The following is a 72,089-nucleotide window of genomic DNA, read 5'->3' on the forward strand; positions in this document are numbered from 1 at the left end:
TGAACTCTTATAGGGATGATCCATAGACTAAGGTAATCATATCTCTGTGTGTATGTATGTGTGTGTGTGTTTATATATCTATCAGAACCAGTCAGATGATAGTGGTTAACTGGGAGGTAATGGAAAATGTGGGACCTGGGCATGACATAAATGGCGTGGAATAATAGCTGAGTACTGTCCTGGTTTTGGCTGGAATAAAATTAGGTTTCTTCTTAGTAGCTGGTACAGTGCTGTGTTTTGGATTTAGTATGAGAATAATATTGATAACTGATGTTTTAGTTGTTGCTACGTAGTGCTTACTCTAAGGATTTTTCAGCTTCCCATACTCTGCCAGTGAGCAGGTGCACAAGAAGCTGGGAGAGAGCAGAGCCCATCTGACTTGAACTGGGTAAAAGGATATTCCTATCATAGAACATCATGCTCAGTATATAAACTGGGGGGAGTTGGCTGGGAGGGGTCAATAGCCCACTCAGGGACTGGCTGGGCATTGGGCAGTGGGTGGTGAGCAATCGCATTGTGCATCACTTGGGGGTTCTTTTCCCCTTGGGTTTTACTCCTCTCTCCCTCTCCCTCTCCTCTTCATTACAATTATTGTTGTTGTTACTATTTTTTATTTTTCTTTGCTTTATTTCAATCATTAAACCTTATCTCAACCCACAGAATTTACCTTTTCCCGATTCTCCTCCTTATCCTACCAGGGGTTGAGTGAGGAGTGAGTGAATGCGTGTGCGGTACTTTAGTTGCCAGCTGAGGTTTAACCATGATACTACTCCAGTATCAGCTAAGGGGTGACTGTATTTGCAGGATTTTGAGTCTTTACAGTGAAGAACAGTGCCTAGTGAAAGATCCTACCTTTCCCAGTGACTGGTATCATTCTGCTCAGCGAGACTAGAAAAACAGCTCATGCTTCACATAGCAAACAGAAGGGTTTGCTGCTTGGACGGTGCTGGATGTGTCTGCATGAGGGATTCAGGGAAAGTTACAAAGGACTGCAATCACTCCACTGATGTACGGCACAGTGTGAGCCTACCGTGAGCAGAGCTGATAGGTAGCTACAACCCCAGAAGCCTTCTAGTAAATCTGCTAAAGTATGCTCTACTCACGTATATATTTGGGGGGCCTTTGAGTTTATGAAATATATAATTGTGTGCTGATTTTATTCTTGACATCATACTTTGCCTTGAAGAACTATTTTTACAAAGTGATGCGTTAGGACTGAAAACAGTGAGTGATTGTTTTCTGGTTTGATTTAAACCAGCAATTAAATCCATTCAACACCTTTCTAATTGACAAGCAGCAATTCCATGTGCTGTAATAAAGGAACAATAATAGAAAGGACACGGCGACAAGCTAGCAGTCACCACAGTAGCAACAGAAACATCATGGTATTTGTAGGGAAAGCAAAGTGGAGGCTCTTGCTTGCAAAGTTAAAGGTATTCTCCTCACAGTGTTCCATTTTAACAGGATTGTCAGAGCAATAATAAGTTAACTATATGGCAATCCACTAGCTCATCCACAAAATCGCACTGTCAATGAATAAATATGAAAATGATATGCTGTGTTGTTGGTTGGATTTATCAAGTAGGAGAAAGTAAGGGCATGCTTTTTCTAATCACAATTCATACCCATAAATATTTGCTACTGTTTTTCAGCAGATCTAAATATATCTTCCTGAATGAATGTGTTCTATTAGCTGGAATATTTCTCCATTTCTTTTCCTAAACATCATTTTCATTCACTTCTCTGACTTGGAAAATAAATCTTAAGCTTTGCATCTTTTATAAATACCTTTGCTTTTCCTTGGCCTTTCCTGCCACAGTGATAGAGTCTGCTCTATGACAGCACTCTGCACTGCTGATACTATCCCTTGAGCACTCAGGGGCAAAAACTGGTGGCGTGGCTACATGTCCAGTTAAGCCAGCTTTCTTGTTCTTAACTTTTCTTCAACCAAGCATCAAAAACTTAATATGCAGAGAAGAAAACAAAAAAGAATACAGCAACTCATTCCCACCAAGGCCTATTCTCACTGCCAGCGCCTGCCATAAAGGCTTCTCAGGTGATGTCGGCTCTGTTACATGAAGCAACACTGTGCTGGCTCATGAGTTCAAGGATGCAGCCAGTGTATCAAGCCACCCTAGCTCAAGGGTGCAGAAGGTGAGTATGCTCAAAAACAGGGCTTTTCTGAGTGCAAGATATAGCCAGATGGTGAACCCTTGATGGATAAGGTCTGGCATATTCAGTCACAAGGGAGGGCAGAAACTGAGGCAGTGCTGCAAATTCTTGAGAGGGAGCTTCAGTTCTGTGCCAGCAGAAGTCAGGGGTTAGTTACTGTGAGATCACTTGCTAGACTTAGTATAGTAGGGAACATAAAGACATACTCATATATAGTGACATAGCAGACTAGAAAGATTGTTACGTTACCCTCTCTTCCCCAGCCATTACCTTCTCTTCATCCTCTTCTTTCACAATGCCTACTCAGCACCTTTATAATTAATGTTTATTAATCAGTCTGCCAGAATTGAAGTAGATTAAAGAAGATTTAAACTACACACTGTAATAGCATTGAAGGAAACCAGAGGGCAAACAAATGCCTTAAAAAACTAAATCTGGGTGTTGATTAGTTATCTGTGTGATCAAGAGGCCATGGAAAAATTAACCTTGTAAAAGTAGAGAAGATTAAATTATTTTCTAAAAGTTCACATCTAAATTACTAGAGAACACTTTGATTCATTTTAAAGCTATAGTGTACTCCTTGTTGTCTTGAGCACCTAGACTGTTGTTTGTCTCTACCTCTGTGGAGCATCTTTGATCTGGATCTGTGCCTTGTTTCCGTTTTGCGTTCCTGCAATCACAAGAAGTGATTCAGACCCCACAGCCTGTTCTGAGTACTTGTTGCATGCCACATTTCTGTGTTTTCTCAGTACAAAAGTTGAAATGGATTCTCACCCTTCTCTGGGAATCTTGACATTACACAGTGCCGGTCTGTGCAGAGAGACCAGAGCTACCACGTAGGCAGCAGTATAGACACAGTAGCTTCCTACACTCCCCAAGATAAGGAGGAATTTCAACTAACACAAAGTGACACTCTGAAATGCAACGCAGCTTTATACATCTGAGCTTTGTGTGTGTAGGTCTTGGTACCAGCAGATGGCCTTGGGCTGCTGTCCGCAGGGGCTTGCATGTCCAGGAGCCAGAAAGTGGGGAAAATGGGGGTCCAGGGGCCTGGGATTGCAGAGATCCAGGTCATGTATATGTATACATTTCCCACTAACAGACCTTCATCCTGAGCTGCCAGAGAGGGGGACAGGATCAGGCAGTTTCTGCCTGTGTTAATTTGCGTGGCTGTCCATGTAGATATGTGTATATCGTGTGTGTGCACGTGTGCCCATGAGGAATACACGCTACTGGCTCCACCAAGGGACATGGAGCTGCTGCAGCTTTGCCTCGCAGGCTACCGGATTCAGTGGCTCCTAACAAAAGTAACCAATACCACATGTGTACAGGAAACAGGCAATTTACCGTATATTAAGGTATCTATACATTACCTATACATTTGAAACGTCTTCATGGTTAGAAATAGCACTTATACTCAACAAGACTTTTCCAAGATTAAGTCAATTTGAAAAATGTCTGTGCCAGAGAAGCTTGTGTAGCCAACACAAATTCCCATTTTAAGACCATAACTGTTCAAACACATCCTTGTGACCACTAAAATTATTTTGCTTCACCTAACCCAGCCAGTCACTTCTAATACGAGAAATTACACAGATGTCCCTCTCTTGCTAATGGGAAGAGAACCCAGCAATGTGGGAATGTTTGGGAGCCATCCTGTTCTGCAGAAAGCAAGCCAGAGTCCTTGGAAAAAGTTACCTTTCATGCCCAGTAAGATGCTTTTATGTAGCTGTTACATATGCCAATAGCCATGGCATCAGTAGATTGAAATGTGGACCTCGGCTTCTGGGTTTTTGTTTCATTTTGTTTATAAACAAATATAAATATAAACAAAATATACCCAGGTGTGTCTATCTGGGCATTTATTTTTAATATCCTGAGACAGTTCTCTCCAAAAATTTTCAACAACTAGGCACCATGAGAGGAGAGGTAAAGGCTTTCAATGTGAAAAATAAGACGTACCCCAGGATGATGATCTTCAAAATGCAGGTTTAACCAACTGGCTTTTTAAAATCTTCCTATAGGGACTCAGCCTACAGAGCAATAGGATACAAGTGTTAGTACTGTCCCTAGGGCAGTCGACATCGGCACATATGTTTTATTAATCAGCATTTCAGCATTTCCGTCCTCAATAGCCATATACATTTGAAATCAGATTTCAAAGTACTAGTTGAAAGCCGTCTACTCTAATGTTGTTTAACAGATGCAGAAACTGAGACAACGGAGGGAAAAAAGTTTTTGCTATAGTCACTATGCACATTTGCAGCAGAACTGGAAAAAGACTCCAGTTCTCCCAAGTCCCAGTCCAGAGCGCTGACTTGTAGGTCACACTGCTAAATTTATAGCAAATTATTTCATATAAAAGTCATATTTAGTGATGTAATTGGAGTCACCAATAGTGCCATTTTCCATGCAGTCCCATTAGCAGCCTAGGTGAACATCTCTGCCAGTAACTTCTGAACCCAACACCTAATTCTCACATTTGGCAGAAGTGTTGAGATAATTAAGTTCCAATTATCATTATGCTAATGAGATAATTGTAATTGCTCTGAATGAAGGAAAAGTTCAAGCCTGGTTTTACATTTTGAGACCACAGACCCCTTCAATGTGCTCCTACTGGCAGAGACAAGTTTTTTGGAGCTTGTCCTTCTGTGAAAGAAGTGGGCATGCTGAACATAAGGAAACGAGGCAGGGAACGTTATCTCTCCTTTGCACCACTCAGTACCTTTCTGTACCACAGAGATGAGAAATTGGAGAAGAGCCAGCGTACAGCCAGGGGATTGCAAGGATCTACTGGAGCAACCAGCTGTGGGAGTGTAATTGTAAAGTGACTCCTTCAGCCAGACAAAAATTGTCATCTGGCCCCAACTGTTCAGATTAAGCTTCTTCTAACAGCTGGGCGACAATCTAAATATGTGAGAAACCCTATATATGCTTTACTTCTCCAGTCTCTTCTGGACAACAGTTTTCTTTTGACACCTTCACAAGTCACAGTGGAGGTGGCCAATGAGGAGACAAAGGCAGACTGGGAAAATGTACAAATTATTTCTTAAACTTTTAGAGGTTTAGAGGAAAGTTTAATAGACTAAAGCATGCTTTCAGTAATCGAATACTTGTTCAGGTTTTCATTAAGCAAAGATCCAAACCAGTTATTACAGTTTCAGTGAAGTGTTTTCAGTTTGACAGATATTTTTGAAACGTTCTTCCAGGCTGACCTGAAAGTTTGAAAAGGGTTATTCAGGGACTTGTAATGAATTGTGGTGGTTTTGTGTTGATTTTTGGGGTGATTTTGGTGAGACTGGTGTTTTTTTGGAACTTCCAGCAAAGCAGATACTGTCACAATAATTCTGACAAGCTGGACTCACCGATATCCTTATCTCGTTACACATACAGCATTAAGACTCCTTAAGGGGGCTGCTGATGAACTGGTTTTCTGTAGCAAGGTTTTGTTAGTGGGGGGTAAGGAGGCCTGCAGGGCTGCCCTCTGTGAGAAGGGACCCAGGAGCTGCCCCATGTCAGGCAGAACTGGCTCCAGCTGACTCCGAAACAGACTCACGGCTCCCCAAAGCTCAGCCATCAGTCAGGCTGGTTGCATCTGTGTGAAAGCATTTAAGAAAGGTTTAAAAAATGCTGCACAGCAGCTGTGAGAAAGGAGTGATAAAAATGTGAAACACCCCTCTAGACATGAAGGCCATTCCTGCTTCCATGTTGGAGCGGTTGGTGAAAGACTGCATCCCCCATGCTGGAGCCAGGGAAGATTGTGAGGAGGAAGGAGCGTCAGAGGCAAAGCGCTATGAGCTGACAGCAGTCCCCATTCCCCAAAACCCTGCGCCACTTTTACTGGGGAGGAGGAGGAAGAAAAGTCAGGAACGAAGGTGAACTTGAGCCTGGGAAAAAGGGGAGGTGGGGAAGGGTAGTTTTAGTTTCGTCTTCCCCAAGCTGAGTCTGTTTTGCCTGTGATTTTAATTGTTGAGTGATATCCCTGTCTTTATCTTAAGTCACAAGCTTTTGCATCCTATTTTCTCCCCTGTCCTGCTGTGGAGGGGGAGTGACAGAGCAGCTGGCTGGGGTTTGGGCAGCCAGCCACTGTCAGCCCACCACAGCTTGTATGGTGGGACATCTCTAGAGCATCAAGCACATAGGACATAAAACTACAGTAACAAAAAGTCTTCCCTTGTCATTGGTTGTATCTTCTCTCATACAGATATTTCAGTTTCTTGCAGTAATAAAAATAACATTTGGAAATAAATGCTAGAAGAAATAGGGGGGTCCAGGAGCTGACATCCAAAACTATGTGCTTTTGGCTGAGGCCACCTCCATCCTAGCCCATCGCTTTCTGCCTGCAGTCTTACATGAAACATAAGCATCTCAGCCACAAAGTCTGGCAGTAAACTGCCTCTTCAAAAGAGCACAAATATTCTTAGCTCCTGCGCAATATCTGCAGCCCCCTGTGGATGTCTCAGATACCCCTGGGATGTCTTGAATGGCACTTATGTTTAGGCAACAGTAGACCACACACAGCCCAAGGAAGGAAGACACTGGGAGGAGCCCCACACCCACTCTTCTCTGTGATTAAGACCTAGTTCAAGACATTTGAATTGGAAAGGGGAAGCCATCAGGAAAAATATTTAACATTATGATGATACATGTTTCATCAAGACTCACATCTCATTACTGTCAAGCTATTACAGAGTGTCACAGGCTTCCTATCCACCAGGATATTATGACTGAATTAATTTCATAATTTTTCACCAGTTTAGTAAAATGATATCCACTTTTTTCTCCCTTAACCATAAATAAACACCATTCCCATATTTTCCTCCTGTTCATCACTGCGCTCTTGGCAAGCATTTTTTTTTTCCTTTTTCTCTTTGTTGGCAAGTTTTCAAGGGCAGTCGAAAACAATGTTGAGAAAAATCATGACTGATCTACTCATGACTGCTATGGCAAGAACTGCTGCATTATAATTGCATGGGGAGACAAAGGCTGACAGACTTTTTATGTTTCAGCAGCCATTTAAAGCTACTAACCTTGAAGGCAGTGGCAGCTGCTGACCCTAGAAGGCTGAATCTGGTTAGTACTGAGCAAGAGAGCGAAGGGCTGAGCAGCTCTAAGAGCCAGCCAGGTCAGCAGCAGCAGAAGAGCTCAACGCCCCAAGGATTTAGCCCCTGACTGCTGATTTTTTAAAACTGCCAGGGCTGAAATGCTGATTCTAGCAAGGTTACTTGTTCTTGTGGCTTGTTTCAGGTAGTGAAGTAGGGTACCCCATGACTGTACAGCTAATAACTCAGTTTAGGATTTGGTCCTGAAGGGCACAAAGTCCTCAACTCCACGGGACTTCCCTCAGAGTTAATGACATTTGGCACTCTGTAGGGGTAAGCTCTTAGAGCAAACATATATAATACATATATAATACATATATATATAATGTGTGAATGTGTGTGTGTGTATATATATATATATATATAAGCATGAATATATACGAATTAATGTCTCCTCAGCTGGTTTCTCACAAAGCTATGCAGTAAATATTGGCTAACAGTATAATAGATTGAGTTTGGTTCAACAGATTAAAGTGATAAAGCCAGTTAAAAGTTATGATGTAATACAGAGTATTTATTGACCTGCAGTGTGTTGTAGCTGCAATTACAAGGCATCTGGGAAAATTTTGTGGTGGGTAGGGACTAATCTATAAGGGTGATTAATTTCACTGGTAATTTGGCTGAAGTAAGTCCAGTAAAGCCAAATTAATTCTGTTGCAAAGCTGTGAAGATATTCTCTTTTTAAGACAAAAAGGTTTAAGCTACAGTCTTCTGTCTTTAACTGCTGATCAGTCCCTTAAACTAAACCTACTGGAAAAAACTTCAGTGTTACAATTATTGAAGCTCTTAGAATTTGTTCTGAGTCTTTGCTATAGGCAGCCCTTGGAGCTTTCTCTACCTGATTTTAATTAAGAATATATCTGAGCCTGGTAAAGTAATACCTGAAACTGAAAAGAGATTTGTAGTGACAACCATAGAGGAAATATTCATTTCTATTCATAACATGGATGTGATGTGAGTTATTGTTGTCTGGTACCCTTGATACCATAGCCATTTGTTCAGCTCTGTACAATCCTAGAAGCTGAGCTCAAGTACTGTTATTATTACTATTGTTATTTGTATTTCTAGACAAATGCATTTCTGGATTTTAAATCAAGTATGCGTTTGAAGGCTTTATTGTTTTGCTCTTTGCCTTCTCCCCTTTTCCTTTGCTACTAGTGTGATTCTAACCATTTCAGGGGGGGAAAAGTTTACTAGGAGTTTAGACACTGGCTCCAGGCCTCTCTGAGTTGGAATCGTCGTCCTGCCAGTCCTGTGCAAAGAGGATTTTCATCGCCTGCTAACCAGCACAGGACAATTCAGAAGCCTGTTTTCAGTTCCTAATCCTGCAAAAGTCCCCTTTACACAACACAGTGACCCAAAACTCTTTTGCACATCACTGGGCTGGGATCTGGGTGGTCTGCCCAAGATTTCAAAGATGTTTTGTGGGAAGGCGGGAAAAAGGGAGGATGACATTGTTCCTCATCTTGTTTTCAAGATAGCTTGTTCCTAGAACTAGCGGAGAAGAGGATGTGCTGAGCTTTGCATGGTGTCAAGTTCGGAGCACTGCACTTCTCCCTTGTTAATTTTACCTAAGACTTATAGGTAGTCTAATCACGGAGTAGGCGGGCAGCCGTTAAAAACATCTAGTTCTCCTTAAATTAAATATGTGTTATAAATGATGATTGCTTTTCTAAATGTTCCTGCAGTTATTAGTATAGCAAAGGAATTTGAAATAGTTACTGCAAAACAATATTAGTAGATTGCATTTATTGAGTAAAAAGGAGATGATTTTCTTAATTGTTTGTGCTATAACATGAATGTTTAACATAATGTAAACTCTGACTTTTTTTAGCACAAACAAGAATGACAGTGTTCTCATACCCTTTTGCTCAGAAAATCTGTCAAATGAACAAGTGTTAAAAAGCAGTTTGAAAACAGTCAATGCCTGCACTCACATGTTTTATTAATCACCGTAAACAGAACTGAGATCAGATACTCTGCACGCAGTATATCAACACTATTTGAAGATACAAACTTGAAAATTTCCATGTCCGGTTCTCACCTCACTCCACTTTTTAATACAAAATATGGTCATAAAGAGCTTAGGTGCAGTGTGTTAAAATACCGCAGCAGTTACTTTGCTTATATCACTTGAAGTATTTGGTCTGGGAGACACACTTCAAAAACATATGCTGATTCTGCTCCTACCACAAATGGTGCCACAGGAGCCCCTCTGTGCCCAAATCGCTGTGCCAGCCAGGGAATAGGAAACGGGGGCTCAGTTCCCTCTCATCATAGTGTCTCTCCTGGCAGAGAAGCACAGCCTAACCATCTGGCTACCAATTAAGCAAAACGTAAGAAAGTGCTTTTGCTGCTTTCAGTTGAAGCTGATTTATCCTCCCTGCAGTACTCAAAGAACTAAAGAGGAAGACGATGTCCAAGAGCTGAGCACAAGACACCAGGGTGGTGTTTATTGGTTAAACAATTGGTTTAACTGGTTAAAACACCCGTTCAGGTGTTTATTAGGAAAGGAACAGCATTAGGAACTGACTTCTAAACCTGTTTGAGCATTACATTCAACAGCCATCTGGTAAAATATTGAAATAGTAATTTCAAAGCAAGGACCTGGAAAGAAATCACCTCTCTCCCAGAGCCTGATTTCAGGAAAAGGTTAAGGGCAGTGACCTCCACCAGGGAAATCAAAACTTTCTGCCAGGGCTATGTGAGCTACTTAATGCTGCAGCTCCAGAAAGCGTTTGGATTTAAGACAGCAGCAAGTCCAGGACTGCTTAGTGAGTAACATGGAGCTACGTACAGGCAATCTCAGCATTTCTTGGAGTCATGATTTATTGAGAATTGAGAGCATTTCTCACCTGGTGAGATCAGGGCCCCAGACAGCAACATATTTTCTTGTTCGCCAAGAAGCTCATCCACAGCTAAGAAATTAAAGAAGCAGGGAGAATTATTCAGCAGCACCAGAAACAACAAAAGAAAAGCTGTGTGTGAGCCTTGGCAAGGCATCTCTAAGCAGCACGCTGAGCTTGTAGCACAGCCTAGCTATATTTCAGCAGCAAAGAGGTTTGTGCTCAGCTAAAGGGGAACAATGTTGCAGCAGGCAGCTGGGACCCAGAAACTGCTGCAAATGCTCAATCCTATAGCTGCATAAACCCACTGGGATCCTGCTGTATCTGGGGGGAAAGGGAGGCTGAAATGTAAGCAATGGATGACATACAGCTTTTGAAAGAGAAAAGATTAATGAAGCCTACAATGAGCACGTCCTTCCCCCTCTTTCCCCAACCTTATCACAAGGCATTAGGGAAGGAAAAGCAGTAGCAGAAACAGCAGTAAAATTAGAGGCTGTGAGGTCTAGCATGTCCCCTTGCCTTGCCTTGCTCACTCAGGACTCCAAACGGAGCTAGCTAAAGACGAGCAGTGGGCTCACGCCTGCCAGGGCAGGCTGTGCTGGTGTCGGGAGGTGCAGGAGGAAGGGAAAGCTGCCTGCAAAGCTGCGCAGGGGCAGTACAGCCCGCTGGAGAGGGAGCTGTGCCAGGGAGCAGAGCCCACCGTCTACCTGGCCACACCGCACCACCTCCAGAGCAGCTCTTGTTCCAGTCTGTCTGGATTATTACAAAGCCATTTTGATAAGGTAGCAATGGTAACATCATAATTAGATATTAATAACATATACTTCATAAAGCATTGCACACGCTCCTGAGCACCACTGTTGTATAGAGTGAACTGTCAATGACTCAGACTAAAAATGTATGTAAAGTGAACTGCAGCAGTTTTCCTGAGACTATAAGCTGGATGTACAGGCATGGGGTGATTCTGTGGGTTATACACTCAAATGGACAATTTCTTATACAGAATAATGTAACACTAACTAGAAGCTGCTGCGTTTCCCTGGTGTGACCAGGCCACCATAACACTTTCTGTGAGTTTAAGTTGCCCAAACTGATTTTTAAGCTCCCCTTAGAGCGTCACGTCTGAAACTTCAGCTGAGTTTTCTTTAAACCTCTCAAACTGTACTTTTCATGTCTGATACCTCAAAGTGACTGAACTGATACTTCTGAAATGTTGCATTCATAATTGTTTCTAAGCTTGTCAAGCACGAAAATAAAGATTTATCTCTGGAGTGGAGTCCTATCCCCCACCTGTATCACTAGAGCATAGATGGAGTTTAACAAAATTCCTTAATGCTACAGGCAATGACACAATTAAATCTTAGTTTTGCTTTTCCTTTTCCTTTTTACTGTACAAGTAAGAAACTTAGAAATGGCTATAACTGTTACATTATCCCTAATCCCCAGTGGATAGAACCTTAGTGAGGTATGTCTATATGTAAAATTTTATGTGTTGAATTATTCTGGTGCAGTCTAAAGGTCTAAGAAGACAAGTAAACTCTTGAAGACATTAACTTTCCTTACATTCATAGAATCATAGAATGGTTTGGATTGGAAGGGACCTTGAAAGATAGTCTAGTTCATCTTCGCATCATCTAGTCCAATTAGGCTGTGCAGAAATCTCTTCAGTAGATTCACTAGTCTTTAATTCAAGGGTCTTCTTTTGTCCCTTTGAAGTATTTGCTGTTGGAAGTAGGATATTGAACTAGATGATCCATTTGGCTGAGCCACTGAGGGGGAAAAAAAAAAAACAAACAAAAAAGGGATTTAGGGTTTTGGGTGTGACTTGTGTTCAAATAAGTGTGACTTATCTGTCCCTCTAATAAACAACTTTCATTACATACAGCATAATAAAAGCAACGAACAAAAAATGGCTTTGGCACTTCTGAATATGTAGATCTGTGTAGTTAAATGGAATGCTTGTCTCCAAAGAAAATAAACACTTCCAAGTGATTTGATTTTGAAGAATATGAGAACAGTGATGAGTTCCTAACCATAAAGTTTATTTTCGCTATCTGCCTATTAAAAAAATATATGACAAAATTCTCCAATTGCATATAATTTCTAATATTAAAACACCAGCTAAAATCAACTTAAAATATTATTAACTTGACACAGAGCAAAATAAAATGGCTCAGTATCAAATAATAAACTTAATTATTATGTTAGCTAAAATAAATATAAATTGTGGAATAAACAATTCCTGCAAAATTCAAAGGCAGAATTCATTTATTTATCAGCTACAAAAAACGAGGTGATAGCAAATCTAGTACTAAACATTGTGTTTTCACATTCAGTGTACTAATGTAAGAAGGATTGCTGCACCTGTAGAGAGCAAACCAAGTTTAAATGAAGTTTAATAACAACCATTATGCATTGCTGTAATTAAATAAACATTAATAACTAGCAGTTGAGAATGTCACAGAGAATTACAACAGTGGGTTATTTGGCTCTGTTACATTCAGTTTGATAAGGATTCCTGTTAATTAGGGACAATATTTACATGAACAGTTTCAGTGAACGTGACAATATTTCAGGGCTTAACACCCGTTCCTTAGCCAGCCATATTTATGTGTTTGCAGCTCTGTCAGACAGAAAACCTGCCTTAACTGTTGGAGACACCATCACCTATACATTATTTTCTCTGCTGGTGTTTCAGCCACTGGTGTAACTCCCTGTGCAACTCACCCTCTAATATCAGTATAAAGACTTTGGCCATGAAGGATTAAAAGTGGGTTAAAATTCACTGGAGAGGGTGTACTGTTTCTGATGTGAAACAGTTTTCACTTTTTTTTCCAAGACTGTTGTCTTCTGTTTGGATTTTACATATTTCATGGGAAAGCCTCCAGGAGTACATTAAGCAATATGACAGTCATCCTACCTTGAGGAAGAATTTGTATGTTTGGTGTAGTATTTTGTTCATCTAAAAAAATTATTATGCTTACGGCTTGTACTCATTGATTTCATTGTTACACAGTACTATATTGTTACATCTGACCTGAAGGTTATGAAAGTGACTGCTAAACTTTCAAGGTTTAACCCTGAAGGTAAACCTCAATACGTAACTAGAAATTAGAAGGGTTTCCCTTCTTTTTCAGCTTCTAAGGGTTTGTAACATGGTTGTCTTCTTGCCCTTGAGAACCCCTTGTAAGGAGCTGTAGGACTCAGAACTGGAGGTATTTCCCTTCCACGGTCACCTGGCAAATACATTAAATCAGAGCACAGCCATTTCATGTAGCTCAAGTGTTCCCTGTTTATTTTAAACATTTTCTCAGGAAAGTCACCCCATGTAAGAATGTTTAAAAGTATCTGACTAAGCTTACCACAGCAATGAGGCATCTGAACTATGACTATTTTATAACAGCCAGCCACTCGGGCTCCTTTTGGTCTTCAGTTATCTCAAGACTCCATGAAGCTGGTTTTAGATTTTTCTCTCTCCTCTCCATCCAATTAAGCTTTTAAACTTCTAGATAGTACAAAACTGTGAACAGTAGTCAAAGCCTTCCAGATACTCAATGATGAAAATTTTGAAGATGAGTAACTGTCTGATTTAAAGAAAACCACCAACTTTTCATAATTTAAAGACAATATTAACCAATTCAGGACATCCAGGTTTATCCTGTTTCTAACAATGTTGAAGAAAAACCTTTCTCTCACCATCCTTCACGTCTGTTACTTTCCACAGCTTAAGTCTTCTTCCAAAGTAAAGTGACTCAATAAAAGTTTGCTTTAAAAGACAGAAAAATAAACCTAGAAATACATTCTAGATTCTTGAATGTTCATAAATATGGTTTACCTTTTTATAGAAAGAGTTTCCTGCTAATATGGAAAAATCTGAACTAATTACACATTGACATAATTTTAAATTGTCTGCTTTACATGCAACAAGAGATGTTGACCAGATACTGAATTTATAATATATTTATACTGTCAACTGGAATCTGTGAATTTTTGTCAGGATGCAAGGGAAGAGACAATTTCTAAAGAACTGCTTTAACATATTGGGTGCTTTAATCTTCTCTGTCTTATTTCACTCCCACCACATTGCTGTTCCATCACCTGCTCTGATGTTAATCAGAATGACAGGGTCATCCTCTTTTATAAGCTTGCTGGATTAATTCTTTTTCAAGGTCATCCGTGAATTGACTTTAGTAACCAATTATAAATTGGATGGTATTTTAATATTCTACCCTCTCCCCGAGCTTTAATCTAGAAGTGATGAGAGAGAAAAAGAAACCCAAAGGAGTTTGCATTTTAGGAAGCAAGATGATGAATGCTGTTATGCAATACCTTTTTAATTTCTCCTGCCCTGGACATCCTTATCTTTCCCACTGAGTTCAAAGGGAGCTGAAGGAAATTCAACATCTTCCAGAAACAGTGCTTTCGTCTTTTAGCTAATATAACTGCATGATCTCTGGAGAAATCTGTCGATATTGGTATTTGAGACATTTAAGCTTGACATTCAGAGTTCTGTAGTATCACGAATGCATCTCTATTAAGGCAGCAGAAGTAGTGTGCACTCTCTCTCTGATGCTGCCTTTTGAAATGTAACATTAAAAAGCAATATTTTCCGTCATTGTATTTTTAAAAGACTTTGAAACAGTTTAGGAAACTGCTTTTTGGCCATCACGCAGCAATAAACTATTTTGTGTCATCAAAGATTATTTCATTGATTTTTTAAAACCCTGTTAGATACCTGCAGAACCTTGGATTCAAAGGGCACAGATTGCAAAGACCAGTTGAACAAGGATTGCAGACCTACTGGTTAAAGGTCTCACAAGCATTTTCCAGAGAGACACTTACCAGATGGCTGTGTTTAGGCCCAACCACAATATGTGCTCTTAGGTATTTTTCAATGTGACCGTGCTAAAGCAATGATATTCCCCTGTCTGCCTTTTTTGTGTGTTTTCTAAAAATAGGAAGCAAGCTATGGCTTTCTTTCTGACCCCTCCCAGACCAGCAGTACAGCTGCCTCAGTTCTCCCAGACCAGTGTCTCCAAAGACCTCCAAGATATCTCCTCTACCTTCTTTTTCCTACCCCATAATAATCAGGTCAGCTCAAGAATTTCTACAAAGGTTTAATCACATGCATAGCTTCACTTTATTCAACTTTTCAGCTGAAGAAATAGTTGAAGCAAACAGACACAGGGACATTGAAAGGCATCCGCAATCACGCTTTCTTCAGGCAGTACAAGAAATAGATATCAATTAAAATTAATTGTGTTCTTGGTTTTGTTTCTGTACTGCCCTGCAGTATTCTTTAGGATAAGTTCAGAAGCAAAATAAGGATCACAGGATCTTTCCTTACCTATTTAGAGATTTTACTCTAAAATATCAACAAGTTTCTGAGTCAGTCTTTTTCAAGACCATGAGGAAAGGTAGACAGAAATTCTGTTGGTTTAAATCAAAAATGAAATGACAAATAGAATGAGAAATGGAGAACATGGTTGTGATAGAATTTGTTCCTCAAGGAGAATACTAATGTTTGACCACGAGGATTCTGCTAAGTATTTCAGACTGTGCTGCAGAAAGAGGAGATAACCCAAAACATTCAAAGTGCTATCAGCACAGTCAACCTGCAAAGCCAACAGAAAACCTGGAAGTAAAATATGCCCCATCTGCCTCAGTATTTTGGGGAAAGGAGTGAGTTTTGTTCAGGTCAAGACAGGCTTGAGTTATGGTTTTTGATGTGGAACTACGTAAAATTCTGGGTTTTGCTGGGTTTTTGTTCTAAACCACAAACAGGAGGTGACAGCTGCTTGGTGGTTTAATTTTGTATTCACAAGAATTGGAAACAAAGAACAAAACAGTTTATACGATGAACCTTTGTTCATGCTCTGTTTATGAGTGTTGATTTCACTGCCGTTCCATCCTGCCAAGGGCTGATCCATATAAGATCAAGATAATAAATTCAACTCTTGTCTGTCTCCTTTCTTTGTATTTTCTTCTTTAAGGTACGCACCAAGCAGATAGTGCTGGAAAAATAACTGCTGGCTTTTTCTGCAGAATTTATATCTCATAGGTAATTACAGTACATACTGCCCCACACTCATCAAGGCTTTAGCCATTATCAGGCAGATGATTGCAGGAATGAGAATTAGGCTTGACTCCTTGCCTAGACATGGGTGGGACATCCTGAGGCTATTCAGGTTAAGGATTACAGCATTAGGGCAGTGAAGCAGAGGAGAGTCTTAGGCTGTCATCAATAGCCTGTATGAGTCTCTCACCAGACTGGGTACAGGGTTTTTTTAAAGGCTTATCATCTGCATATGCTCATAATCTGAAGACAATAAGAAAGGTCCTTGTTACTCTACAGAACCATATCAAATCTTTTGATCTTAAGAACAGAATTCAGGCTTAGTGTCAGGCATGCTGGAACGCTAAAGCCCCAGTAATTTCAGTAACCTACTTCCCTGTCACTGGATAATAACCACTTTTCACTTCTGCTGTGGGTAGTAACAAGACAATGTCAAATAAGAGAGATCTTTTTAAAAATGCATTCTCTTAAAATAGAAATGCTGTTTTCTCTTTCTGACAAAAAATAATTTTGACATTTCCATTTCAATGTCTTTTCCAGAAACCATTAATTTATACTTTCCAACATGCTTTGGGTGGCATTCTAGCCTTTCAGATTCTAGTGGCAAAAATCCTACTGCTTTAAATGGGAGTAAGGAGTTTCTTCTTCACATATGCATATTTATACAGTCCTTAGGTGCGCGCACTTGGGTAGACAACTTTAATTCAGCATTCACATATTGTTTTGCTGTGAGCCCTGCCCATTCAGCCACTTACCCCTCTTTTCAGGCACAGAGAGTTGATGTTTTAAGTGGTACAATCTACGTGCAGGGAGACCGTGTACACTCAGGCAGAGGATCTGTTGTTCATGTGCACTAGCGATAGCCTATAAACCACACCATGGAGTACAGATTAGGGTCAAACAGGTCACCTTAGAAAATATGGCACTAGAGAGAGAGTTAGAATGGTACGTGGCTCCAAAATACTTGCCTGTGTTCATTCAGGCTTCAAAATGAAGCCATTCTACCCATGCCTGCTCACTGTTTGAATTTGCTTTCTGTCAGCACTGGAACAATTGAGTTTTACTCCTGCAAAGGGTAACTTTGTGGCTGTGTGCCTGACTATTTGAGGATGTATTGCACATTGTATGTAGCGGCTTGGCACTTCACGGGACCGTGCTTCCAGCCCCTCAGCAGGCAGCTGTGCCTAACAGAGGAGCCGCAGAAGCAAGCAGCCTGGGCCAGCTGCAGCTGTAGCCACAACCAGGTTTACTAGTGACCGCTGCAAGGGCCAGGAAAGGCAGGTGCTAGAAAATCTGGATGTGACAGAAGTATGACTAGCATCCCTTCATTGGTCCTAGCCTCCTGAGGTTATTGCCCCTGGGCAGTGGGTAAAGGGGAGGATGTGCATGGAGGGTGATAACTTCTCAGGCCAACACAAGCTCAGGCTTCCTGTAAGTCCATCTGCAAATGCCTGAACTTGCATACATATGGACCAGGACAGGGGGAGCCGAGATGTGTCACCTGGCCCCAGATGCCCTGGTGCTCTCCCAGCCCTGCAACCCACTTCCATCAGCCTCCTTCATATCTTCTGGCCAGGACTCGAGCACAGGGATAGACCCACACTGGCAAGCTGCTTCTCCTGGGGCGTTTGCTCCTGAGCAGGAGGTACACCATTGCCCCCAGCCACATAAAGTATGATTTCCAGTACCCTCCATGCCTCTCATCTTTTCCCCTCTCTACTGTTACTGCAATGAAAGAATTCAAAATGAAGACCCGACTGGGAAGGTGCATTTTCAGTCTGCTTGAGGTTTTTGTACAAGTGGCTTCTGTCAGTGATGCAGCTATGCTTCTCTGGACACGGTGTAATTTGGTGGCCTGTCAGGAACCCATTTTGCTCTGCAAAGTAACTTTTTCTTACTTTCTAACATGGTGAAGAAGCCACAAAGCTGTACAAACTTACCCCCTGAACTGGGTGAGCCCTGGAATATCAAAAGCAGAGGAAATATCAAAAGCACAGACTTACAAACTCATTTATTTTCCTGTCCCGTTACCAGCCTTGTGTGAATTAGGGCTACAAGTATCACATTGGTATTCAGGAGGCCATTTGTCACACACAGAGAAATAAATTAGGGGGAATATTAATGGTAACAAGCATACAAGACTACTGAACAGTAGAAGCATTTCAGTCCCTTCGGGAATGAGGAGAGCAATGTTTTCACAGCCCTCTGGTCCAGTTGCCAGAAATCCAGCACATCAGCAATGAATGTAGTCAAGCACACCTCTGAAATGGCACTGCATATATACACGCGATTAATATGTGTGACTACACAAGTTTAAACTTAAAGTCTAAAGTTAAAGGTCTACATAAAGCCGACTTTTCAAGGAAGGATTTTCATATAACATTTGCTTGACCTAGAAAGAAAGTAATTTAAATTATTATAGGATTCCTTAATCCTGTTTAACTTCTTTTCCTGAGAGAAACTGAAAATCCAGTGGCTCTTACAGACTTTTCTTGTGCTTATGGGATACTCCCCCCACATTAAAAAAAAAAAAAAAAAAAGAAAAGAAAAAAAAGAAAAAACCCATGTGTACATTGCATGACCAACTATAATTAAACTGATAAGCTAATCTTGACAGTGCCAGAAGGACAGGATAAATTCTCTTTGTAGTGACTAACATGGCCAGTCTGGCAGGGGGATTCAGAGTCGGAAGCTTTATCTCCTCTGTCTCCCTTGCCCGTCTCCTACCAAAGGAGTTTGCTAAATCAAAAATACAGACCAAGCCCCCTTCCTGTTTCCCCTGGAAATGTTTTCCATTGTGATCAGTGGCTTGAAGTCACAATTACTTCAGTGTCTTTATTAAAACATAATGTTGAGATTTGAGCTAAGATTAAGTATATTCATTCCCCTAAGTTGTATTACACTGAAACAGAAAGTCTTTGGGAATTACTGAAGCAAGTAATTTACCCCCCCCCCCCTTTTTTTTTTTTAATATTTAAACATTAAAGAATAAAAATCCCTTTTTCATACAGTGGTGCAAAGCACGGGTAAGACTAAAACCAATACATTTAAAAGCAGATGATTCTCACTGGCTTTATGGCAGCAAACATTGCCACCCTGATTCTGATGTGGCAAGAGACTAATAGAGAACATTTCAGCGAAAGCACTGTTTCTCTAGATATTTCTGCAAGAGTTCCTTCCTTGTAATGCAATCCCAATATTGTACACAGGCCTCAATTTATTATTGATTTCAAGGGGACAATGCACGGTGTTCCTGGCTTATTTGAAGATGGAGACACACTGAAGCCCTTTCTGTTAGGGAAGAAGGAAGGAAAAGAGGTTTGTTTAGTCCAAATCCCCACTGGTTGACTTCCAATTCATCAGAAAACTGATATGCAGTCAGCCTAGCCTCTCTAAATAAGAAAAAAAAAAAAAAGGGGGGGGGGGGGGAGGGGGGAAGGCAGCTCAGTGATTAATATGCTTACTTGAATGTCAAACACACATGGTCAAATCCTTCCTCTGTCAGACTGTGGAGCAGGGATGTGAAGCAAAACCCCATGCTTCAGGAGATCAGGCAATCTTAGATGGGTTTCCATGTCAATTTTTTTCAGTGGATATAAAACACAGAAATAATCACTACAGCAGAAGTAACTCTGCTTCATCATGAAAAATCCCTTAACCTTCAGGCTACAGGATTTCCCTCGTCTGTCCTTTTGCTATCTGACTGCATTTTGTGCAAGACTTTATGCAGTAGGTGTGTTTAGCTGATTTGATTCATCTCAGATCAAAGAATAAGAATAACACAGGAGGGACAACTCTTGTCAAGTGTGAAGTCAAGCTGTACACACATGTCTAACAGGAAAAATGTAAAGTACTTTACAGGAAGGAAGATGGGTGTGTAGGGACACTGCCTCTGGAGGGTTAAATCATGGCATAGCCGAGGCTTTGAAGATCCATTCTTTAACTGGAAATGGCAGCATGATGCCTGAAGTCCTTTGCAGATCCAGTTGCGTGCTCTCAGGGTAAAATATGAACAACAGTCAGAATATACAGAGGGTGGAAAGTCTGTGTAGAGCAAATCCATTGCCTTCCAAGCTTCCTTCCACTCCTCCATGGGGAGGCACGGCTGCAGTCCCATGAACCTGTCACCTTACCCTTATGCAATCTCCTTGTACGTGACCTCTGCTCCCCAGAGCAGCCCCTTTGGCATGCCCCAACTGCCCTGAAGGAACAGGCATAAGCAGGATGTGCTCTGCCAAATAAGCATATCTTATTTGTAGCTGACACACAGTAACCATTGTTCTTGGGTTGTTTATGCTTTATTCCCTGTGGCATCTGCTAATATATTCTTGGTCTGATTCTTATCTTTTACTGACACGCATCACAAGTGTTTCTAGACCACTGGGTGGAAAAGGGTTTGACATTTCTCTTCTAGTTCAGATCAATATCACATCAGCAGGGATAGGTCAAACACTTGCAGCTCTCATTCCTTTATTATTTATTAGCATTCATTTGTCTTTCACCTCTTATTGACCTTTTCTATTCAACTAATATGAAACCGAGGTCCTTTGGAGGCAGGTGCCAAGTGGTGCAGCTGGACTGCAGGCTATCGTCCCGAGTAACGGGCAGCTAAAGCAACAGCACGCAACGCACGCTGCCGGTGCATGCCTCACCTGGGAATAAGCTACTGAATATGAACCACCCGCCCAGGGAACCTGGCCTGGCTGTGGAGCTCACCAGAACCTAAAACAAATTCCTGCAGATCCTAGCCTCTCCCTCACCTTATACTGCATGTGATGGGCACCGGGGAACGAATTACTGGGACTGTGGGTTTTTACCACATAAGAGTAGACAAAGTGTGTAGTCGTTGAAATCTGAAATCAGCGGAGCAAGAGATGACAGCCTCTCCCTTCATGGAGAAATTCATGGACAATTTCTGCACGGCGGCAACCTTCAAGGGCAGCCTCTGGCTGGCATTGCTCTGAATGATGCCAGGAAGTGAGTCCCCTTTTTGTTTTCACATCGTATTGTTCACGGCTTGTTTTAAATATGATTATATGGATATTAATTGGTTTTGTCTTCAGCTGAACAATAGTTAGGGCTTTATTTTATCCCATGAATAGATTGCATATCCTTCTCAAGGATCATCCAGAATATTAGGAGGATGAATAATCACAAATGTTCAGATACGGGCAGAACAGGCGTATGCATACCCATTGCACACAGGTGTGCAACTTGCATGTGTGCGCTTTTGCTTTGCCATACCCCCACCTGCACCAGAACAGATCAGCTCTAGGCTCAGGTGGGAGTCAGTCTGCACAGCTCTGCAGAAGACACATGATGTTTACATGTTGTCTGCAGCCCCTGAGATGTCAATATTGGCAGTACAAGGACTGTATCTTTGCTGATATTCTATGAATGGAAATAATAAGACAAGGAAACCAGTGCCTGACACACATCCATAATACAAACTTTAAAAAACAATAATCATAACCAAAAAAACCTGCTTCTGGATGCAAATATAGATCAATTCTACCTTGTGGATGCATAATTGCTAGTGCATGGAATATGTGACTGAATGTTCTGAAACGAGTTAGCTAAGCAGAAGCTTGCTTTATTCTTCATGGGAACAGCTGGTCTTTGATGCCTTTAACATTGATAGACCCTAATTTTTAAGACTTTGAAAAACAACATTCTCATATGTCATAACAGAGATGTTTATTTCATTTGAATTGTGAGAAACTGTCAGAGCTGTAGGATTTTAACCTTAGCATGAAAAAAATGCAGGTACAACACATCCACTAACTGAGACCATGAGACATTTCTGGAAAACAGAGTTAAAGTATGATTTTATTTTTCCTGTTTTAATTACACACAGACTAACACTCCAGGTCTGAATAACGCACATCATGGAGTGTCAGAAGTCCATAGGCAGACACTAATTTTGTTTCTTGAGCCGAACTGCATACAAAATGGACTTCTTACAGAGCATAAGGATAACTTCCTTGGGGGTTTATGTAAATTTTAGGACCCTAGGTACAATTTTATGAGTAAGTACCGCTGGACACACATTTAACATACAAGTGCAAAGAACAGCACTGTTGGCCTTTTTACCATGATAAACAGGAGAGGGAAAAAGCCATGTGTCATACAGCAAGATCCTCTAAAATCTTCTCCCTCTTCTATAGTATACAAATAAAGTGTCTGCTTCTATCTCTTGCAAGCAAACAATGAGGAACATTTAAAACATTAGACTTTCTTTAGAAGGAAATGCTTCAAGAAAGGGCATTATTTTAAAATGGGAAAATGCATCAGTAAAGTGAACTAAAATCTTTTTAGTCTGGCCACTCTTACAGAAAGAATGCCAATAAATATTTCTATAAAAGGTATGTTTACCTCCCATAACCTCTGTGATAACAATTATTTCACTAGGCTCAGAATATTCTTCCTTCCTTTTATTTTTTTCATTTTGAACTAACTGCTTGTGTAGACAAGCATCTGCTGCCTCTCCATCTCACAGCTGCTCTCTCTTGAATTTATTCTTACTAGTCTGTATCCTTTGCCCATTTTCAAGCAAATACTTCAAGACTCTCTCTTAAATGGTCAGTCTGGGCAAAAGGCCAGAAAGTGAAATCACCTCTTTACCACTAGATTTCCTTCTATTTTACTTTATTTCCTTAGGAAACTTTGCCTCATCCCAAAAAGCCTGCCAGTCCCAGAAGTTTGTTGTATAATTACAATTCTATAGGAAGTTACTAAAAACGTGGCGTTTTCTCACTTTGAAAATTCAGTGATTTTTCACTTGTAAAATGTTAAGTGAAAATTTCAGTGTAAAATGTTTTTATTTAAGTCAAAACCTGATAAAAGATTAGAAATATAATAGGATATAGGTGAATCTGAATTAATCTCTCATTCTTCTCCTTTCTTGTTTTTTTCTGGGATGGAAGGGCATCAGAACTGCATTCAGTATTTTCCCAGACCTCTGAAACCTATGGTCTTCACAGGCTGCTGATAGTATCCCTGTGGACCAGAAAGGAAATGGCATAAAGAAGGTGTCAAGCTTATTCTGACAATAATGCTTTTTAAGGACGGCCTTTGAGCCACGAAGTAGCTTTAAGGCTGTGAATGTCCCTCAGTACATAGCGGGTCTCCCACAGCTGCCTAAAACACCGTATTTGAAGAACCACATGCCATCTTTATGTGGTAACTGCCTTCTATTTTAGCTGTCATTATCCTCTGCTCCATGCTGACAGCCCTGCACCGCCCAGCATCAGGCTGCTGTGGGGGCTGCCCAGCTGTGTGAACATGCCTGCGGTCACCAGCACCACCTCACAACCAGCGCATGTGCCGCACAGGGCAGTGGCAGCAGGGGCACAGCCCCTCGGCTCCCTCCCACACCGGTACTTCAGTGCTGGTGAATGACCTGACTCCTGTCTTTTCTTTTGATTTCTTCCCTATTCCCTTGGTTCTGTGTCTACTCCTTTTCCTGCCTACTCATTTTATTCTGTGCTGCAGCTCTCCATTCCCTCAACTTAACCCTGTGCTGCACTCTCAGCCTATTCTATTTGATTTGATTCAATTTGATTCGATTTGATTCTATAGACATACAAACACCTAAATACAGGCACGCACACAAAACCTGGAAGCTCAGATTCTGCAGCACGTAGACACTTTGTATGGACAAATAAAATATATCAAACAGTCAAAGCTCTGACCACTGCTGGGTTTGTCATTCATGGTACAGAGAAAAGAGAAGATGATGCAGGGAACGTTGATTGTACCATGATGCATTTCAGTGCTTTTGCTATTTTTGACGTTGCTAACTGCAAACTAGACCATATAACCATACCCTACCTCCTGTTCTTGTGGACGCCCTCACACCGACACGTACTCAACATGAAGCTCAAATGACACAACCAGACAGTGCTATGTAATACAGGAGATGGGAAGAATTTGGAGGGTGGGGCAGAATCAGTACGAACTACCCCACCAACAAAAGGAAGGAGAGTGGGTTAGAGTGAGAATAAAAAATATTTATAGACCACGGTATTTTTGGAAAAGATTTAAAGTGTTTAATTTGAGAGTCCTGGAGTTCATTTCCCCCAGATAATTACAGGATTGGAATCTTTCTTAATAACTCATTAAAGATGAATGGAAGTGTTAACTGAATACGTTATTTTCTTGCCTAATTAGTAATGGAAACATGAACATCTAAACTGAACAGGCTTTAAGGGGAACATATGCATACTGGGTAATGCTACAGCGACATGCTTTTATTTGCTTGGTTTTGCCAATGCAGACCATTTATTAAATGTCCCTTCAGCAGGTCAGGATTAGTTATATTTTATGTCCATGTCATAAACGTAACAGATATGCTACTGTGTTCACAACAGCAGCTAAGTACTATTCTTTTTTCAAAGAGTCCCGTAGCTATGTAATAATGTCATTGGAAATTGTTATTACAGTAGACAGGAACTTGCATGACCCCTGCTGGGTTATCTTTTCCAAACTGTGTAAGTGAACCTTGTTATCTATGTAGTCCTTTGGAGAGATGAATAATTAAATTCTTACGATCGTGCAAGTTGTTACAATAAGATATAAATTCTTACTTTTATCTCCTATCCCATTCCCTGGAAAAGTAACAAAAGCATGCCAGATTCCACCTGGCGTTTTTACTCCCTGTTGGCAAGTTGCTTGATTGAATGCAGGGAAATTAATGAGAAATCTTGGCATACTTTTGAGACAGCTCTCATTGACTTCAAGAAGGTCTGATTTTTAACTTTGGTATTTTCTTGAAGAATATAACCTTTAGTGAGAAAAATACTTTGCTTTAACACAACTTACATGCGAAATGTAGGGTTGCCTTATTATGTTAAACCACTTCTTAAATACAGATATCAATTTCATGAAGCACTGAGTGAGGAAAGGAGGATTTAACCTGTAATTTTTGAGGCATCCTGTCAAACAACAGTGATTCTCACTTGTTTGAAACACCCGTTTCCATTGGGTTATTTAAATTTTTACCTATATCTTAGCAGAGCACTGAAAGATGGGGAATATGTTTTGACTTCACTCATGATAAATTCAGCAGAAGGATGTCTGGATCCAGTAGAGAGATTGGTTGGGACAAGGGTGCAGGAGCGAGCTCACAGGGACAATAGAGCCTCTCCACTGCCAACTGGCACAGACTCAGCAAGGTTGCAGCAAGCTGAAAGGCTGGAGCCATGCAAACAGGCAGTGCTGCTGAACTATCGATCTTCTTCCTTTCTCACTCCCTCTCCAACGTTTCCAACCCCAAAGAAATCCATATCATGCAACAGGCTGCAATAAGTTTCTTCATCTATACAGGCCAGGTGATAAAGGGGAGTGCGCTTCAGCAGCCTTCCTTTATGTTAGCAGAAAAGAGACCGTGTAGGTGCTTCTGCCGTTAGACGCTCTTTGCAGGTTTTGTGGTAGAATGGGTACACAGATCCATTTCCAGGCATTTTCCTGCACCCCCTGGGGGGATGAGAAGTATCATCAGGCAGTTTAGTGCCCTTACTTGTGCCCTACGCATCACAGTGTTATGTGATCATTTCACCTGTCCCCTTCGCAGCCAGGCAGATCTTTTTTATCATGCCACCCATCTATCTCTGCAAAGCAAAATACAGCTCTTAGTAAGAACAGGATACTGTATCTCTCTACAACACTACTCCTAATGAAAATACAACCCCTTAAGCCCTAGCAGCTGCAAAATATGTGCTTGCATATGACTGACATACTTCCTGGTTAGTCGCATAAAGAATAGTTTTAATTTACCTTATAAAAATGCAAAAATATAACCCATCCTAAATGAAAAAGTAGTTTTATTAATGCAGCCCTTCTCTCATTATCCTTAGTCAAAATGTACGTATTATTATAAGACAGACACAGTTACATAATGAAACAAAATTATTAATAGAGCCCAGTGAAACTACAGTTAAAGCAAGCCACTGTTTTTGCAAAGGCTCAGACCTTACAGGCAGAGGACTAAGGAATGACTACAGATAAATAAGGCTTTTACTACCGAGTAAACTGGCTACATCAGGACTCATATATCAATCGGCCATGTAACATTCACATTCATGTAATGAAGTCTTCTTTAAATGTAGAAGTTCTGCTGCCTCACATGCTGACTTGTATCAGCATTTGTGTGCGAGTAGCTAATCCTCTCTTTCAAGAGAGGATTTCTTCAGGAAAAGCCCCATGAAGACACTTAATGAAAGAATGTTTTCTTATTTACTTGAAAGCAAGAACTAGAAGAACATTCAGAACCAGACAAAGAGCTGTTTTCTGAAGATCTCGTTGACCTGGTATTTTTTAAATACTTTGCAGGCCTCTCAGGGGCAGCCGTAGGAGAGAAGAGCAAGCGTGCAGGCAGATCAAGCAGACATACAGCAACGGTCTCTATTTCCTAGTGGCAAAAGCCTTCGGCTTTGGCACGCAGTGTTTTCATCTTTCTGTGTGGTGTGAGTTCCTCTGACGAGAGACGGGACTGCCTGGGGCACTGGCGGCTAACCTGTTGTTTCCAAATTGCTGGTTCAAATATAGCCTAGGAAATTAAAGTCATGGCCTGTGTGAAATGAGCCAGTAGTGCCCGTCAATTACCTGGCAGAGAGGCCACCTCAGACAGCTCAAATCATGCCCTTGCTGACAGCTGAGAAGAGAAGCAAGGGAGCAAATGCTTTCACAGACTGAGCTGCATTCCCCTCCCCAGGGATAGACCCCTATGTTTGAAATATAAAATGGAAATTTGGGGGCTTCTGTATTATTCCTTCTACTTAAAAAGTTCAATTTCTATTCAGCTGTAATAAATTAACTCAGTTTTGAAAGAGAAAACAAACTGAAGCTGCAGGATTGCAGGGGCATATTAGGCACAGCCTTATCAGCATTCCCCAGCAAAACAGCAGTAGTAAAGCTGTAGCAAGCCCTCTTCACTCCCAAACCTATCAAACCCATCTGGGGAAAATGGCTCAAGATATTAAGTTGACAGGTATTTGTAGAAGCGTAGCTTTTATACATCATCAGGAGACATCAAAGGGAAGGGCTAAAGGAATGGATTATTTAGTTTAGGTACATGTGAGGCTAGATGCAGTGAAGAACTAGAGATTTGAACAGTAGACAATAAAAGCTTCCCGATGTAAACTGAACTGCATCTTTCCAGCTCAGAGTGCAGGCAGACAGCGAGGATCCCCCCACACTCACCCGCACAGGCACACACATGGTTTGGTGCCTCTGTCCTGATGCACTGTGGAGAAGAACAAACGCAGGAGTGACAATTCCAGTAGGCAGCAGAGCTCTGAAGACATAGCTGCTACAACACTGTAGATTTTTACTTCGGTGGCTGTATCATCTTTACACCTTGGTTAACCAAAATTCTGATTTCATCCAGAATTAAACCAACAGGTTCTTGTTTTGTTATGAAAACATATTTTCTGTAAAATCAAGTCTACTGGTACCCAAATTTAATTACATTCCCAGTTGCACATAGCAAATTTAACATAATTATTTTTACCAAAGCAGCTTAATAGCCCTTGAAGCAGAAAAACTGTAAGAATATAGGCAATTTTTGATGTAATTTCATTTTTGCTCAATACCAAGAGAAACAAAATACCAATTGAATGTAAAGAGCTGACTAAAAAGTTATAAATGTGTGAATTCAGCTTACCCCTCATCAACTACTTCTATTTCATGTATTTCAAAATGTTGCTTTGGTAACTCTTACAACTGTGATAAACACAGTTTCTGTATAGGCAATATCCAGTGGGGCTGTACAAGCATTTAGCAAGACATTTCCCCAAAGCAAACTTGAAATAACTAATAGACACATATTTTGGGGAGAAGCTGATATTTGGCTCTTGTATTTTTATATAGGTCTGAAATAAGTATTTAAATCATTCTACTTATCATAGAATCATAGGATCATACAAGAGACCAGGCTGGAAGGGACCCTGAAAGATCACCGGGCCCAACCTTCCGTGGGAAAAGGAGCCTAGATGAGATTATCTAGCACTCTGTCCAATTGCATCTTGAGAACCACCAGTGGTGGGGACTTTATCACACCCTGGGAAGGTTGTTTCAGTGAATAAGCATAAAAAAATTATTTCTTGTATCTAGATAAAACCTCTCCTGGTGCAGCTTGTACTCATTGCCCCTCGTCTTCTCCATGTGACTCTTTGTGAAGAGAGATACTCAATCCTCTCTGTAGCCACCTTTTAAGTACTGGAACACTTGAAAAGCCATTAACAATGCTTGAAAGTCTACTTTATTGGGGGTGTGGGTGTGTTATTTCTTGATAATTCACCAAACTGGACAATAAGTGTGTCGCGGTTTAACCCTGGATGGCAACCCAGCACCATGCAGCTGCTCACTCAGTCCCCCGTCATCCTGAGGGATGGGGAGGAGAATCGGAAAGGAATGTAAAACTCGAGGGTTCAGGTAACAATTTAATAGGTAAAGCAAAAGCCTCACACGTAAGCAAAGCAAAGCAAAGCAAAGCAAAGCAAAGCAAGGAATTAATTCACCACTTCCCACGGGCAGGCAGGTGTTCGGCCATCCCCAGGGAAGCAGGGCTCCGTCACGCGTAACGGTTACTCAGGAAGACAAACACCATAATGCCAAATGTCCCCCCTTCCTTCTTCTTCCCCCAGTTTATATACCCAGCATGACACCATACGGTATGGCATAGCCCTTTGGCTAGTTCAGGTCACCTGTCCTGGCTGCGTCCCCTCCCAACGCCCCGTGCCCCTCCAGCCCTCTGGCTGGCAGGGCCCAAGGAACCAAAAAGTCCTTGACTTAGTACAAACGTTACTCAGCAACAACTAAAACCATCAGTGTGCTATCAGCATTGTGCTCACATCAGAGCCAAAACACAGCACTGTACTAACTACTAAGAAGAAAACTAACTCTATCCCAGCTGAAACCAGGACAAAGGGAAATCAGAATTTACTCTTTTTTAGTATCTTATTTTTTGCTTTACTGCGACCTCTGTACTCAGCTGGGAAATAAGAATGCTAAGGCTATCTAGAATATTGTCAGAAAATGAAGGTTAAAAGCAGGTTCCATCAAGCTGCAGTTTCTCATCATCAAGTATTCTGGGAGAAGGCAGGCAAACCCCGGATTGGCTTGCACATTGTCTCTAACTCTAAAGCATACCGTACGTAGGAGGTACATCAGGTACTGGAGATGTCCTTTGTATAGAACTCATACAGATGGTATTTTTCCCCTTTACCCCTCTCCCTTCTTCTGTTAATGAAAAAAAGAGGAATTTGGGGAATGGAGACCACTGTGTGCTTCCTGCATTCTGTGCTGCCCAAGACACAGGGTCTGAGGCAAGTGGAGAAACAGAACTATAAGCTTTTGATTTTCTTCAGTACAGTTTACTGCAGTTCTGGCAATGCACTGGCAACAACAGAAGCTTTGTCCATCAAGAGAGTTTCCAGCTGGAAAACTTAACAAAATTTACTGAGTATTTAGAAATCATTATGAAAACAGGGTGTGCTTCAGAGCTTCATCACACAGTGTGTCTGTACACCTGTCTTTCTAATCCTTCTTTGGGGTGCACAGAGAAAATGTGTCGTATCTCGGTATAGGCCTAGAGTCAATGAAATCTGTGCAGGTCAGTCACAAGCGGGCTGAAGCTGACCTGTCATCCACATTTATGCCCTCCAAAGAGAAATTAAAGTTATTAATTAATTAATTAATTAAAAAATTAAGAAAGGGCTGAACAGATGCAGAGCCTGCTAGCGTACCAGGGTGGTGAGGGCACTCTGTGCACCTGGAGCCTCGATCCACAACTGTAGAACACTCACCTCCACAGACTGCAATTACTGATGAAACTTAGGGGGGGTTAATTCCAAATAGATTACTCAGTTTCTGCTTTTTTGTCCATTTTTTTCTGGGTATTGAAACACTAGGAATTTTTATTGTATCACACTCACAAAACCAAAAACATTGACAGCGGTTCTTCCAAAGTGAAAGCTGGAAAACGGAATGCACGCATGTGCACGTGGGTTTGTGCCACATGAAACGCCTGGGGAAGAGACCGGGACGCGCGCTGTGAACATGCATGTCAGGTAACAGCGGGCAGGCAGCCGAGTCAGGAGGGCAAAAACCAGCGGACTGCTCACGGAGAAACAGTGGATCAGTTCAACTCATTTAAGAACAGCCTACTGGAAGTCATCACAGGTACCCGACATGCAACGCACTCAGGCCAACCTGCTGGAAACCTGTGCACTGAATCCATTTTTGGGGGGCTTAAGCTGCCTCACGTATCGGGAGCCAGGGCTGGCTGCACGGCCTCACCAAACCCCGCAGCCTCCACCCTCCGATGCGCAGGTTACCGAAGCAGCACCCCGGGACACCTTCCCCCCGGGCGCGCTGTGCCGCAGGTGGGCAAGGGGGGGCCGGGACCCCCGCACACAGGCCTGAGACGGAGCCCGCAACCCCGGCCCCGCCGCTGCGGCCCCGGGCCTCGCCCCGCTCCGCTCCGGCCGCTCCGACTGCGGAGCATCGCCCGGGTCCTCCGCCGCGCTGGGCACCCGCCGCCCGCCCGGGCCGGGCCGGGCCAACGCTCCCCGGCCGCCGCTGGCAGCTGCCGCGTACCCGCCCGCTGGCAGACGGAGGATGCCGAGGTCAGCCCCGGCTCCCGACACGCTTCCTCCGGCGGGACCGGCGGAGGGCGTGGGCGCGGGGACGGCGCTGGGGTGGGACGGCGCCGGCGGCCGGGGCCAGCCCGAAGCCCGAGCCGGGGCCGAGCGCCGCCAGAGCCGCCGGGGCAGCCCGCGCCCCCGGGCCCGCCGCGCCGCGCCGCCGGGATGAGGCGGGCCGGGCCCTGGTGCCTGCTCCTGGCCGCCGCCTGCGCCCTGCGCCGGCCCCCGCCTCCGCGGGCCGCCGTGCGCTGCCCGGCCGCCGGCGCCTGCTTCAGCGCCCACCTCGCCAACGCCTCCTACGCCGAGGCCCGCAGCGCCTGCGGCCAGCAGCGGGGCGGCCTGGCCTGGGTCAGCGGCGAGCCGGAGCTGCGGCTGCTGCTGGGGCTGCTGGCGGAGGCGGCGGCGGGGCCCGCGCCCTCGCTCTTCTGGGTCGGGCTGAGGCGGAACGCCTCCGCCTGCACCGACGTGGGGCAGCCGCTCCGCGGCTTCTCCTGGGAGGGCGCCGGCGGCGGGGCGGCCCCGCGGGAGGTGCCGGCGGCGCTCGGCCGGTGGGTGCAGGAGCCGGTGCGGACCTGCCTCAGCGCCCGCTGCGCCGGGCTGCACCTGGCGGCGGCCCCCGGCGGCGGCCCCGGCTGGGGCTGGAAGGAGCTGCTGTGCCACCGGGAGAGCCAGGGCTACGCCTGCAAGTACCCGTACGAGGGTGCCTGCCCCGACCCCAGCCCCGCGGGCGCCCTCGGCTTCGACTACCGCCTCCCCTTCGAGGCGCACAGCGCCGGCCCCGGCTTCAGCCCGCCGGGCACCGTGCTCACCGTGACGTGCCCCGGCGGGGCGCTGCGGCTCACCTGCGAGCCCGAGCGGGGCGGCTTCGCCTGGAAGGCGGCGGAGGAGCCCCTCTGCCCCTGCCCCGGCGGCCACCGGAGCCCCGGCAGCGGGCGCTGCGCCGGGGCCGCCGGGTGCCGCGATGCCGCGGGTGGCGTCGCCTGTGCCAGCACCCCGGGCGGGCGGGCCGGGCCGCCCAGCGCGGCCACGGCGGCGGCGCCCCCCGCCGCGGGCAGCCCCGCGGAGCCGCCGGCTGTGGAGGCGGACGATCGCCGGCCCCCCGCCCCGACAGCCGGCGGCTCCGCGGGGCCGTCCGGCGCCGGCGGGGAGCAGACGGCAGCTCCGCCGCCCTCCTCGTCCTCCTCTTCCAACTACGTTTTCATCCTGGTGACGGTCGCGGTGGTGGTGCTGGTCATCCTCGTCATGACCGTCCTGGGGGTCTTCAGGATCTGCTTCAACAAGAGCTCCGAGGGTGGCAGGGGCAAGGAGCCGCCCGAGGCCGGCAGCAAGGCGGAGGCGGGCGCGGCGGAGCCCCGCGGGGCAGCGGGCGGCGACTAGCCCCGGGCCGGCGGGGGCCCGGTCCGGCAGCTCTGCGCCCGGCGCCCCCCGGCTCCGCTGCCACCGTGGGACCTACGGATTGCCGGGGCGCGACCCCCGCCGCGGGGGTTTGAAGCCTTTGGGCAGGCAGGAGCTTTCATCGGTCTGAAAAGCAGTTATTTAGGTGCTGACATAAGTAAAATATAAATAACGCCAGCCTGGCCGGCGGAGCGGCGGCTTATCTTGCAGCTGCAACAGTTGCGGGTTTTTATCTTCTCAGAAACTGTTCTCCGGGTGCTTTATTTGGAGCAAGTGGAAAGGGGAACACTGTGAGCGCTCCTGTCTCATAATTTCGAAGCCACTCGGTGTCTGAGTGGTACTTGGAGGCTCTCGGGTGTTTTCCAATTGCTGGAACATTTGGAGAGGTGAACAGCCATAATTTTGGAAGGAGCTGTGACCCGTACTCTTTCAGGCTGACATTCTTGAAAATGAAGAGCATTTCTATACTTAGAAGGTCATTAAATTGCTGAGGAAGTGGGAGGTTAATGGGGAGCCAGTTTTATACTTCAGCTGATGAAAAGAATAAAGGATGATGTTAAACCTAAATCACTGCTGTTTGTTACTTCATGCAATATTCATTTTTATTGGGGCAGGGCAACAAATTTTTCATTTGTGGTTTTTCTCCCGAGGAGGGTCTGTACAGAGGCTGCTTTCTGCGTGCAATGCGCAGCTGCCTTGCAATCCACCCAGGAGCTGACAAACTTCGCCCTGTGAGAGGAGTGGGTGAGAATACATCATGCAAATCCCATTCTTTTTACTCATACAGTTTTTCACCCTGACCTTTGAGAATAAGGAAAGAAGGATTCACCCTTTGTGCCCTTTTCTAAATGAGGTGAACACTTCCCCTGTGATTTCCCTTCGGAATTCCAGTAGAGCAGCTTTCATCCTGTCCGCAGAGCTTGCTTTCTTTGCAGTTCCGAGTGGTGATGCTCACTTATTATTATTACTATGGTGTCGGTTTTCAATCAAAGTGGTAATGCCAAATACTGATTCAAAGTTTTCTGAGTGCAGTAAGATGCAACTAATTGGATCTCATCCAAGCCTTTGGGGTACAGGGAAGGCAGAGAAATACTTTCTTCCCTTAAAAGAACTTTAAGTTCTAAAATGTCTTTTTAAATATGCTTTAAGTAACTTTCCTTTTGAGTTTAGAGAACTCCTTTCAAACAATAATGTGTATCATTACCAATTTTTCTTGCAAGCAAAGTCTGGAAGGTTAATATAGTATAAACATCTGCTAAGAATCAAGTATGACATAGCGTGGGGTTTTTCTTTTTCCTTCTCTCCACTTAATGATGGTAGGCTGTTGCTATCTGAGAAACAGTCTTTTGCTGTTGTTAAGGGGATCGCAGACATTTGTGAGCTATCAGGCTGTCTGTAGCCATGAACTCCATTGTATCGTGATGGGAATGAAATCCAGCTAGGTGAGAATGCTATTCGTTACAAAGCTGTCTCATAATCTGCATACTTTTCTAATCTGTTTATCTGACATTTGTATTTCAGAAGTCAGGCATTTCTCAGCCTCAGTAGGAGGTTTGATTCTACATTCAGGTGTGCACAGTTTTGGAAAATGACTTGGCCATTAATGCCTTTTGTCTTAATACCACTCCTGCTACTGTCACTGTGAGTAATTTCTGTTAGGGAGCAGTGTATGTGGAGCTTTGGTCTTCTAGAAGGGGCTGTATAAGCAAATAGCAACTAAGATGGATGAGAGCCTCCCACATTTATTACTTCTATGCTTTCCCACGTATCAGATGGCTGAATTCTTAATGGGATGGTACAACTATCCAGGTATGTTTTTCTAAGCTGTAGAAATACCCTCATTCTGTGTTTCAGCACTCTTACCCAGCACACAGCTATGTGCTGAGTTAAGTACCTGCACCTCACTACTTCTTTTGGCGTCTCTCAGGATTTGACTCTGACTAGTCAGTTAAAATGTGTAAGTTCATGCCCTTGCAAGCCATTCACCTGACTCATCTTATTACTCTCATGTCACTCTGCCTGTGTTTCCTGTGAAATCACATTTTGATTTCTGATTTCTTTTCCTCACACTCAAGATTCAGGATTAAGCATTAGACATTTGTTACGTTTTCCCCAGTTTATAATTTGACTCAGCTGAAACCAGACCCTTTTGCATCTATGGATGGGATCCATCTCACCAAGTGTACCCATCTCCAACAGCTCATCTAGATTCCACTACTCACTTAGACTCCTTTACAGCCTATGGAGAGAAGTATGTACTCGCGATTTCTTTCATTTTAGACTAGATGCTGAAAACAGGGCCAACGAATTGCATCCTGAAAGTGCCATTTCTCTATATTGACCGTAAAGAAATGCAGTCATATTTAAATGCATGTAAAACACAAATCTGAAATTGGAAAAATCAGTTAACCTAAGTCTCCAGCTGTGCAAGTCACTTTCCTAAAAGCAAGCTCAGAGTGCCTTGTGTCTTGTCAAGGCGTGGCTAAACGGGCATAACTTTACCATAGCTTCTGTTGGTTGTACACAGTAGAAATTCTTGTTTTGTGTATTTGGGTTTCTTTACCTGTTTTTTTGCAGTCAGTAGAATACAAAGCCAATCGTATTTGGGTTTGATTGGAACCCGAGCAGGCTTGAAATGCATGAAGTTCTCTTCCTCTGATGGTTCAGACCAAGAAGTGGATGGTTTGGGGGAAAGGATAGATCATTTTTGCTTTCCACTCTCAATTTAAGTTGTGTCTCTTCTTAAAAAAGGAAACCAACAGGTAACTGGCTTGCAACATGGACTGTTGGCTCATAGCCATGACTTGGGGGTCTGCAAGGCAGATTCAGTGCAGGGTTTGCTGTTCATATCCATAGGAGGCGAGTAAGTAAGGTCATAATGAGTACAGATAACCATAACAAGGATTGATGTAAGAAAAGTGTCTGGTTATGAAATTGGATGCAGCTTCCTTTTAATTCTTATGTAACACCGTATGTAAAATACACAATCAAATATAACTGTTTTTCAAAAATACCACACAGATGGAGACAAATTTTGACTTTTCCCCTCATGTTACATATGTGACCTTTGACTATACATATTACATAAGCATATTATATTGCAACTGTTTTTCCAGTACAGGAAAACCGTTATTTTATCCCAATGAAAGCCATATAAATCACATATGAACTTTGCATCAGTAAGTTTTACAATTTGTATGGAGGATTTAAAATAATTTAGTACTTTCAATTCTAGTGGTTCATATTAGGTCATGTGTTTTTTTAAAATTGTAAATTCCCTGGGGCAAGGCATAGTGTTAGAGACCCTGGCTGTTGTCTAGACGACTGGATGTAGTAATGTAATGGTACTGAAATGGCAGACACAAGCATCTATGGGTCCACATTTAAAAACGGTGGTTTCTGCCAAGAATAGGAATGTCCAAACCTCTCTCATCTATCACAGTGGTTCAAAAAGCATCCCCTGTTGCCAATTATTAAATCTAATTTTTAGAGTTCCTTAATTCCTCCAAAGACAGTTTGACTGGTAGGCACATCATCTGTCAGCTGTACATATTATTCATGAACATGTGATGAATTTTTAACGGTATGTATTCATCAAATAATCAGAAAATTTTAATTTTCCCCAATTTTTTAATAGTGATTTATACTGCTGAGGGCTTGATTAAGTGTGTAATGGGATTGAAGTGAAATCTAAAAGTGGAGATGGGCAAAATTCAAATACTTCAAAGAACTTTTTTCCTTTTTTAAGTGTAGTGTATAGCTTAAAGAAGATTAAAGAATGAATGGATTCCATGCTTCCCCCAGGAATAGTAATTTCCTATCACTTAATCAATTTTTTTTCATGTTTCCAGCCCTCATTATCTTTCCTCATTTATTGCATGGAGCTTAATCACTGGTACATGCTACTTAGTTCCTTCTAGAAGTAATATTTTCTATTTCTTCAGGATGTGGACATTTATCAAGGCTGTGGAGTGATGATTCATACATTTCACTAATGAGATATATAGCTGACTCGAAAGGCAAACACAGCAAGGCAGCAGCAGTAACCACACTCCTAGGGCTTCAGAATAGGTTAAACTTCATGCCTTTCCTTCTTCCCCCAATATGCAGCCTTGCCTTTCTCCTCTGGACCTGTAGACCTCTGGGACTGGGCAACCAGCAAGTGAATATGAACAGGGAGTTATCTGTTTGCAAGCAAGTCTTCTCCCTGTTTCACATTGCAGACTTGGATGACTGCTTCGCTGTAGGCAAGGCACCTGAAGGCAGCAGGGAGGTGGGGAAGGCAGAGATGTGGTGGTGGTCCCACGTATTAAGTCCTTTCCCTCTTGCCACCCACCAGTCCTTTTGCATTGCAAGTCTGAGGCAGAAGGATGGGGAAACAACTACTATTATGTATTTCATGGATAACGTAAAGAGTGAGAATCCTGAAGGTCCAGGGAGAGGATGAGCTGAGGAAGGAGGGATAAGACAGTCAAGTATCCATCTTTACCGGGATGTATCCATCGTCACCATCCTCTCGCTGCATATCTTTTCAAGCATCTGTTACTCAAAATGTGGTGGCTTGTAAACAAATAAACGTTTTCAGTCATTAATCCAGGAACAGCACATGGGCTGTAATGTCAGAAAAGTGTGGTTTGGCTTTTGGAACATAACCAGCAGGTCTTGTGTTTTGGGCTGATAAGAACGGTTTACACTGTTCCCTGGAACATAATATAGGAGCATAATAACAGATAGTTTGAGTAAGATTAAAAGCCATCTAAGTCAGTAATCTCTCTGTGATGATAGTAAATACTTTAGGAAATAAAACAGAAAATCTGACATCTGTAAATGACACTTCTCCTTGGTACTCCAAGGTTGCAAGACTGAGTTTAAGACTGAGCTCATGTCACACTTGGTAGACTTCCATCAATTTGTCTAACAGAGTTTGGATTCGATTATATTACTTTTGGCATCCAACCATCCTGAATCAATTAGTGCTACAATTTATTTACATGTGACATGAAAAAGTAGACCAGTTTGTCTCCTTGATTTTTCCATACCTTTGCTATACACTCCTTCACTCATCTCTGCCCCAGGTAGAGGAGTCTGTTTAGTTTATTCTTTTTTAGAAACAAATCTATCGATCTGATTGCTTTGTTATTATTTTTTGCACCCTTTCTTGGGAAATCCAAATTCAGAAACTGTTGGAGATGCAGGTAGTCTTCTACAGTGACTTAACAGTATTTTCTGGTTTTTAAAAGTTATTAACATAACTATTTGTTTGTTTTGACTGCTGCAGAAAACTGTGCTGATGTTTTCAAAGAATTATCCTTCAGTTTTTTTCCAGATCATTTATGAGAAATTTGGGCAGGACAAGTCCCAGGGCAGGGCCCTGTGGGTTTCCAGCAGGTTTCACCACAGTTAATAGTACAGCTCTTTCATTAGGGAATTCCTTTTGAATTCTTAGGGGAGCACAAGCCTCTGCTAATAGTCTTGTACTGTCCACCTTCTGATTTACTCCAAAACTCCTACAAACTCTTTATTCTGATGAACTTCCACAGACTTATCCATTGCTGCTATTAAAAAAAATAATAAAAAAAAAAAAAGGTCCATAATGAACAGAGGCAATAAGATTTTGGGTTTCTTCCCTATGGCTCTTTCTTCCAGAAACACTCTTAAATACAGTTGTCATTTATCAGCAGTAAGTACACTGGCGGGTTTTCTGCTCTACTGGATTTTGCATTGGTAGTTGCTACATCTTTAAGCAGACATTTCTCAAAAAAAAATTTTTTTTTGGTCTGCTTTAAAATTTTGCTATTTTTTTGCTGATGTTCATCCTTTCTTCTATTTTCATTATTTGTACTTTATTTCAACTTTAAATTATGTACTTTTCTGTTGTGTACTGTTTAAGCTTTTAGATTTTTTGAAGGGAAAGTGGTCCTCTAATGCCTTCTTTTGATAGGTAATAGATGTTTAATCTAATCCCCTAATATTAAATTCACCTTCTCCATGAAGAAATCAGATGAGTTCTTTAAGTGTTGAATTCAAGGACACCATACACTGCCTGATGGTCTCTGCTGTAGAGACCATCTCAAGAGGCAGAGATCTACACGTGGCCATCACCTTTTTCATCCAACCCCAGATATCGAGTGCCTCTGTGACTGCTCTGGTTCAAGCCCACTGACTGCACATAGCAGTCAGCCCCAGGACTATGAGATGCATCGTCTTTACTACTGCGCTGGGAAGCCTAGCGATAAAGGAGAGAAATTCCTGGCTACCCTCCTTTGAGTGGGAAAATGCTGCAGAGGTACCTGATGTGTGTTCCATGTGAAGACCATTCTTCCTCGCGCATACCACGGGAAATACTCCAGCCTGCTGACTAGATGCTGTTGGGAGCGATCACACTGTTGGGTGTAGGTCTTAGGCTAAACAGAGAACAACGAGCGTCGCATGGATTTTGGCAGCACAGGGCCAATTGCCGTGACAAAGTGGTTGCAGTATTTTTAAAATATTAAACTCATGGGGGAAAAGCAGCAACATACTACTGGTTATAAATTACAGTTTACCCATTTGTAGATGAATTATGCTACAGCTGTATAAAGAGGCAAAATGTCAGCAAGAAATGTCACTGTACTTTTTTTTTTTTTTTTTTTAGTGAATTAGGCATTAGTTCAAATAATTTCCATATGAAATCTGAAGACCTTTTTGTAATTCAGAAAATATTAAGATGAATTCCCTTTGTTTTCTAATGTTATTTCATGTTATTTCACAAGGACAACTTTTTTTAATATTTTTTTTTCTGGTAGGGATAGTCTACTGTTTAGAATAATAACACAGAATGAAATCACTTTCTTTTTCTTCCAAAGCAAATGAAGAATGATTTACAGCTGTTGATCACCTCTCCCACTGCCAAAGTCGAGCCAAGCTCAGGGTGAAAAATAGCAGGAAGAACTGTTAGTTTAGGATAAATGGGTTTTCTTTCCAGTTCTTTGCAGTTTCCAGTTCTGAAACTGCAGAGGGTGTTTCAGTCAGTAACGTCCAAGCGCGTCCATCTGAAGGAAAGCCTGCCATCTGCCATCTGCCGAGGCACCCACAGCCTCTGCCCAGCACCCGCCTGTGCTGCCCTGTACCAACACCACCCTCTGCGATCTGCCTGCCAGAACCTGAAATTAAAGTGCATGTGCTGGTAGGTGTAAAGGCATCCACTGCAGCTCTGCTTAAAGGCAAAGTCAAAAATTAAAATCATAATAATAAAAAAAACCCCAAGAAACAAAACCAGACTCAACTTCTCATCAAAGCTGAGTATCAGGTATGAATCGCTGCTTTAAAACTTTTTTCTCATCGTGTCTGATGTTAAACAAATCCAGTAGTAGTAAGCAGATGACTCCCTGTTTAATCTGACCATGCATAACAATATGCCTGGGTGAAAAAACACTTCAGATTATGAGATTTATAGCATTTTGAAGAGACTGTAAGTGAGATTTTAAGTGAAGCTCTACAAATAGCATCATGTGGTATCGTGGGGCATTTTACTGTTTTGACAGATGTTTGGTTTCTGTGAAAAGTTAAATAAGCTTATAAAGAGATTTCATCCTTTTCCCCCCCATATGTGCATGTAAAACATTATCAGAATTAATAGATGCATGTTTTCTGTAAATGAAGTCCACTGGGAAGTAAAAGAAAAGAAACTGTACAATTGTTAAACCTTTTCACAAAATATTTTAATAAGGATGTAACAGCTTCACATTAGCAATTTTTAAACTAAAAGGAGCTGACTCACAGCCCTTTGAAGTGAATTCGTGTTTTTTCGCTCGTTTCAATGGGCTTTGAATCAGACAACTTTTTAATACTAAATTTATACATTCATTTAACAGTACCTAATTTTTGGTGAAAGAAATGTACAAAGTAGTATTCTGCTTTTTGCTGCTGAGAAAAGTTAAAAGGGTGTAAGTTAACAAAAACCTGTAGTAAGTCCACGACTGCAAATGCTAGATGCCTTAATTGTCAACCTTACACAACGCTGTACTTAAGCACCGTAGCTACCAGTACAATGCTATGGGTATGCTGCTACTAGAGATTTTTCCCAATCTCTTGCTTCAGATTGCCAGTAGTTATAATTAATACAATCACAGTATTGTGCTAGAGAAGTGATTTGTCACAGCTACTGGGACACCTGCCACTGTGTGACACTGTTAACACAGGTGGTAGAAAGCAAGAAACATAGCTGCTTATTTCAACGTAGTCCGTACCGATTCTTACATACGGGATAAGAGGGAGCAGGGATAGAAGATTTTGTTTAATCAGCTGTCATTTATCAAACAAGAAAGCTTCATTCGTCTATATGAAAATTGTTCTGTCATAGAGGGGAAGAGAGAAAATTCAAGAGAATTTTTGTGGGGGAGAAAATGTAGATGAAGGAGTTAGAAAAAGTGACAACCTTTTATCTGAAAAGGAGCCTTCTTGAGCATCATCCATTTTAAATGCAACCTTGCAAGTAGCCACCACAGACATAAGTACACAGTATAAACTGCTTCAGAGAAACACGTTCACGACACAGTGACAAGAATCAAATAAAAAAATCAAACAAAAAGAGGTCAGGCATACACGAAAAACAGGAATTCTCAGAAATGAAACATCAAGCAGCTCTGGGCCAGTATATTACATTGGCAACATACGAACACACCCCCCCTTGGTTTTTTAGTGCAACAGAAGAAACTGAAGCTAAAGGTAATAGCTATTATCAAACAGCTACTTTTTTTTTTTTTTGTCAAGTATTTATTTCAGAGCCTGATGGAGACTTTGAAACCAATCCCTCTTTTTCCATGTAGGCTAAAGTGACTTTGTGGCTGCCCCAGGTCATTCAAAACTGTCTCAGCTCCCTTCATTGCTGTTTCACAGCTGATGGAGCAGGCGCAAGACAGCAGCTTCACAGTCTAGCGCTCCCTTTAAACTTTATTATTAGCACACTTTATTGTACATATGGACATACTCAAACATTTCCCAACTCAGTGCTCACCCCCGACTCCCGGCTCGGTGCTCTGCTCCCTGTGAGTCATGGGACTGTTTATCTCTCATTATCAGCAACCTGCTGCGCACCTCTGAAGCACGGCAATAATCACATTTTTTTCCGAAGACCTTTTCTGCCCTGCTTCCCCTGAGCGTAGCACAGAGAGCCAGAGTCCCAACCAGCTGAAAGCTGTCTCTGAAGCGAGAGACAGCTCCATGTCTATGCCACTGCTTTTCCCAGGGCCTTTTTGCTCCCCATTTCCTTTTTTATTCTGGGGGCAGGGGAGGGGCTGGCAGAGAGAGGCTACTTGCTCCTTCCTGGAGGAGGGCAAGGTGTGTGTTGGGGGGGGGGGGGGGGCGGCTTTTCCCAGCATTTTTACTCTCCGAAGGGGGAGTGCATACTGAGAGATGCAGAACAGGGTCACGTTCAGCTGGGGGGAGCCTGAGCCTGAATGCTGGGCTTTGACTGAAGCAGGTTTGGCTCAGTGGCCTGGAGGGGTCCCACCAACTGAGAGGGGAGGGCAACCTGTACAAAAGGTGAGGGGAGAGTCGCTGCGGGACCCGGACAGCCACTTGTCAGACACACAGAAGGGTGGCAGAGCCTGGCTGCCAGACCCTAAGTCAACCCACGAGCGTGGCAATTTGCTAAGTGGGCATCAAAGCATCAGCGACTGCACCCGCTCTCAAGGGGAGCACGTGGGGGGGGATGGGGTAGCAGACCGAGGATGTGGGGTTTTCTTCACTCCTTCTTGTGCCAAACACCACTGTTGGTGGGCAGGACGGAAACCCCCTCCCTCCCGGCCTCCCCATGCCACAGCCCTGGCCTCGCTCACCCTCCTGCTGGGGGGCAGTAGGGGCACGGGGGGCAGGAATGCTTCCTCAGAGGGTGGTAATCCTGGAGGTGCAAGTGCCATTCCTGTACATGCTCCCTGACTCCAAGTTGTCTGGGGGAAAGTCCTCCACGCTGTATGCCCTGCTCTTGAGGGCAGTGGCATAGTAGTCGATGGGTTCTTCTGCAGCATTGTCCATCCAACTGAGGCACAGCAGCCGCTGGAAGGACCGCTTGAAGTTGTCTGAGAGAAAGCCATAGAGGATGGGGTTGGCACAGCTGTTGGCGTAGCCCAAGATGACGGAGAGCTGGCTGATGGTGGCATCATCCTGCTCTACAAAGACGTTGACCAGCTGCACAATGTAGAAGGGCATCCAGCAGATGACAAAGACCATCACCACCATCATGACCATGAGGGTGATCTTGCGCTCCGAGCGTTTGCGTTGCTGCCAACCAGCCTTCAGGGCCACCATGCGCATCTTGGCAATGATGAGGATGTAGCAGAGACAGATGGCCACCACGGGCAGCAAGAAGCCCATCAGAAAGGTGTAGACCACAAAGACCACCAGCCACCTCTGGGTGGGCTCTGGCATGAGCATGTTGCAAGCCACTGTTCCATCACTGTTGGCCGCTGTGTTGGAGAAGATGATGATGGGCAGGATGATGAGGATGGAAAGCACCCAGACACCCAGGTTGACCATCTTAGCCACAGTGGGCCGGCGGTACCTAGCCGCCTTGATGGGGTGCACCACAGCAATGTAGCGGTCCACACTGAGCACGGTCAGGCAGTAGATGCTGGTGAACATGTTGATGGCATCCACGCTGAGCACCAGGCGGCAGAGCAGCGAGCCAAAGGGCCAGTGGTGCAGCAGGGTGGAGGTGACCAGAAAGGGGACGCTGAGCATCAGCAGCTCGTCCGCAATGGCCAGGTTGAGGATGTAGATGTTGGTGGCCGTCTTCATCTTGGCATAGCGCAGGATCACATAGATGACCATGGAGTTGCCGCACAGCCCCACCAGGCACACCACGGAGTAGATGAAGGAGATGAGGATGGCGCTGCCCTGAGACTCGCTCAGGGTGCTGTTCGGGGCTCCGGAGGAGTTCCTGCCGCCCGAGTCCATGCCCCCCGCCGCCGCCTCCTCCGAGGCGCTGCCGGCTCCGCCGCCACCGCTGTCGCCGCCGCCGCTGTGGCTGCCTGCACCGCCCGGAAGCCTGGGGCAGGTGCCATGGGGGAGCATCCTCGGCGCCCCCCGCCCCCGGCTCAAAGCGGCAGGCGCCGGCCGCTGCCCGGGCTCGGCATCCCGGCGGGGCTCCCGGCACGGCAGGCGGCGGCTGCCGGCACCGCTCGCTCCGGCTGCCGGTGACCGCCGCTCCCGGCTGGTGAATGATTAATAGGCAGCGGCGCGTCACCGGCTACGAAAAGGAGGAGGGAAAGAGAAAAGGAAAAAAAAAAGCAGGAGGAGACGTAAGTGGGTGTCCCTCCCAGCCCACCCCCCGCGCCCGCCGACCTCCCACCCGCCCCCCGGCGGTGCGCGGCTTGGCAGCGCCGGGGCGGACGGGGCGCAGCTGCCCCCGTCCCCACTGCCCCCCACCCCGCAGTGCCCCCCGACACTGCTCTCCCCATCCAGTTTGGTTTCCCCCCCCCCACCGCGCTCCCCCCCCCCCCTCCGCCAGCACCCTCTCCTCCCCCACCGCCCTGCACTGCTCCCCCTCCGTGGGCCGGCCCGGGGTACCCCAGGCAAAAGGGACCATCCTTTCTCCTTCAGGAAAGACGCCCTGGTGAGCGGTGGGTGGGCGGTGTTACCCGGCAGGCATGCCTCTTGCTACCCAGCTGCTGTAACCCTCTCCTGTCACCGTGGGTGCAGGCACCGGGCATGACACCCACTGGCACGGCCCACGCAACTTTCAGCCCTAAGCACACGGCAGTGCCTGAGCACAGCAGCCCGCGTGCCCCCTGCCACGGCGCAGCTCTGTGCCCCCGGCCTTGTCCAGTCCCACCACCACCACCAGACATCACACAACAGCAGATACTTTACAGTCCTGCCCCTCTCTGCATGCTCTGTCCCAAAACACGCCCTCCTGTCCCATTCTGACACCCAGCACATGCTCTGTCTCTATCCATCACACATCCAACAGTGCAGGCACCCGTCTGCATGCTACAGCTCACCATCGTTACACCACAACGGTGCTGAGACAGTCCTAGCTATGCTGCTACACAAACACACCATCAGTCTGCTTTTTTGTCGCCTCACATACTGCTTCCACTCACAGGATCACTTCAAGCTCAACCATCACATGCTGCATCACCAGCGCTGCAGCCCCTCTCTTAATATTTTACTTAAGACATAAGCATAGCCCTGACAGGGTTGTATCCACACGGGGTGAGGCTATGAACCCTTCTCAGCACTATACAGTGACACAAACCATTGACACCATCTCCATTCATACACTATTTCTTACATGTATGTAGCTATCACTACGTAAATGACTTACACCGTGCTATATCTGACTTTTACCATGCTATTTCATACACACAGCCTGATCCTGGGCAAACACAGTCATACACACCGGTAGCTACTCATACAATCATCTCCAGACAGGCACGACTGCCTTACACACCTCATTCACACCACCAGTTCCAAACACACATGAGCACCAGCAGATAGTCCTAATACTGCATCTCTATACCCTGACATGCGTACTTTTTTGTGGTTTTTTTAAATGTATGACCTTCGCATACACCTCTCCTTCAGAGCACTGTGTCTTGCCTCCCTATGTTATTGCTCCACGTATACAGTCTGTCCTTACATGCTTATACATAACTACTTGGTCAGTTTCCATATACCACCACCACCTGCCCATTCTTTATTAACCAGACATGGTTGCTCACTAACACACACACCCTCACACTTGCTCACTGCATCAACACACCCTCAGCACAGGGTTACATACAAAATGCTCAGTAACTGCTGATTCTGTTGGCTGTAGCCACTCCTATGTGCAAGCACATCACACCTGTACGGACACCAACCTCTCTCTTCACATGAACTGTCGCCTATGAGCACCGCCTACTTTTGTCAAGAACAGCAGGTCCCCACTGCATAAATATCACCACAGTGCATATGCTGCTATACATTCCCCACAGCACCACCATACTCAGCATCACACATGCATCCTTACAACCTACTCATTTCACCATGCATGCCCATCACCTCCTACAGTTCACACATCTTGTTATCACTGTCTGCTCACCATCACAATTACACATATTATCACTACCCACCACTTTAATATGCAGATACTCGCAGCATTACCGTCAACTTATTATAACCCGTCATCATGAATTTATTCCCCCTAGCACTGTATATACTCCTATATCCCTTATCACCAGCAGCAGCTATTCCAACACATATATATAACCTCTCTGTCTGTATGATTTCCCTTGTGTCAGTCCTGACCTCCAATCAGTCTACACCTAGACACTCCAATGTGACCAGAGTGTGCTCTTTGACACCTTGTCAAAGGTATTACAGTTAGCACGCACACTTTTGCACGACTCTTCAGCGAGCTGTTTCCTTTCCTGCTCTGACTAAAAAGCAGATTTTGTATGCATGTATATGTATATATGCACACCTACACATAAATTTAATGATACATAAAAATAACCCTATTCAGTTTTTAGTAATTACACACAAGTTCTGTCTGGGTGGTACTCTGTGACCCTTAGGGCTTTTTTATTTATGTTTTAGTATAGAAATATGTATTGAACAGCTTTTGCAGATGATCTTACCGTTCTTAGGTCTATTGCTGTATATGAGTCTTTTAGCTAGATGTTTAGAACACTTGGGGACGTCATACACATTTTTCTCAGAAAACTTATCCTTACATTTGGAGTTTTAGAGGTTGTATATTCTGATGTGTTAGCATCAGAGCTTCCAGTATACAGTGGGGAAAAAAAAAGATCTATAAATATCTATATTTAACTACAACATGCAAATTCTTTACTTGCAGTGTGCTATCTGACACTGCTTGAGTCTCTACAATTTTGTAAATTCAGCTGGAGAGTTATTTTCTTTAAAATTTATATTCTGGGTGAATATGAAGCAGCCTTTAGTCACTGATATGAGCTGGAGCAAAAGTCAATAGCTGCAAATCCATCAACAAGAACATCTGGTTGCAGCGCTTTAGCCTGTTTGAAAACCTATAGTTCAAATATAATACAATTTTTGTTTCCATGAACGTTTGTTTTAAAGGGCATTTACTTATGGAGCATTGATTGAGGGGTTTCCTTTCATATTGTTATAAATTGACAGTTAGCAATAGTATGACTAGAAATGTGAGTGCTTTTAGATTGCTCTTTACTGAACATGGGAGGAAAAAGGATTGGTTTTGAAACTATTAATAGTAGTGTCAGCACCACAGAATTTCCGTTCTTGATTGCATTGCCCTCCATTGCATTTGCATACATATAAACACATAGTCACTCATGGACTCATTTAAGACATTTTATTCATGCTTAAGCCCATTTGAATTAATTACTTTACAATACTAGCATTTGGCCATGCCCTGCACCCAAAAGGGCCAGTAAAAGCTCTTCCGTTGAAAGGGATGTGAGCATAATGTTCTTTCTTACTGCAATGATTCAAAATAATATACCTGTAAACTGTAACTCCTGCAAAGGTACTAACCTCATTAGGTATCACAGACATACCTGCTTGACATATACGCCCAGAAAAAACAAAATGCCATCATAGGCATAATTATAATGAGGAACCGTGCGCTATATGTCCCGCTTAGAAGGCTTGAAAATTTCTGTATCTCCATTCATTGAAGTTCCCTTTGGGTATAGAAAATTCCATTCACATTAGAGAATTATATAATTTTCCAAAAAGGAATTTTCTGAATGCCTGTCTAGTCACTTAGGCTGATTGCTCTAACACAGTTTATACATATTAATTTACTGAAAAATTCCAGCTACCGATCTTTTCCAATCTCAATTGCTTGTTGCTCATGATCCAAAAGCATGCATTTCTAACCTCAACTACTTGATAAAGTAACAATGACTGATTAGAAACAACACATTTTATTATCATATTAATGATATAATACTGTTATAAATACCAACATTGGCTCATTTCAACCTCATGAAACAAAAGGCATATTTCTGACAATCCAAATAGCCTTTAAAGCAGAAATCCTGATATAAACCAACTCTAATTTTGGAAATTATTAGACATTTTATTTTTGTAATGGTTTGTTCTTTTACCTAAGGAGTTTGGCTGTAAAAAGTAGGCCAGAGGTCTTAGTTTGTGTTTATAATCCACCTGTCACAAAAAGGGGAAGGACAGCTTGACCTTCTCAACACAGTCTGCAGGCTGGCCTAAGACACACATCAATACGTTCCAATACCCCATTTTTGTAGCAACACCTGCCTCCCCTGGAAAGCTGGAAAAAGAATTAATCTCCAAAAAATTCTTGCTTCTGGGCCATGCCAGGAAGTCTAGGGTTAAGGCTTAGCCCATGCCTAGGGTTAGAGTTAGGGTTAGGAGGGACATGAAGCCCACAGCTCCAGGTGCAGTGGGAGTGCCAAGGGGGAGGACCAAGGGTAGGGGAGGCTGTGCAAAGAGCTCATGCCTGAACACTTGTTTGTTCCTCTGGGACAATGCTGGGCATCTCAGGATACAGTTCATCCCATGCCTAAGTTTATGTTTAAGGTCAGGAGAGACGCAAAGCCAACAGCACCAAGCTGAAAGCAGTTGAAAAGGGTTTAAAAGCTGCATAAGGTAAGGGAAGGCTCTGCAGATGCTGTCCTCTAACAACTTTCTTCTCTGGGACATAGGTTGGGGTCTCTGGATAGAGTGCAATCCATGACTACTTTTATCTAGCCCTTGAATTAGGGTTAGAAGAGAGACAAAGCTAAGAGCTCCAAGGGAGCTGAGCTGCAAGAAGGGCTGCCAAAGGGTGAGAAGAAGACTTCACAATCTTTTCTCCCCTGCCCACATTCTGCTCCAGGACATGGCTTGGGTGTCAGGGTAAGGTCCATCCCAAGCACATCGTAGGGCTGGACTTATAAAGGCAAAGCACAGAGCTCCAACTGATGAAGCACTTCCCACTGATATTGGCAGCTCAATCCTTAATTTTCTTCCCACAGCTGAATGCTAGCCCAGTCAGCTCCGTCTGAAGTATTTGAGGGAAGAAGCCAATGGCAATTAGAAACACCCTACTGACAAACGTTGACCCTGACGGCAGGGTAAGACTGACTCTCAAAATCTCCCACCTAAAAAACCTCTACGAACAGCTCACAAGGCAGATGAGACATTTTCTGTTAGTCAAGATGCCTTGCACCTGGGGTCACTGTGTCTTGAGTATTGCAGCAAGAAAAAAGAAACAGTCAAGGCACAAGGAAGCCTGTGGTGTTTATTAAATATGTACAACCCACGAAAATAAATGAATACCCTTCATCAGTATCCTTCAACTTTTCAGCACAGTAATGATGTGGTAAGCTGTGCAACTGCTCTAGTTAGTACACACCACAAACCAGCACATTCAAAAGAGTTTTGGTAGGTTACGTCATTTCAGTGGGGTCTACTGACTGATTCGGTAAAGTGTCTCCTATTCAAACTGTAGATGCCCTGTGCACCATTCAAAACGAATGTTTCATAAATCTTGCTGATAAAATAATTGAGTGAACACTCTTTTACAACCATCTATTTCTACAAAATAGCAAAATATTATATAGTGTGGGTAATCGGTTGAATTGTAATCCATTATAGCTTTGTTAAAAATCATTCAGTACCCATTTCAATTGCATATTTTTGGAAGTCATACATTTTTCATGACCTTTTGATTAAGATAGAAAATTTCGGGGCACTTAAACCACTCGAATGTAAATTCTGTTCCTGCTTCATGAGTATCACTGGATGTGCTGTGACTCAGCAGAGATTTTAACTTTTCATTAGAATGTGTCACGTTAAGAGTCTGATGAGTGGGAGAGGGGGAGAAGACAGCCCTCCTGTTGAGTTATGAAGTTTGGAAAGGATCCCCTTGCTTTCCAGACTCCTCAGAGAGGACTCTAGGTGTGGCTAGATCCAATTGTAGTCTCAGACTTGGTCAGTGGTTTTAAATCTAAAGGATCATATGTACAACCACTCATCAGAGTTAATGTTTGCCTGCCAGAGTCCAGTTAAGGACTTTCACTGAAACAGCTTTGCGAAGTTATAAAAATAGATTATTTATTAAAGAGACAGATATAACAAGTTTGGAATTGCCATTGATAAATACACTTACTGCAAAAATCAAACTCGAGTACAGTGCTTTTGCTAGTAATATTGTCCCTGGTAACACCTAACATAGTCGGAGGTGCATGTCTTACCAAAGAGGCATCCCTGTGTTGGGAGGAGAGACATCCAGACCCCTTGACCTGTCCCAAGATAGAGTTCTTGTCCGGAAAAAAAAAATGATTGTAAAATGCCAGATTTTATACTCATGGCGAGGTGGGACTAAGTCACTTACTGTGTGCTGGTTGGCCCTTGACAAGGTGTCAGTTCAGGAAGGGCAGTTGGGCCCGATGGCTCAGCGCGGAGTGGGGAGGATTTGGTACCGATACAGACTCATGGTTACGGATGTGGGAGGCCTTCCCCAGCCTTTGGTGACACAACCGCAGGCTGTGAGGGCCCCCCTCACCCGGGCATCGCTCAGTTGGCTTGCTTGTCAGACTGCATCCGCTCCCTGTGTGGCGGGATGGGCATGCTGCTCAAGGCAAAGCCCCACATCCACTTTGAGTTGTTCATTGTTAGATCAGGATTGAGAGGGGGGGAGGCACAGCGCCACAGAATGTCAACTCATATTAAAATGATACCTTTTTAATACAGCTATTGTATCTTAGATGTCTTAATTCCGAACGTGTCATGAAGACCAGTGGTGAATGGTGTTCCTGAGGGGGTCAGTGGTGGGACCGGTGCTGTTCAGCATCTTTGTCGGCAACTTAGGCACTGGAATTGAGCGTGCCCTCAGCAAGTTTGCTGACAACGCCAAGCTGTGTGGTGCGGCTGACGCGCTGCAGGGAAGGGACGCCATCCAGAGGAACCTGGAACAGGCTGGAGCGGTGGGCCTGTGTGAACCTCATGAAGTTCAACAAGGCCAAGTGCAAGGTCCTGCACATGGCTTAGGGCAATCCCAAGCACAGTACAGGCTGGGCAGAAAATGAATTGAAAGCAGCCCTGAGGGGAAAGACTTGGGGGTGTTGGTGGACAAGGAGATCAACATGGCCCAGCAATGTGTTGTTGCAGCCCAGAAAGCCAACTGTTATCTTAGGCTGCATCAAAACAGGTGTGGCTATCAGACCGAGGGAGGTGACTCTGCTCCTCTAGTCTGCTTTCACGAGACCCACCTGGAGTACCACATTCAGCTGTGGGACCCCCAACATAAGAAGAACATGACCTGATGCAGTGAGTTAGGAGGAGGTCACACAGATGATCAGAGGGTTGGAGCACCTCTCCTGTGAGGACAGGCTGGGAGATCTGGGATTGTTCAACCTGGAGAAGAGAAGGCTCCTGGGAGACCTTATAGTAGCCTGCCAGTACTAAAGGAGGCTTGTAAGAAAGATGGGGACAGACTTTTTGGTAGGGCCTGAAGCGATAGGACAAAGGATAGTGGTTTTAAATTAAAAAAGGGTAGGGTTAGATTAGATATCAGGAAGAAATTCTTTACTGTGATGGTGGCGAAACACTGGCACAGGTTGCCCAGAGGAGCTGTGGATGCCCCATCCCTGACAGTGTCCAAGGCCAGGCTGGATGGGGCTGTGGGTCTGGTGGAAGGTGCCCCAGCCCATGGCAGGGGGGTTGGACTACATTACATTTGAGGGTCCCTTCCAACCCAAAATATTCTATGATTCTGTGATTCTGGTTATCATTTTACTTTTAGCAGAATGACTAAACTTTACATCAATTTTAGTTATGGTTGAAAATGCAGTGCAAATAGACAGATGGAAGTGATTCATTATAATGGTATGTTAGAAAGCATTTTCTCCTAAACAGAAATTTTTGTCATTTGAACTTTACAATTAATTGAGAAATTAACAACTATTCTGTAAAAACAGATGTTTTAAACCATATTCATCAGAGAAAGAGTCAAGCTGTTGCTTAGTGAACACATAAAAGATTCTTTGTCTCTTGATCCAGATGCATTTATTTCAGACTTAGCTGCTGCAAATATCAGAATCAGATGCTTGGCAAAAGTTGCATTTCATTGCAATTCTTCCCACTTTGTTATATTTTCTACTGTAATACTTAATAGCTGACAAAGAGTACCATTACTGAAATCAATTATCTGGCAGAATCATACAACAAACTGCTCTGCGCCATTGCTTTTTTCAGGAAAGCTGAGGGCTGAATACACGTGCTGACAGCACACTCCCCAGGATCTCATGAGCAAGGTTGTTGCCCCAGCAAACAAGATAAGACATAGCACCAGATTCTGATCTCAGATATGCTCTTCCAAATCTGAGTAGTTGTATTGACTTGTAATTAACCAGGTTTGTATTAATGTGTCACCGGCTGGAACCTCAGTTTTCAGTCCTTGCCTCCGTTTGAAAAGTTATTTGGTGACAAGTGTCATCAGCAGTAGGTGCAGCTGAAATGCTACTGAGCATGTTTTGGCCATAAACATAGCCAAGGACAAACTGTATTTAGCAGATTTTCATCACGCTTCGTTAAAACCTGCCTGGAGCAGGGCAGATAATTGTACATAAAATCTTGTTACTGCTTGATTAACTTGAATATTTGAAAAGAATGAGGGAGTTGTATATGTTGTTTTAGCTGGATAAATAATATCTGAGAAGTCAGGCTCCCCAAATTGTACTACCTTGTTCTACGCTGTAATGCATATTCCAGTCGAAAAACCTGATGCTTTATAAAAAGGTAAGGCAACTAGTCTCACCACTGTCAAGGGCATAAACCAAACAAATACTCATAGCGGGAGAGTTGCATGCTTTATTTCTTCCTCAGAAGTAGGAGTGTCTTCCAAGGGAAAATGTCTTAATGTAGTGAAAATTTCCATATTTCTACTGACTTTGCTGAGCATGGATCATTGTGTTAACTGAGCCTGGCCTCTGAGGTTTCACAGTGGTATGTATTCCATCCGGGGAAGAATATTTATGACTCGGTTGCTAGTCATTATTACAGTGTAACTGAACAGACAGGACCTCAGTGTGTTTCCTCGAAGGGAAAGAAGCGTGGAGCTGTGATGTGATACCTACAGACATCGCTGGCATCCAAAAACATCAGAGTTCAGATTGCAACACTGGTGTCAGAATTGATTTCACCTGTAATTACGTCTCCCTGGAAAGACTTGTATAATTTTAGGTGTATCTTGAGGAGAAAACTAGGATCCAGTTATATTTTTTTGGTAACATTTAGAAGCCTAGCTAGCCTAAAGCACTTTATAAAACAATAAAATAGCTGCTGGGCAGTCAAAACCATTCTGTGGAGCTCCAGGTATGGAGATTTCTCTTATCTCTGGGTATATTCTTCAGAGAAATGGTTATGAAGCTTCCACAGAGATCTGAGAGCATTTTGTTTATTATCTTTATGTTTAGCCTCTATAAAATTGCAGCACTTCAAGATGCTTGATAGATAACACTGTATTTACACAAAAACATTGGAAACAATTTAGTTGGGCTTGACACAAAGATAATCTCAAAAGACATTTCACATGGTAAAAAATTGTGGTGGTGTTTATAGCAGTTTCCTTTAGTTTCTGTAGCTGTGCAGGATGAAATGTCCCAAATTACCTACGGGTAAATGGGCAAAACTCTGTTGAAACTAAGAGGGGCTTCATCCATTGCCTCTGAACAAAATTTTGCATGCTTCCTTTATTTCAACTGTAAAATATATTTGCTTTTACTTACTCTCTTTTCACTGTAAGAGATAATAATGAAAGTAAAAGAAAACTTGTTAAAATTGTCATTGTCAAATGGAAATGTCAGAAACCTCTTTTGATGGGACAAGCTTGCATTTTATTCACAAATTCCTGCTATAATCCCCATGCCAAGTATGTTGTATAACCACCTTTTTAGTTCTGTGGCCAGTTCTATCTAATTTTAATTTTCTGCGTGTTCTTGCTTCTTTCTAGTGTTGCTGTAATTTTACTGATTCCCTGCTGTGTAATCTTTGGGGTCTTGGAATTGTGGTACAAGTGACTCACTATAAACTCTCTATTTTGAAGAACCGCTTAATCTTTAAATAGCTTTATTCATATAAGCTACAAGAAGAATGGGAATTTCTCATCATTGAAGCAGAGATGTAATGCGCATACAAAGAACATGCAAATCTACTGAAATATTTTGGCATGAAAGATGTCTGTAAAAGTGAACTTCCGCAATAATTTGATGAATGTAGCTCCTTGAACTACTTCACAACTGATTTAAACAAAAGCACCTGTAACATTTATGACTTTAAGGTCTGAGATGTTGCCGTGAGGGTGACACAGCTTCTCAAGAGCACAGACCCATCGCTACTCCAAGTGGGCATGAATGACACCACAAGCCAGAACCTGGGCATAATCAAAGACTGTAAGCCTTGGGGGTGCAATGAAAAATGTTGGTGACTTATCTTTTCTTCCACTTTACCAGTTAGGGGAAAGGGTGCAGCCAGAAGCAGATGTATAATGCAAAACAACTTACCGTTTGTGGCTGGTGCTGTTGGGAGGGTTTTGGCTTCTATAACAATGTGACATTCTTTGATGATGATAGGGAGGGATGCGATCCACCTGTCTAGGAGAGGCAAGGGAATCTTTGGTGGCAGGCCGGCCAACTTGGTGAGGCAGGCTTTAAACTGAAGGGCTTGGAGGGAGGGGTCCAAAGTGGCAATGCTCATGCCATCGCATCCTACTGGAGAATAAGCCAGCTCAACCACAGCAGTAACAAATGTTCCTTGACTGCCTCCCAAGATGGGATCCAGAAGGCCAGCCACCTCAAGGGTGTGTGTGTGGCTATGGTGGATCCTTTTGCACCTCAAACTGAAATGCAAAAAGTTCCTTTTGAATATGAGGAAGAATTTCTTCACTCTGAGGGTGGCAGAGCACTGGGACAGGCTGCCCAGAGACCCTGTGGGGTCTCCTTCTCTGGGGATGTTCAAAACCCACCTGGATGTGACTGTGCAACCTGCTTACGGTGAAGCTACTTTAGCAGGGGGTTAGATGAGATGATCTCCAGAGGTGCCTTCCCACCCTGACCCTTCTGTGATTCTGTGATTCCGCGATTCTGTTACATTCATCGTGTTGGATTGTGTCTGACAGTAAGCACAAGGAATTGCAAATAATTGTTGTAAAACCTAGTTGAGGAAAGAGGTGTTAGGTCTTTTGCTCTTTGTCTTGTAGTGAGGTGCTTCTTTACAGCAGATACTGTTCCCCGGCGCTGTGTCCAGCCTAGTTTTGAAATGGCTCCATTACTAGTCTTCACCGGCCTCTTTACAGTAACTGTTACATTTAAATGTGTGCTGGTTTGATACTGTTTGCCAGTGCTAAATATTTATTTTGGCAGGCCTGGATACAGTCAGAGAATAAATATTGCACTAAACGCAAGAGCAAAATGAGAGGGTGATCAATTATTAATGGGGTGGGCTGGGGAGAAGAGGAGGTACTGTTTGCATGCAAATAACTTTAAACACATCAGGAAATATTGCTATGATTGCAGAGAACAAAGTAAATTTATAGGATAACTAGAGCTGTTGTATGATATCCAGTTTAATTTTATGACTTATTTCATCTGGCTTGTGGAAAGAGTTCTCAGAGTTTTCATTTAAAGGTCATATGAATAAATGATACAGATCTTCCTAATGGATAGCTTCTCAGCCTTTTGAAACATATTTATACAGCAAACAATCATTTAATTCACAGTAAATCTTGTTAAAAATTGATGTCTCATGATAAGTTGGCATGTAATTGTTTCTTTTTATTTGGGAGCAATGGGAAGCTATTTTTATCATGGAAGGGCTAATACACAGTTAAAAGGAAATATGGCTGCTGACAACTGAAGTAGCAGTACACAACATATAGCGACAGGACAGTCTAGTTCATGTTGTTTGAAGTTCAAGTCCAGTTGCATAAGATTGACTGAAGAAAAGCATAATCCTAGAGTTAGCTTTGGTTGTCCATAGTACCAGTACATCTCTGAAGATAGCTTGGCATTTGGGGCACACTATTTTGTACATCTAACAGTTACTGAAAATATATCAATTTTTTCTTTTTTTTTAATCTGTTATCTTTGGTATTCTGCTATCCTGTACTTTGAGTAGCCACCAATGCTACTGCAAAAGGGATATACAAAGATGCCTTTATGATCTTAAATATAACACACAAATAACCACTTACAGTGTGAAGTACTGGAAAATCAATCATGAATATGAATCAGCATATCCAAATATGTTTCATAAAATAGGGTGTGCTGTCATGTTTTATGGGGAATATACTGAGGAAAAATTACTCACAAGTTCTAAAATTGTATAAATAGAACTATCCATTCACTGAGGATGACCTGCAGCTACAAGATTTGCATATACTGCCACTGAGTTCAAACCAAAGGGCAAACCTAAAATTCCCCCTCCAGCAAAACTCAAAATGTAGTCTCTTATTGTGTACAAGCATCTAGTTCATAAATTTCCTTATGATTTTTGTTCTTCTTTGAAACCTGAAGATAAGTTTACATTGTGATTTTTTTAATGGGGAACTTCAGTTTCTGCTCCTTTAGGATGCAATAGAAAAAAGATGCAGGACTTAACAATTCTTTTTTTTAAAGTAGCCTAGGATACTAATGTTTAGTAAAACATCAAAGATCATCAGCTTCTGAATATGATTAAAAGTGCATTTGATGAAAAAAGTTTATTTTTTTATTATAGAAACTTTTCACTGAGCTCTTACACTGGAAAGCTATGCTGAGTGTGATGCTGAAATTTTTATTTAATAATTTATCTTCCTTTAACATTCAATCTCACTTGAACAAAATCTCTTCTTTTATAGTTCTTCTATTTAGGTATGCAAATAGTTCTCATTAAGGGATTCTGAAAGTTTTACTGCTTACAAAGATGAGGAAATTGTATCAACATATATGTAACATGCTATTATTTATATACTGTATACTGTATTGAGCAAAGTAGGTGCTATGTTTGAGAAAATACCGTGATGTGACAGAAAATCTCCACTTCCAAATCCCACTCCAATTAAGGTATTTGATGTAGTCCCTGATGGTATATGATGCAGTAAACCAGAAGACTATACCTTCCTGTCTGACACGATCAAAGATTTTTTTTTAGTTTTATCTTGCATATTTTATTAAGTTGAAGAACTTTTGTTTATTTCTGTAAATGACCAGAAAAAAGCCAAAGTCCAGGTTTTGGGTTGTGTGTTGTTTTAGTTTTGTTTTGTTTTGTTTTTTTTTTTAAATAGAGCTTAATAACTTAAAATGAAGTTACAGAGTTACAGCTAAGTAAATACAGTTGTAAGAGGATTTATTGCAATAGTCACCTATGCTCGGTATTTTAGGAAATATTCCACCTTCTAAGAAACTAATAAAATTCCAAATAACAGCCACAATAAAAAAATTTAGGTGATGCATCTCTTCTGAGTTGAATCCTGGCCCAATGCAGATGCTCCAGGACTAAACTCTGCAGTGATTCAACACCTTCATTGATTCTTCCTGTACTGAAAGACCACCAGGAGTCTGTGGGGTGTGAAACAACGAAATGTGTTATGGTATGTAACACAGACGTTCACATCCCTGCCTCATACCGTGGACAGGGGTCAAAGGGAATCTTCATGCAGGCTGCAAACTCATCTGCATGTCTGGAGTGAAGGTACTATTAGTCATTTCCACAGGCAATTTGCCCAAGGTAAGTGTCCATCTCCATCCATAATGTTATTTTCACCTCTATTTAAAATCCAAACTACCTGGGTTTAATTTCTCACCTATGTGCATCATCTTTTTTTGACACAAGAAATAAAAATTATTGTTCCTTTCCTTCATGCTATCTACTATTTACCATCAGATTTATCCAGTTGCTGCAATTTTCAGACAGAAAAAGCATTTTGCAGTGTGCAAAGCTGTCTGAAGGAGAGGATGACTAGGGGAAGGTCATGAAGCAGGCAGGGATTGTAAATGGTTGTTTCATCTCTGTGTCACGGTCAATAATGTACCTCATGTCATCCCATCATCTCAGAATGCAAACTGAGCATGATAATGTGCAAATGAAATACGGGAAAGAAGAGAGTTTTTAAGTACGTGCATTTGGTTAGATGAGTGTTCACACTTGAGCTCTTGGGTTAACCAGAGTGCATGTGAAGAAAATAAATGTTAGCCACAGCATTCATGTTTACCTTCCTGTATTAATAATGACTCACATACTTTTTAGCTCCTTTCAGACCTTATCTTTTGGCAATGGGAGAAAGCCCCCATCTTTCCACACTGTTTCACCCAACTTTTCTGAGAGCTTCAGAGCATCGTTCTGCCAGTCTCTTTGTGAGCCATGCTGCTAGGGCTCCTTCTGCCTCTGCCCTTGGCTCTCCTGCCAGAGCTTTCTCTCATCTCCCCTTGCTGGCTGAAGCCAGAACCACTTTAGTAGCCTCTTGCACTTTATCAGCATTTGCTAACACTTGCAAAAAGTGTGTGTGAGGCCAAGTTTACATCAGCAAGTAGTGCAGATCAATAACAGTACATATGTCGAGTGAAAGAGTGCTGAGGTCTGAATGTCACACTGCGGGTTATTTTAAATTTTGGGCCAGTGCAAATCTGGTCCATGGATTTAGTGCCTGTTTGCGGTGGGAGTACAGTAGGTGTGCTCCTGGAGCACGTATTCCATTTCTGCACTGATACCACTCCACAGTGTGAATCTAAGAGGACCAAACAGTGATATTAGGCGATATACTTGAAAAGTGATCCAAATTGAACTGCGCATTTAGAGACGTTGAGAGCTTTGTTGTGGTATTTCATGCACCACTTCCCTCACCACGATGAATGGATTTTAAAGGGCATTCCCTGTTTTTTATGCATACAGAACACTACTTTGAGCAGGAGGTTTTTTAGCATTTGTTCAAGAAATGGGACACCCTCTCTGTTTCCCTCAATCTTTCAAATAGTATGTGCTAAGAAACAAAACTTTTACACCACCATACATATTTAGCTTCTGTCATTTTAATCTCTTTTCCTGTTTTGCTATCACCCTGTGCATCCCTTCTCCACTATTTTGTATAGTTCCCTTTTCATGCCAAGCAATTTGTGGGGTTTGTACTATTGGACATAACGGGTTATATGTCAAAGCATATACTTAACGTGTTTCTCACCCTGTGAAACCTGCTTGTCCACAGTCTGGTGTGCCCTCATTTCCCCCAAATGCCTTTGTTACTGCTGCTTCTGAGATCAAACACATGAATAACTGAGAAATTAAGAAGTGTGCAGTGTCAGCAGCCTTAAGAATAGTCCGTGTAATCTAACATTTCGCTCTCTGAAAGGATAATGGCAACCATTACTGCAGCGTCTGAGATCTGAGCTTTGGGGGTCGTTTAGGGACCGAATTCCCACCCAGTTAGGTGCCTAAGCTGTGGGCATGCCTGGTGTGCCAGTCTGCATTTTAGGAGCCAGCAGCTCCTGTTTTCAGCTGCCAGCTAACCCTGCTGCCAGCCTCTAAGCTTTAGGGGAAACCACAAGGCTGGACTGTGCGAGCAGAAGTCTTTGTGTGTTCTGTAGGCATGGCCAAGACTTAATTTTTTTCCTAGAGTTCAGACACCAGCAGAGCTACACAGGAGATGAGAACGGGGAGACAGCTCTGGTTTTTTAAAATGCAGACAGACATACCAGTTGTATCCAGCTCACACTCACTATTTTGTTTTGCAGTTTTTCCGGATAACCACAAGGACTCCTATGCAAGAGGAGGGGATTAAATCTAGATGTGGCTAGTTTTTTTCTCTCATAAAACCTAGCATGACTAAAAGTTGTTAATTATTTTAAAGTACTCAAGATAGGATGTATGACGTGCCGGTCCAGCTGTGGTAAAACTTCTACTGAATTAAGGGAGGCCAGAATTTTATGTGGAGGATGAACAAATAACTCAGCATTCTCTATACTGATGGAAATAAAGACATCATGTTGTGGTAGTACATGGTTATCAGGTAAGAAAACCATGACTGTGAAGATGGGGCTTTCTAATTAGATTAGAAAGAATATAGATCATGCATGGTACACTACAGCTCTTCTACCTGCCGTAGACTGTAATCTGGAAATATGGGAAAAATGTGTGGAGATAATTCTTAACTAGGCTATACCATTATCAGTGGTGAAAAAAAACAAGAGCGAGTGCAGCTCCTTCCCATTTGCACCTCAGCATCCATTTCTGGAAGAGTTTCAGGTAACAGTGGACAGGATCCTGGTGGCCAGATGGACAGAAGGGTTCCGAGATATTTCTCCTTGGTAGTCACCGCAGATTAAAGATGAAAAATTCACCTCATGACCATTATCGCGCTGTGGGATATGCAGAATTATTTTCAGACTGATGAATTTGAGCTGATCAGGCAGTGAGGATTTTGTTTAACACTAACAAGAGAAGAACAGGGAGGGGAGGATTTTCTGAAGGTATTTCTTGGCACTGTTTTCATTTTGAATGCTCTTTATCTGTTCCCTTCTGATTGATGCCTCTTACATCAGCTCTGATGCTGCCATCTTCAAGCACCTCAGGTATTGCCTAATGCCACAGAAGATGGTATGAAACAGATTTTGAATGTTTAGCATGAGAACTGGTTGCAGAATTGACCCTTTTGAAATAGGTATTTGGCATTGAATTTCCCCTGGTTCTGAAATTAGGCCTTTGAGAGAAACTAAAGAAAAAACATTCATTATTGACTGTGCATCATAAAAGCCCTTTGCTCATCACTTGCACTGGCTTCGACCTTATACTTATTAGCAAATCCCATTGCTGGTTTAGGGAACAATTCTAGTGACTTCAGTCAAAGCATTATCGGGCTTATTTTCTGATGTGGAGGGAAAAATAAACAAGACAGTTTTGGAGACTGCTAACATTTGTATGATGTGAATATTTTTAAACTTTTGTCTTAGCCTCTTAAAATAAAAACGCTTCCACAAAATAGATAGAAAATAGATTCAGGAAACTGTTACAGAAACCTGTCTCATCTTTTAATTTCTCATAAGCTGCCAACACCCAGGTTGCCAAAAATTTTGCCTGAAACCTCTGTTATTTGGATTCTATTTTTAGAAATAGAATACCAGTCTTAAAGATGCAGCATCATTATTTTAAGGCATACGGATCTATGGAGAAATAACTGTCTTCAGCAGCATCAGTGAGCTATGTCTTGATTAACCAGTCAGATTCTTGCCGAATAGTGATTGACACCAGAGACAAGTCAGTACTTGGCATCCTAATGGATAAATTCTCATCAGCCACCTGTGACTTGATAGGCCTACCTAAGCTCCCCAGTTTGGTCGTTATTTTTGTCCACTCCGCTAAGATTACAGGGCTGAAGAGTTACTGAAATATGCAGTCCACTTTGTTTCAGGTCTGGTTAATTAAAGCTCGTTGTAAAGCAATGCTGCTTCTCTCTGCAGCCGTGCAGAGACCCAGTGAATACACCTGGGCTCTCCTCTGCCAGGGCCCAGGTTTCCCGCTCAGCACGTTTCAGCAGCCGTAACTCACACAAGCTTCCCAGCCTTTCCATTCATCACCACTCCTTCAAGAAAGCAAGGCAGAGGTAGCTGCAGTAATGTTTCTTGCTATCTTCTCTCAAGAATGAAAAGAGGATTTCATCTGCAGGTTCTGTCAAATTTTTAATTAAAACTCCAACACATTCTTTGCACTTATATGGTTTTAGTCCTGTTATTTGTGGACCTGGTTTTGAGCTGGACTGGGTGGTATGGTCTCAGTGGCAGCATTTTAGGCTGCATAGAAACAGGGGCTGGTGAGACAGAAGGATATGTTCTGTAGTCACAGCTAAAGATATGAAGGGTTGTTCTTCAAAAAGTTATGAATAAAGTAAAAGGGAAATGGATTTTGCAGCAATAGCCATTGACCTTCTTTCTCCTTTCTACCTTGCAGTTTAATGAAGTTGGTTATGAATTAGCTGAACACTGTAGCAGAGTGAGCTCTTACTTCACTGTAATTTTTGCTCTATGCATATTTCTTATATATATTCAGTCCATGCTTTTAGCATTGATTTTACTCTTATGATTTTATAGTCTGAATGAATTTATTTTCTTTCTCATAAGAAAAGCAGTAAATAATCCTCCTAAGTGCAGTTTGAATTCACTTGTAGGTACAAAACCATGTTAATATTTTTCTGCTGTACTTGTCTGAAAGGCTTAGACAAAAGAATTTCATCTTTACTATGAGCTAGTTAGTCTATTTAAGATGAATAAACCACAAGCACTATAAACCAACTACAACACTACCTTCCAAGTATTTGAAGATATAGGAAACCATACTTTTAATTTCTTAACTTTTAAAAAACTTTTAAATTATTTACTTTACTCAACATTTTTAACTTCTGCCTTGGTGAACTTCTAGATTTTCTGGGTGTGTACGTGAATGCAGGAAGATTTACTGGTTTATAGAGATCAAGAAATACACCCCCAAAGGCTTCCTCCTTTGCTTTATAAGCTGATAACGCATTGAAGTGTACCCTGTATTCTAAGGGATGGGGGAAAAACAGGTCTGTGAAACACGCAGCGCAAAGTGTTATGGAAGCTGTCACTTTGGTTCTGTCAATCATCCTTCTGACATATTCAATAATCTCTACACTATAGGAAAGCCCTCAGCATCCAGTGTTGCTTGGGCAATGTGAAAAAGAATACAGACAAAAAAAAAGAAATTAATCATGTGTATTTTCCCCATTTAGAGTCAGGATACGAGCAAGGAACATGACCAAGCTGGTCTGAGAACAGCCTGCCTTCATTTTTTGAGACTGTTCCCTTGAAGGCAGGAGTAATGTGGATCCTCTCATGACCAAAACTGACCAAAAGTTTCACAGATACTTTAGCAAGCAGGAGCCATGACTGGCCTGGAACTAATTACAGATATAATGCTGAAAAGGCTTGTTTGGAACAAACAGAGATTTGAAGCTACAGTCTACTGCACCGATTGATCCAAACATTTGTTTTAATGAAGTGTTTCAGTTAGACCACCTGAAAGAGCCATGTGTATTGTTTCATTGTGGTGTCAGTCCAGAAGTCTCCCTTGTTCTCCCATTAATGGTGTGAAAACACAACTCCCACAGCACTGCAAGGGCAGGGAGCTTAATGAGACTGAGACTGCTTTGAGCATTCAGGTGCCAGCTTTGCATGGTAGTATGCACATTGGTTTGTGTTTTCTTGTCAGCCTCAAGATCTGATCAAGCTTTCCTTTTATTCGTCTTTTTTTGTTCCTTGGTTGCTGACACTTTGGCAGAGTTTTAACCTCATCTTTTATCAGCAGCTCTATTAGTTTTACATTCTACATTAGGAATTAAGTTTTACATTCTAAATTCCTAGTTGCTAAGATCTGACAGAGAACCTTCTTTAATCACATACTACTCTTACAGACTATTAGTTTTACAGTCGCAATAATCCTCGTGAAATTGATTTATTACAGCAATTATGGCCAATTTCAGGTTTGCTACCAAGTCAACTGTTGTCAGCAAGCCCTTATAACTGTTTCACCATATCCTTAATTATAAATAATGATTATAAAAGAGACCACGATTCAATGTTGATAAAGAGTGAGTTTTCTCTAATACTGTGTTAGCAATGCGAGTGCAGTTAGGGTGGTTAAACAATGCATGATCATTCAAGTGACCTTTATGACTTGACAATGAAATAAGAAGTTAAATATACTTTTTAAATGCCCTGAAAAACTTAACCCTCAGCAAGTCCCTCTAGGCAAAGATCTGAAGTTATATTTTTCCCCCCATGACAGTCTACATGCATTCTAAGATTTTCCCACCCATGTTTCTGTAAAACATTAGGCCATCTGTGGGCAGACATAGAGCATGGAGTAGAACAGCCCAGCTCTCCCAAGACCTGAGATTACAAGCCTTGTTTATGTGTACTGGCCATACCGGATGAACTGACATAGTATTTTCACAGGGGTGGCAGGAAAAAGGAAAAGTTCTCATTTTTGTCCGTATTACATGCTGCTGTTCCCCTGCTGTGATCACTTGAATACCTCCCTGCTTCAAAACTGCTGTAAACTCAAGTACCAGCAGTCCTTGATGGTCTCCTCTGCTCTTCCCATAGCACGCAACAATTAAATCTCCCGAGAAAAGAAAGACTTCAGTTTAATTATGCTTTGTGATTTGAATATAGAGAACTTAACGTGCTTAGCAAGAGGTCTGACTGGATGATCCCTGTGAAGTGTAATCTCTATGAATCTATGAAAAGATCTTACTGTGTCTTCTCCACTAGCATCAGCTGCCTGTTCCTATGCTGAGCCCCCATTGTTATAGAGATTTAGAGGGAGAGGAGTGAGTGAGTAAGAGAAGCACCTACATTTCCTCCTCCCCTTTCACCTTCCACTGCAGCGCATGGTTTGGATGGAAGAAAATGAGGAGCCATCCATCACAGCTTACGTTTGTGGTCTTCCCTCAATTATTTCTGTAATGACTATACCAACATACAGTGAGCCCAAGAGAAGTCGTCGTCCTGTTATCCTGCATAGAGACATAATGAAACAGAATTCTCAGTCCCAACAATTTATAGCCTGAAGGACAGAAAGCAGAGGAGAAAAAAGCATTATAACTTCCTCAAGACACTGGAAAAATGAGAGAATGAGGACTGGATTTTTAAATGTATTTTGATGTTTATATATTGAAATATTGGTGGGCTAAATATACATAGGAATATAAGACTCAGAGCCATAGTTTCTCTAATTACTGTAAATTAATTGCTATTATACTCAGAAATATTACTAGCCATTTAAAAAAGCTTTTAGGTGAAAAAAAAGTTTAAAGCAAAGGATTGTATTAATAAAACTTAATGGTTCCATACACTAGCTGTTAATTGGGTGACCTTCTACAGGAAGGACTTTTGCACATAACCCGTTCATAGGAGCTTTATAAATGCAAGGCAGCAGAACAGTAAAAACTTGATGAGGCATTCCTTTGTCTCAATTTTGCTAAGCAGAAAAAGAACTCTCAGTAATGAGTCACAACAATGGTTCTGTGGCCAACATACTTAGAGGGAAAAGGGCTGTTCTGAGTGCTTGTTAGGGGAGATTAATTCAAGTTAAATGAAATAAAAAAGATTACAGCTTTCCAAAGCAGTTACCATTAAACCTGACTAGCACCAGATGTCACCAGTTAAAGGGAGCACAGAGTGAGTGTGCTCAGCTTCATGAGATACAGTGGGGACAGTTAATAATAAAACTCACTTATCCATAAAGTTTAGGCTTCTTCAAGGCTAGGCACCAACTGAGCAGGGTTTTGGTCGTCTGAATTTAATCACTTGACAAAGGAAAGGGTTCAAATGCTGAAACTGAATCTAGAAACAGAAAAGATACCAAAACCAGACTTGTAAATTGAGTTCCCACAGTTGCTCTGTGGCTATCTAGGGAAACCAAAACCCTGTAGATACTACCCAAATCTTTATTAACATTCTGCAGACATGATGCCACTGTACATAACCGCTCCATCTCTTCGGTCCACTGCCCAGCCTCAGTGCCAAGGCTGGCAGGGTTCCACAAGTCAGCCATTCCCCTACCTAGACCTCCTGAGATCTCTGGGCAAGGACACATGTTATCCCAACAGGATGACAGAAAAATCCAGCATGTGCTGATAAGACTGTTTCCTCAGAGAGACCAACCTGCTTGAAAACAGCCAGATAGAGAAAATTCTTGCACAAGAAATGGAAGTTCTCTATCCTGAGCTTAGGCTGTTATGAGCTACCATCTCCTAACAAGGCATCCATGTGGATATCTGCTGTTGTGGACAAGGCAAGTTTCATCTCAGATTGTTCACTCAATTTTAAAGACATCTGGAAGGAAATGGTTAATCACTGCTGTAATCTCGGCTCATTTCAGCACAATCTATAGAAAAGAAACTGTGAAGGGGGCAGTTGCTTTATTTCTGACACAAAGCCTCCTCTCTTTGACATATTAATATGTTTCAGCTGGTAAGCCGGGTGGGGGTTCAACACAAATGTGAGCTTGTATCCATCTGCATTTCCTTATCAGTCTTTATACAGGCTCTCGGCTTCTTTAGTTGCTGCTATTTATATTTTTAGCACACCTTTGTGTTTGTATGCAACAACAATCATGCTAAATAAAGATTTAGGGATACAAAGAGTAACTGAAAAACACCTGAAGACAAAAACCTGAAGAGATAGATGTAACAAACAGCTTCTTGATCTTTAAGGCTTTGCTGCTGCAGCCATTTAAGCACATGACATTTATTCTAATAAATCCACTGTTTTCACTGATTACAGATGTGAATAACATTAACTGCATTTACATTAATTGCAAGACTGAGGCTGAAATCTAGAAATTACACAACTGCATTAGTATCTATCATTGCTTGCAGAACAAAGATATGGTATTTGCATGGCATTCAATGTGCATTGTGTGCTCTGGCCAAAAAAATCTGGAGGTAGTTATCCTTTTGTTGTGTCCAGCTAGTAACTTTTTTGATGAAGTAAAAGAGCTGCTGGATGGCAAAAATGTATCAGACATGTCAACACTAGGCTTTATTGGGTCTCCAGCTAAAGCACAGGAAAATACTCCTTTTCTGTCTCTGCTTCTTTATTGTTGGAGACATTTTTAAAACACTTCTTAGCATCATATCTAGCAGACCTCTTCATATAAAGAGCTGATAACATGTTCGCCAGTGACAACACGGGGCTTTCTTCCTTAGGAAAGCAATGCAAAACACTGTCATAACTGCATGTGTTAGAAAATTTTGCTGTCCATCTTCTGTAACAGGAAAATCTGAATTAGCATATTGCAATCTGAAAGGAAAAAAAAAAAAAGATGAACTCGGGAAATGGAAAGAAGTAACTAGTGCATTGTGCTCCTGCCCCCTTCATCTTTCAGTCTAGAGCTGAAAAGTCTAAAAAATTCATCAGCTGCAGCCGTCATGCAAGCAGGCAGAAAACAGACTTTCTCAGAGTCAGCCAAATCTTAAGGCTTTAGAGATAAGGACCAGCGCATTGAATTAAAACCAGGCTCCAATGGGTGGCCAATGTACAATTTAGAGATTAGTATAATGTTTTTCATCTCTGTGTTCTGGCAGACCACTGCATTTTGAATCAGCTACAGTTTCCAGGCAGCCTGCAAGCTTGGTCCTAGCAGGCATCACCACCTCCTGTGACAAAGATGTCACCATCAATCCCAGTATGTAGTCTTGCACCTTAGGAAAAATGCTGTAGCCTTTTAGCCTGCCCAAATGGTAAAAGACATTTCTGGCTACAGTTGCTTTTAGAATACAAGAACAAAAATGAATCAAATCACCTTGAAAATTAGACCACTAAAGAAACATAAAATGTTCTGAAGCTTGAAATATCACCCAGTGGTGTTAAATCTCACAACTGTGCTGTTATTTTAATATCTGCATAACAAACTGTTTCTCAAATATCAAGAATTATCATAAAGGGCAGCAGCAGCATCTTACTGTGAAGATGGCATTCATTGTGTTTGTGTGGAAAGTGAAAATAATAGTAATGAGATTCCTATAAAAGGATAACCAAATGGAATGAGATGAGAAAGATTCTTTTCTGGGAAAAGGAGTTTTAGAGATGCGTACATTTTTCTACTTCTTGCCTTTGCCTAATTAGCTACCACAGCTCAATATTGCCAATATTAGACTTTGTAACCACTAGGAGAGTAAGGTGCAATGGATTGGCTATATTGAAAGTATACAAGGTCTAATCAAAATCCTCAGGGGAAAATCCTCTCTTTGGTGTTCCAGATGAACTTCATTAGTCTGCAACTACCTATTGCACATTATCCATTTATGCAGTGTACCTGAGGGAGGAGGCTGTCTAATGATTTATTTACTACTCTCCCAGATTTAAGAAGATATTGAGTAACCTGACTCTTCTGGGGATTTTCTATGTTCCTTCATAGGTCTGGACTAGACTGCTTTGAAAGTAACCTGGATTTAGTTTCTCAGGATGACACAGTGAGATGCTTGAGACCAATAGAGTTGCTGTCCTGGCATTTAGTCAAATTCAGCGTAGGAGCCCGTGTGACTTGGACAATTGGAGGGTGAAGCACATGCAATGAAAGAAGAGGGTTTCCAGAAGCCAGTGTGCTGAGGAAGAAACATTGACATTGCCAGCTGGGGATGCTCAGGAGCAATATGGGCAAGCCGTGCCTCTGGAAGGTGGGTACACGTTGACACCAAGCCTGTAGCATATGCTGCTTGATGCTCAAGCACCACCTACTCAAGTCGTTCCTTGGAGGGAGAGAAGCCCCTTTTCATAAGAAATTGGGATCCTGCCCAGAATATTCTCTTTCACAGAGATTAAAGTATGCCACTGGAAAGTTAGAAACCTTTTTTCAAACCTTCCAAACTTTATGTTAAAGTTCAGTCCCAGTTCCACCTTGTCTTCTGAGACCAGAGTATTGCCTGCTGAAGCTATCCCACTTCGCATAAATAATGACCTACCCTGGCTGAGTAGCTCATTACATGCATTGGCTAGGATACTAACCTGAGGACTCTCCAGTTCCATGTCAACCTCTTAATGAATCTTTGCTTATTTCTTAAATTGTTTCTTTCCACCAAGAGCTCTGGGAGAGGGAATTTAAAATCTGGGGAGAGGGTGAATTGGTAAAAGGGCCTGTGCTGTCCTTGTTAACCATGAAGGGAATCAGCTGAGCAGTACAGATTCGGGTGGTTATGTAGCTTCTGGAGAGCAATCTCAGGAGCCAGGTCCCACAGCCCTTTCCAGGGGCACCTGCGAACACTTAGCAGTATTATGCCAGCACTGAGGGAAATGGAGGAAGAGGGGGCAGACACCCCACTCAGTGGTTGGGATTTTGTTTGGGAAAGGCTGCTTCACAAATCGTGTTTACTTCCTTAAATCATTGCTGAAATGCAATCTGATTCCGGAGAGTTTCTGAACTTCCTTGCTCCTGAATCACTGCAGCAAATCTCAGAGCCCTAGCTCCTCTGTAGATGAGAGCCAGGGCTGCTCCCAGGGGTGAAGAACATCACAGGGAATCTAAAGCAGCTTCCTAGCCCACAGCATCCAAGAATCAGTATAGCTTTTTCTGTTCTCTTAGAGAACTACTCCAAATAATCAAAGCAATTATATGACCTTAAAACAGCTTTTCCAGAAATTTGTGCCTATGACAAATTTTAAAACCTGATTCATTTGTTCCCAAATAAGCTGTACCTCTGCTAGTGTCAGGATTTCCTGGAAATGGAAATCAGGCATTCAAGACAGCTGTGCAGGCTGGACTCCTCCCACCTTTACACTACCAGAAGCGTGGTTTTTCTAGTGATGTTAGAAGTGTCAAACACACACAAAACAAACAAACGCGCACACACATTACAACCCACACGGGGCAAGGTGAAGTTTTTGCATTATGCTAGAGGAGCTGAGCTCCTAGAGTCAGTCAAACAGCTTCCAGCTACTGTCATTGTCTCTCAAAGCAGCAGCTTGGTCAATATTTTGAGCAACAAATGTGTTGAGTAGAAAATAGAGAAAACCTTGACGCAAGTTTGTGAGCAGAATTTGTCCTTTTCAGTTACAGCCACAGCAGTATTGCACTTTGAAACCTTTAAACATTAACCAAGAATAAAGAACATTTTCTGCTGTTTGGGACGCTCACATTACATGATCAAGGTCTTTTAGCAGTTGAGAGGATTATTCTGATTCTCTTTTTCATTTGCCTCTGGTTTGCCAGGCTCAGTATTATCACACGCAGGCTCCAAGTCTCAGTAGTGGGTGGATTGCCTTTCCCTTGAGTAGTAGGCACTCGTGATGTGCTTACACTTGGCTCTTTTTGTCCTTTTCTGCATATTATGCACAGATCACGTAGCAATTTATGAAAAGCAAGAAAAAAATTTTGTCCTGTCTTGGATTGTCAGGGAGCAGCGAGGAGGACAGGCCTGCTCTGAAGTGAGCTGGGAGCCAAGGGTGACCCCAGCCCGGGCAGTGGCCTCCCTGACCAGGGCATGATCCTGCAGCACCTGAGCGTGGCAGGCAGAGACAGGTGCTGGGAACAGGGTCCACCCACAGCTCCATCCAGAAAGCTCCATCAGGAGCAGCAGGAGGCAGGGCTGCAGGTGGGACTGGATACGTGGCTGCAATACAGGTCTGAGGGGTCTGTGGGTGGGATGGGAGTGGGGATGGACACCTCTACAGCATAGCTCAAGCAGGGACTGGGGGCTCACGCCTGAGCTGACAGGGGGTTCTAAGGCCCATGGGAAGAGCGTATGGGTGGGAGTCCCAGCTGAGGCTGGCCAGCTTCATTAAGGTCTACTGGTGCTCTCCGGGCTCTGACATTAATATTTATTACATCTGATAGAGGCCAAATTCTGTGCATTTATTTCTGCTCCTGTTTTTGCCTCTTGCATCTGTTCTATCAGTGACTTTCTTCTTCTGAGCTTCATGTGCTAGTTTCTCTTCCAAATGGTCACAATGAAGGTTTTACCACTGACATGTTTTTTGATCATTAAAAATTTCCACAAGGCTTGCTCCTTTTGAAAGTTCCCTAGTGTTGGAATATCTCGGTAGGGCCACAGCATCACAGCTCTGAAATGCAGGACAAAAAGAATAAAAATAAGTACAGCAGAAAATCAGATATTTTGTGAAAACATAATTGATTGTACTCAAATCACGAATTGCACAACTGTGTGTGAAGGCCCTACTTTTGAAAATTCCGCCTGTGATCAGGTATAATACATCCATTCAGGAACCGCAATTAATATCCCTTTGTGTAAAAGTTTTAAACAAACAAGTATTTAAGAGGCAGTTTTCTTATATACACAATGTATTTCAGTTTCATCTAATTAAAAGCCTGAAACTCTCTAAATGACATTTCTGTGCTTTTTAAACTGGAAGCAAATTCTGCCTACAGGAGGCCACAAAGGCTCTAATTAAAAAGCTAAGTGAATGATGAGCAAAAAGACAATGCATACGAAGAGAAATATATTGGACCTAAAAAAAGATGCAGATAAAAGCTATTCAAGGGCTGTGGGGTTTTTGTTATTTTCATGCAATTTTTCCAGACCTGCTGCAGCTGTTGTCTTCCTTGAGCTTACAAAAATAAAAGCTTCACTTTGATTTGTGTCTCACTCAGGGAAATCCTAAGATAGCTGGTAAACAGTAAAGAGCTCGATACCTAGGAACAAGGCAACCCTTAAAACTGGGGCAACTGAGGGAGCTGTCAGGAAGATTGGGCTGCAGCTCACTCTTGTATAGTGTGAAAGTGGTAAGGACGAGAGAGTTCGCACTCCCGCTGTAGCTGTGCAGCTTGGGAGCAGGTAATGGAGGTGTCAGTGATGAAGATATAACTTCTTGTGGGTAGTCCTATCTGGAATTCCATTGGCAAACAGGAGGACAGGGAAAAGACTCTTCTGAAACTTGCAATTCTCAGAAAGTGTGTGGCAGTCACTGGGATACAGAGAAAGGTAGATGTGTTTGCTGATTCACATGAGAAAATCCCTAATGGTGCAAATAAAATCGTATTTAATCTCCTGACAGTTATTAGTGGTTATTACAATCAAAAGAAGAATTCTGGGATTTTCTAGGAATATAAAAGAAAGGTATATCTGCATTTGAATTGTTTATTTAGCTTAAGATTTCCTGCTTACTGGTTTGACAGAAGGTTAAGATTGGTTATTCAAAACACTTTGACTGCTTTGACTGAAATCAGTCCACCCACACGGGGACCATTTGCTAACATTCCCTGGTGTTGCGTGTATGAGCTTTTGTGTCGGAAGCTGAAGGCTGCAGAAAGGAAAACAGTCCAGAAGTTTAAACCTCACCCTGGAAAAGCTTGTACAGTTCTCGTTCCATTTTGGCAGCTAAGACCTTTGTCGTTTTCTCTGTTCTTGTCATTAATGAGGAAATATCTGTGTCAAAAGAGTATTTTCTTGAGATTTCATGAAACCCATGCCTTTTCCATTATTCCATTGAGCTAATAGTTCACCTCTATTTGCGGTATGATACCCTGGTGAGGAGAATGAGGTCACCAAACAAATATTTTAGCTTGTGAGCTAACTCAGTTTCTCAACATGAAAAATCCAGAGGCTGTACACTATTGCCCTGATTTGCTTTGCCAGCCCAACCTAGCTTTGCTACAAGACTGAAGTCTGAAAACGGGCAGAAAGGTCATGGTCTGCGGAGGATTCATTCTCTATATTAAATGTGTAAATGTAGAATAGATAATGTCCATGCTCCACACAAACATCTGTGATTTTGTGGGGCGCTTACTGACACAAAGGCAGATGGGGGCATCTGCTTACGAAAGGCTAAATTAACCTTGCAAATGCAGTTTAAGAAATTCAGATTGCTTTAAATTAAAACTTAATGCTTTGAGTTTTACAGTTCACTATACAGTAATCGTGAAACTGAGCAACAAGATGCAGCACAGCGTGCATCCCGGCCTCCCGTGCTGAATCCATTGCTCTAAAGGAGCCTGCAGATCAAATACTGCCAATTCACATATCAGCAGGCATGAATTACTGCAGAAATCATTTGAAACCCCAAGTGTTATGCAGTGATGGGATATGATTTATCCGGTGAGATTTTATCTAAAAAAAAAAAAAAAAAAAAAAAGAGTAACTAACAAATATTAAATGCAAGCATGTGCATTTTGTAAACATTACCCACATTTCAATTTTCTGTTAATTGAGGAAGCTGAAATTGAGTCTGCAAAGTACTTGTGGTTTAGAGCCCATGCAAACCGGCAGCAGCCGCTACGGCAGCCCCTAGCAGGACAGGTACGTACGTGGAACGCAGCAGCCTTCTCTCTGTACTTCCTCACTGCTCTGCAGGGAAAGGGGTGCTGTGGGGCTTGGCGTGGTGGCAGGGCGGTTGCTTGAACTTCACAGAGTCCAGGTGAC

At 42.7% G+C, this 72,089-nt stretch overlaps 2 protein-coding genes across 2 annotated transcripts; one reads left to right on the forward strand and one right to left on the reverse strand.

The window, feature by feature from the left end:
• The first annotated feature begins 31,007 nt into the window (after positions 1–31,007).
• Positions 31,008–39,241, forward strand: CLEC14A (C-type lectin domain containing 14A). Its single transcript, XM_080394352.1, has one exon. The coding sequence runs from the start codon at positions 31,010–31,012 to the stop codon at positions 32,219–32,221; it is 1,212 nt and encodes a 403-aa protein (XP_080250478.1). The 5' UTR covers positions 31,008–31,009; the 3' UTR covers positions 32,222–39,241.
• A 24-nt stretch (positions 39,242–39,265) lies between these two features.
• On the reverse strand, positions 39,266–43,291 carry SSTR1 (somatostatin receptor 1; the record flags this gene model as incomplete). The annotated part of the gene is made up of 1 exon (XM_080394339.1): positions 39,266–43,291. One exon carries the CDS (start codon positions 43,289–43,291, stop codon positions 42,104–42,106), a length of 1,188 nt encoding a protein of 395 aa, XP_080250465.1. The 3' UTR covers positions 39,266–42,103.
• Between the last annotated feature and the right edge of the window lie 28,798 nt (positions 43,292–72,089).

This window comes from Falco punctatus, assembly GCF_963210335.1.
Source record: "Falco punctatus genome assembly, chromosome: 7".
Lineage (NCBI taxonomy): Eukaryota > Metazoa > Chordata > Aves > Falconiformes > Falconidae > Falco > Falco punctatus.

What these genes read in the sequence shown, in the direction of transcription:
- CLEC14A (XM_080394352.1), top strand. Translation starts at nt 31,010, where the DNA reads ATGAGGCGGGCCGGGCCCTGGTGCCTGCTCCTGGCCGCCGCCTGCGCC.